A 63,646-nucleotide genomic window follows, 5' to 3' on the forward strand; every position below is an offset into this window, starting at 1 on the left:
CTCTTCTCCCGCCCGTATCCAAGACTTCTCCCGTGCTGCCCCCCTCCATTGGAACAAGCTCCCTTGCTCTATCAGAACATCCCCTACTCTGTCCAGTTTCAAATGTACATTAAAAACCCACCTTTCTTAAAACCCTTCAGTCATCCGCTTAACTACCCACCTTGTCGGCTACCTCTCCCTCTCATCCCTTCTTTCCCCCCTCCGTCTCACCCTCGTGTCTCTCAGTCTGTCTACCCCTCCCTTTAGATTGTACGCTCCTTTCAGCAAGGCTTTCTCTCCTCCTGTTTCCACCACTTGTAACTTTGCTCTCCAGCTACTCAGCCCACCTCCTCTTGGACATTCTGCCCTCTGACTCCTCTCGCTTTTCAATGCACCTCTCAGGGGCTCTTAACCTGTCATCCGCACCCACCCTTTTGGGCTCAAGTTAACAGCTGGTGCAATTTTTCCCTCATCCTTTCTCTCTAGCTGTACTTTGAGCTTCCGGAGTTATAGTGCTTACTGTTAAATGTTATGTGTTGTTTCACCTTGTACTGTGCCATTGTCCTTGTACGGCGCTACAGACAATTTGTGGTGCCCTATAAATAAAAATTAATAATAATAATAATAATAATATGGCCCTGATAAGAATGACCCCAGCGCAGTGAGTCAGCAATACTAACCACTGTGTTGCCAACTGCCTTTCAATAGCTTTGATTAGGAAATTGACTGATAAATAAATTTGTGTGTGTGTTAATGTTAATGCAACAGTCATTCTTTATAGTTCAATCAGTAAGTGTGGATCTGGGGATCCTTTAATGCCCATGTCTTTGCCCATGGCTGCGGTGCTGGAGAGTGACTAATCAGCGAGTCCTCCCTCTCTCTCCCTCTCCGTCTAGGTGATATAAGTGGCTCAGACACAGGCAGCAGACCTTCTTCTCCACAGCATTGCCATCTCCTACCAGCCCATTAACAGACCAGGTAGGGTGGTATAGGTAACAGGTGCGGCCTAGCCTAGGCCTCAATCCACGGGCTACCGTTCTGCGCCTTCCCTCACATCACGCAGGTGGTCCGGGCTGACTATCAGGACACACCGTGGATGGTAGCGAACGCTTGGACGGTGTACCGTCTGGCAGCTGAGCGGTGGGCAGAGGGCTGGCAGCGTCCTCCTGCGGTGGCCGGAGGCGGGTATCTCGGCGAACCTGCCGGCTCCATAGGTCAGGGTCGGGTGTCGGTAGGAGGGCTTTGCTCTCACTAGGCGGCCATCATGGGCCGCCCCCTTCTCTCCATCTTGCGGTGCCGGGCCGTGTTGCAGGGTTCCTACCGCCTCGCCAGCTGTCCCGGGGGGCACCGATCAGTCATTGCAGGGTAAGAGGGTGGGACACAGCGGCCTCCAGCACCCCCTCCGCCTGCCCCGGTATGTTAGTACATATCGCCATGTACCGCCATGAGTCAGCACTGTCTAATGCACCCTCATTATACAGGAGCCCTCCCTGGTCTTGTCACACAGTACAGACCTGACCATTATATCACACTGCCAGGATCTACACAGATATATCCCCCATAGCCAGCAACAGAAAGGTGGTCAAGTTTCATTCTTTTCTATGTGCAGTTACTATTAATAAGTAACAGGAAACAGCCATGTGTGTGTCAATAGTGTGCACCAACTTATAGCAACATGTATCAGAGTTCAACAGCGGACATTGCAGAGATCAGCTCCAGCTGTATTTATGGCTTTATTTACACTACACAATGTTTATTCCTTGCTTATGTTGCAATATAATATTTTATTCAGTTACAGCTTTAGATCGTACCATACGAACAGGTATGTGAGCTAGTTATGTCACATAACTTATGTGTCTCTTATAGCTACAGCGTTACACTCAAACAATTCACTTAATCATCTATAGCAATTTCCTTTTTTTTTTTTTTTTAAAGCACCAACACATTTTACATGGTGCTAAACAATTGCTGTAAGCGTTTTACCAGGATCACTTGCTAAATAATAGATGTTTACATCTGAAGATCTACAGTTCCAACCTCTAGTATCTGTCTAGTAACCTTGTTTTGTTTCTGCTACTTAAATATTCCTATAGAGTATATATTTGCTTTGGACATTATGGTACATATTTGACATACATATATGTTTAAATGGCATTATACACATGTAAGGTTAGCTTACATTTTGTTGTAAAAGCATTTATAATCATAAGTTTGTGTAAAGAGTGAGATCCTACACATAATTTTCCCTCTAGTAAGCACAATTTAGAATATTTAAAAACATGATTAAAAACACAGGTTTGCTTTCCTGTGTAATTATTTTGAAATAATAGTTTTGCATACCTAATATTTGTTCTGTTCTTGTTGTTTATCTCAAATGTTATGATTTTTGTATCTTTTGTAGTCCTGTAGTTTCATGTGATTGGGTTAGAAACATTTTCTTAACTATTAGTTATAACTTTCTTTGGCTGTATTACTCACCAGATTTTACATTAAATATCACAGGGTTTGCTTGATTAGAATGTCTTTGCTTCCATCATTAGGTAATGCAATTAATCATGTAATTGTATTTATATTAGTAGTTCTAGTAGTTCTGTTTATCCAAGTATTGTATGGCAGGATTATTGTTATTCTAATAAACTAAATGCATGAGTTCAATTAAATAAGTTTCATGCACCGTTATCCAACCCTCCTTTATGGGCTATGCCAGTGGTTCCCAAACTGTGCGCTGCGGCTCCCTGTGGTGCTGCAACGATCTCACAGGGGGTGCCAAGCCAGTGGTAAGCAAGGTGGGGGACTACTTGGTCATTATTTTGGCTTAGGGTTGCCTTGAAAAAATTATGGAGACCCTAAGTGTGCCTCGAACTGAGAAAGTTTGGAATCCACTGGCCTATGCATTAAAATTTACCATACTGTCCTTTTCATATGTTATAGATTGACACTGAATGACAGCTGAAAATTGTTGTTTGTGAGCTCAAGTGGAGATAGACCCACTCTCTTTCTATGTATTGTAGAGTAGGGGGATCTGTGTTGTCTAGGTTTTCATTCTGTGCTCACAGTCTACCTGTAAATATAGTTCTAATGACCCCACTATAAAGTCAAAGATGATATTTTCTGAAGCTCATCATCCTCATTTATTTATATAGCGCCACTAATTCCTCAGCGCTGTACAGAGAGCTCATTCACATCAGTCCCTGCCCCATTGGAGCTTACAGTCTAAATTCCTTAACGCACACAGAGAGAGACAGACAGACTAGGGTCAATTTGATAGCAGCCAATTAACCTACTAGTAAGTTTTTGGAGTGTGGGAGGAAACCGGAGCACCCGGAGGAAACCCACGCAAACACGAGGGGAACATACAAATTCACAGATAAGGCCATGGTCGGGAATTGAACTCATGACCCCAGCACTGTGAGGCAGAAGTGCTAACCACTTAGCCACCATGCTGCCCACTTTATTTACTGAGTGGTCAATAATCGACAGTATGGAGTCAAGGTCCTTTACACCATAATGTCTGAAAGAAATGTGCAGGTTTTTTTGGGCAAATAAATGAATGGACAAGTTATTTGTATGCAATTACAAAACAGCAGAGAAGTACCACAAAATCATATTGCCTATTCTGAGTATAGGGAGGAAGGTTTTGAGGTACCAATGGTATGATTTTATTTTTCATTTTTACTATGCCATTTTGTTTTAACAAAGGGCCTGGCAACGTTGGCTAATGCAAATTGGTTACCCATATTGGTAATTCTAATAGATTCAATAAAAAAATTAATATACTATATTCATTTTCAACATCATATGTAATGATTTTGGGGTAAGGGACCACTCTGAATGATTCCTAGTTCCATCAGCTGTCCCTTTGTTGATATCTGGGAATCGGGCTTACAGCACGGACCACTATTTTCATATGCGTCCTATGCGTGGCACCTGGTAAAAAGTTATAATTAAGATCATTCTTTCTGTAATGTCCTACATAAGTTTGTTATTAAAATTTGTATTATTTATGTGTTTCTTAACAGATTTCAGCCTAAGACTTGCAGCAAGATGAACTCCCTCGTGATTAAACGAGTTGTAAATGACATTGTCAAGTCTCCTGAGGACAAGAGAGAATATCGTGGTGTTGAGTTTGTAAACGGGATAAAGGCCGTACTTATAAGTGACCCCACAACTGACAAATCTTCATCTGCTCTCGATGTGTACATTGGTATGATGCTTTTCTGCTAATCCTCTGGCATTGCAAACGATCTGTGAGCTAGTGCGGTCTGCTTATTTCCCTATAGTGGTTAGGAATGCTATACGCACAGAGTGGGCTTGGTGGGCTGCAGTTTGCTTCCCTTTGAGTGTTTTTAGAATTGGGCAAAGTTTCAATCTGTTGGTTATCAAATGGGTCGTTTAAGTGCAAAACAGCCCGATCGGTCCAGTTTGACAGCACTGATGTGTCGAGAAATTAGACATAGATCTTGTTCCTTTGCTGATCAGCTGGATGTTCCTATGAGCAGCTGAAGGGATCTTATTGGCTATGCAAATCTGCTATTATTACATGCCCTCCATGCAAAGCACGATAACATGTTCTCCATGCAAAGCACTTTGTGGTTCTCATGTTATGTCTGACTGCAGCCGAGCTCGACAAATGCATCTTTTCAGTCCGTGCCTTAAAACCATAGTTGTTCATATCTGCAAATATGATAGCATAGATAGACGTGTAAGCTTGTGTAGTTTGACATAACATTTGACATTGTATGGGGTGTCCCACAGCCGCTGTGTTAGTGTCAGGTGCAGTTCTAAAGCATATTACAGTACAACACCAAACCTCATATATCTTAATCCAACCTGTATCAAATGTTGGTTACTGGAACCTTTACATGCATTATTTAATTTGCCATCAATTTGTGTTTTATCTGTTTTCCGTCTTATGCATTGTATTTATCTGTTGAATACACATACAATGGTGAGCATCACAAGAGTAACAAGTAAACCATAAGTCCTAAAACAAGCAGAAATCACATAATACCTACTATCTAGCTTAAAGTTGTTGCCATTTGTGGGCTGAATAAAATTTTTCTAGGACATTGCTGAGGCACAAAGTGTCTGTCATGTGATTTCCTATATACTGTTGATTAGCTTCATTCTCTCTAATGTGTGCACACGAAAGACATAACCCCCTATTACCACCATCTTAACCTCACTACCTTTAGCCTGTTACACAATTTCACACAAGACAACTACCCCCGGACCAACATTGTTGTGTGACAGGATCATTTAGCTTATGAGTCACCCTACCTTTGCAGTCTGGCTGGGCCAAGATGCAAAATGTATACTTAACCTCATGTGTCAATCTCCCATTGTCCCATAGATTGTAAGCTTGCGAGCAGGGCCTTCTCACCTCTTTGTCTGTTTTACCCAGTTTGTTTATTAGTTTATTACGTTTGTCCCCAATTGTAAAGCGATACGGAATATGTTGGCGCTATATAAATAAATGATGATGATGATGATTATCTGACCTTTCCTCAACTGTGCTCCCTGCCAATCACTGTGTAATTGGGTCTTCTCTATAACATGCGTAATGTTCTCTTTCCTTACAGGATCGCTTTCCGATCCAGACAACCTTCCTGGCCTTGCTCACTTCTGTGAGCACATGTTGTTCCTGGGCACAAAGAAATACCCCCATGAGAACGAATACAGACAGTTTCTAAGCGAGCATGCTGGGAGCTCCAATGCCTTCACTAGCGGAGAACATACCAACTACTACTTTGATGTGTCTCATGAACACCTTGAGGGAGCACTGGACAGGTAAAGCATGTGAAGGGACTCTCATTGCAATTCCTTTTTGTAATAGAGGTAGAGATAACATTACATACATGTCCAATGGGTTCAGTAACTGCGTGCCGTATATAATGGCATATAGATCTCTTTTCTACATCTTTCCTGTGGGCTCCACCTACATTATGGCTGTCCACGTGGGTAGCACTACAGATATTAATACATCTTTTGCGGCATTATTTCCCCAGTGATTTTCTTGATTTTCATTCTTCTCTAACATGACAAGAAACAACTCTTGTGGGTTAGCTTTTAAAGGGGGTATCCTGTACCCTCAGTGTAGCGAATGAGGGGGGTCCCTCTCATGTTTGCTCTAGCTGGCAGGGGGTGTCAGATTGCGGTACACTAGCTTATTTTCACTGCAGCTTAAAGCTATATATTCTAATCCGTTCAATCTCTAATATAGTTATATTGATGAGGAAGTAACAGATTGGGGTCACCGGGTATGTGAGCTGTGGTGCGATTCCCGTGTCCTGGCTTTATGTGATGGGGCAAATTATAGTAAAGGTGGTGAAAACCTTTAGAGTGATGATGCGACTCTATTTCTTATTGGCTGTCCTCTGTTTATTATATTGTATTCATTACGAAGTATTTTATTATTTCTTATGTTTCAGGTTTGCCCAGTTTTTCCTGGCACCTCTGTTTGATGAGAGCTGTAAGGACAGGGAGGTAAATGCAGTGGATTCTGAGCATGAGAAGAATTTGATGAACGACGCCTGGAGACTCTTCCAGCTGGAGAAAGCAACCGGAAACCCCAAGCACCCGTTCCACAAATTTGGAACAGGTGAGTAATATCTCCTCCTTAGGAGCAGTGCTGCGTATACTGAACCTCGTCCGATTCTCTTCCCATTCATTTATTTCTGCATAATGTGTACGTGTCAACACAATACTGGTCAGCAAAAAAAAAAAGAATATATCTGACTTCTTGAAAGCAGGTTTTATTAATGGATAGAAAAAGGTCTTATGGAATTTTTGAGTTAAGGCATCGTTAAATTCAAATTTGGTTTCTGGATCTCATCTTTGTCCGTATTGAAGTGTAACTGGTGGAATGTCATTGCTACCTTCCTACAGCTACAATCAAACACTAAGTGGGTAGATTAATCAAACCTTCTAAAATGGAAAAGTGGAGGTGTTGTCCATAGCAACCAATCAGATTCTAGCTATACAGTGCGTTCTAGAAACTGATGGCTAGAATCTGACTGGTTGCCATGAGCAACAACTTCCGTTTCCTTTTTAGGGGTAGATCTAGCCAACCTTCTCAGTGTGTAACTGATGTCAATGGACAGAGCCTCTGCAATGTTCATTTAGCACCTGTGTGGGACACTGACACAGCACATTTTGAATTTCGGTTGTTATGCATTGCTTATGCCAGCATGAGAAACTGTTCTTGTGATGGTGGTATTGAGTTGTCCTGAACTGTAGTGGCCCGTGCATGAAAACACCACAGTTCTGCTATTTGAGAGAGAGGGAAGGGGGATGTTTGTTTGAAACTTACATCTTAGTGGCCTTTTAAAAGCTAACTCGCCCATCTCTAAAAGTACAATTTAACTTGTGTAAAATAAAACCTAATAACATTCACAAATCTATAGTACAAGTTAACCCGTGCATGATACTCATGCATTCTAGTCAAATCAAGCTACTTAAGGTGTTAAAAAGGTTCTTGTCATGCATTTGGGCCTAGCCCAGGCCTCCTCAGGGGAAGAGTTACTTCCCGACGCAAGCGCCCTTTTTTAACGTGGTTTTGTCCACATGTCACCACCTCATCATTTTTCTCCATCACCTCATCCTTCATCTTCATCGCCACATCCCTTATCAAGCTACTTAAGGTGTTAAAAACTCCCCACTGTCACCCCCGGCAACCACCAACCACTTCCAACTTTATGAATAGATTCCTCTTGCCTGGTTTTGTCGTGGTCTTGTGGCTGCAGTAGACAAAATACTGGAACTAGATTTTTGCCCTTTTTTACTTGTCGGCCTTTGCAAATAATTCAGGTCTTTCAATGTTTATATACTTGGTTACTTATGGTTTTAAGCCATGATCATTTCGGAAATACAGTTGTAGAGTTTGTTTTAAATGATGCACCATAGATGAGGATTACATGGAAAATCATCTGTTATATTGTTACTGATCTCTGGTGTGGATGTGATTAGCGAGGGATGTTTGACTTTAATTGCAGAGAAAAAACAATTCTGTCATTCCTGGCTATAAACACCTTTTATACTGTTTAGAGTTCCATTATCAGTCTGAGCTACACCAGCTGTAAGTTTCCTTCTCAATGTCCAGCATCTAAGAACAAGGCTGCTGTTCTCTCAGACCAAGCTCACATAATAGCGTGGCGGATTGCTGTTCTATTTTTAGTGCTTTGTCTATACAAGTTAGGCAGGCGACTGTGTGGTAGTGCCGTGGATATAACGTTTTTTTAGTGATGGTATTTATGGAAGTATTCTTGTATGTTGGCCCACATGTGGACACGATAAATAGAATGCTTCTACAGGTAATTAACACAAGTGTAGCCATTGTGTCTGTGAATTTGTATAGGAAATAGATGGAAGTCTTTTTTATTACCTCCTGTCTCATGTGTTGACAGTCATTTTATAATGAGATCTGAGCTTTGTATTTACTAATCTAATATTTTGTTATCCAATAGTGAAATTTTGTGTTCAGCCTCTTTTTTATTTATTTTTTTGTTTGTTTTCATTGATCTAGAATGTAGCAACAAATAGAACTTGCTATTAGTATAGTTTCCTTAGGCCAGGCCAAGAGGTGACGTTTTACAATAGTGGAGTGTCTGGTACTAGCAGGTTGATTGGCTGCTGACTTAATGGACCCTAATGTGTTTGTGTGGCAGGGAATGTAGACTGCACCATAGAGCTGCCATGAATGATTCAGTATTTCTCTGTAAAGCTCCACGTCATATGGTGCATTATACATATAAATAGCACAGCAGAAATAGAATAAATATAATGCATGTCTGTAATCACGCTAATATCACACATGACCCCTTCTGCTATCCTTGATTGGACGGCTGAAACAGTTTTCATAGTAGGAAATGAATTGTTTCTTTTGTATTTGTTTTCAGGCAATAGGCTCACACTTGAGACAAGGCCTACACAGGAAGGAATAGATGTTCGTGAAGAGTTGCTCAAATTCCACTCCACAAACTATTCATCTAACCTCATGTGTATTTGTGTACTTGGAAGAGGTAAACTTTTATCCTGACTACTATAATGTAAAATGTGTGTCTGATAGTAATGGTTTGTATAAATCCAAGGCTAACCTTCAGTGTAATAACTGGTATACCTCATCTGAGGGAATGTATTCCTTTTTGTAGCAGGGCGATGTGTCCACAACACTATTTTTAAATGGGTTGATATATACTCAAAGTTCTAAATATCAAACCACATGTTGTAACCCTTTTCTCAGCGAGCTGATTCATTTTTAATTCCAGTATATCTTCAGAAGTCCGTATTCTGATAGTAACTGACGCAAACTTAATTCAGATGTTGGTTAAGCGGATATTATCTGTTTAGCAGTGTTGGCAACATACCACGAAAAGTTTGAATAGCGCAAAAAAGTATAAATGTTTCATGATATGTTGCACTTGCAGGCTTCTGCAATAGGTCTCTACCATCACATCTGAAAGCTAAAAGTTATAGAAGCCTAAAATGACTGACAATAAAGAACCAAAACTTCAAGAATAACTCGACTTAAAAATAAAATTTTTGGTGACATTCATTATATGCAACTACAATACGCTATCATGTGTTACTTACCAACGCAGAAAGGTTAGGAGATTCAGATGGTGAGGAGAATGCAGCAAGTGGCCCTCTGTATTATGCAACCACTAGACAGATGTTGTCAATGCCCCTCCCCGGGGAAATTCCCATTCATACATGTAGGAAGCTTACAGGGGAGGGGCATTGACAACACAACTGCCCGCTCAAGTTGGGCAAGACCTTAGCTATGGTCAAGCAGGGGAAGAGCGTCCCCCCTTCACTTCAACCTGTTATCACAGGAGTGGTTGATTGCTAAGAACGGTAGCACTTTTCTAGTTGCAAAAGCACTAATATTATACATGCCCATATGACACTACCCTAACAATATAGAGGTGAGCAGCACTGGATCACTAAATATCAGGGGACCCACCAGATGGTACGAATGCTATAGTGTTGGGAAGTAATATATTTTAGCTGTATATACTTAAAACATATTTTGTTCTTGGTGGCATTGAGTACTGATGTTTCATAATCTATGTGAACCTTTGTTCTCCATCTTGAATTTTAAGCTGTTTGATCATAAGCCTTGAAAGACAGTGACCGTTTTTCTCTTATACATTACACAGAAACCCTTGATGAGCTGACAGAGATACTTGTGAAGCTGTTTGCAGAAGTTGAGCATAAAAATGTCACCCTGCCAGAATTTCCTGACAATCCTTTTCAGAAGGAATATCTCCAGGTGAGAGATCGCTGTACTGATGACATCTGAAAGGGCAGAAGAGGATGCGTTGCTCATCGCTGATAATTGCAACTGACCTGATATGACTTAGCTAGGTTAATGTTAAATGCTAGAGCTCATGAAATGACCACATAAACTTGGCCACACACTTAGTGGGGCACATGAATCATGTCTGATCGTATTCTAATTACCTCACACGCGTCTCAAGTCATTGGAATGACTGAAAAACCCAATTAACCAATCAAAATCTGACTGATAAAATACATGTCTGCAACTCTCTTCATTGGAGGAAAAACCCCTAGAAGGATAGACTAAGTACAGTCTGTGTCCCCTGCAGTCTGTACTTAGCTGTTGCTCTTACACACAGGGCCAAAAAAGGGTGTGGCATGTGAGGGTGTGAGCAGGGAGCCCAATCACAAACCCTAATCAACAGATTTATGTAGGTGGTAGTTTAGCCTTAAGATCTGCTGGAGTGCCAAAAAGCATTATGGGAAAGATGCACCAAAGAACGGCAACTGTACTGGATGATGAGCTCTGTAAGTAGACTTACCTGCACCATCGCAGAAATTAGGTAAAGTCCTATAAGAATATTTTTGTACATTCACCTTAATTCATACGTTGGACAAGTGGAGAGCAACATTTTAAGTAAGTGAACCCATATTTTTTAAGGACTATCCACCTCCCAATGCAGGTCAATCCTTTTCTAAGTAACCTATAGACAAGTACATCCATTGTCTGTCACTTGGAAGAACTAAGTTAGCTTATGATTAGGTCTTATAAGTGGCCATCACTAATGTTCTTGACCGATGAGAGTTTATTAAGAATAACATAGAAAATGACTATTTGGTGTTTTTTTTTCTTTTTTCTTTTATAGAAAATGTACAAGATCGTGCCTATTAAGGACATCCGAAATCTGTATGTCACATTCCCAATCCCTGACCTCCAGAAGTATTACAAATCTAACCCAGGTCATTACCTTGGACATCTCATTGGTCACGAAGGCCCCGGAAGTCTTCTCTCTGAGCTTAAGGCTAAAGGTACCACTGCCTAATGTCTTATATGTCCACTTCTACTTTGTATCAGGTTTTCACATGTTGTACTTGAACATTTCCATAGAGTGCTCCTTAAAGTGAACTGGTCACTAGGGTGATTCCCAAAAATCTTTGTTTGAAAATGACAACCACCAACCCACCAAAATGTGCCATTATGTGAAAAAAACATGACGGTAATTTTTATTTTGAAATCATATTATATTTAGAACTTGCACAACTCAACCAAAGTTTATAATATGACGATTACATTGCGACAATGCAGAACGGTAATTTGTTTCATAACATATTAAATATTAATGTATTTTTCATCAAATATTTTAAACAATCACCAAGTTTACATTCGTCACTTTCATAATGGTCTCTTGATGGCAACAGTTTTTGTTGGCGTGTAGAACTTACTGCGATGCTCCTCCACAACCTGCAAAAGGAACTGCTTCTGTTCCTCGTTTCGTGTTATTGAAGCATTGAATTCTTGCATTAGCGTCACACCTCTCAGCAAGATCATTTACTACGTTCACGGTGTCTGCAATCTTCTGACCGTTTTGGTATGATTCAAGGTTTTGCCATTCTGCCGGGTCATACTCCAAAAATTCCTCAAGACAGACCAAGAATTTTGAACAAACTCAGCGTTGATCTTGTGACGAAGTTATGTAAACCCTTTAATGCTGGCTGAAGACCTGGTGGAATATGTTTCAGAGGATTGTCAGATCCATCTGAGTGATAGCAGCAGCCATAAGTTTTTTGTTTTTTTTCTCTGACACTTAATCAAAGAAACTGAAACCAACCAATATTTCTGGAAGATACCATTGATGGTTGTTAAATGCCTTTTTGGCTGCCATTGCAACTTCTTTGGATACACAGACAGTGCATGTAACAAGGCAAGGTCACTCCTTGGAGCTGCAGTAGGTGATGAGCTCTGGAACCAGTATCTCACATAAATGTCAGTAATGAACAGACAAACTTCCTGCAGATGATGCCAAACTTTGTCACAGTACAATATCCTACGAGTCTTCCGTGACCCCTCCACCCCCCCCCCCTCCCCTTCTGTGCAAGCTTGGCCATGCCCCGAAGCTGACGAACTTCGGCTTATTTTTAGGGTAGGGCTTATATTACTAGCTCTATGAAAAATCATGCTAGGGCTCCTTTTCAGGGTAGGTCTGGTTTTTGGAGATATACAGAAATGACAATGAATATCTCCCATATTATCATCAACATCATCATCATCAACATTTATTTATATATCACTTATTGACATGACTACAATGCATTAGGTTATTAATGTTCATTTCTATTTGTTCCTGCAATTATACAGCATTAATAGCAATATTTGTAATGCATATTCTTAACATAAATTGTGTATTGGCAAAGTCACTATGTCTGATATTGTGGAGAATCATATAACATCAAACTTTGATCATCTTGTGCAAGTTGAAATTATGCACTGAATAAAAAAACTTTATGATTCATTGTCTGCATACCAAGTGGAACCGAATGATGAAATTGTCCGTTGGAGATGGGATCACCCTAACACTGTAGGAGAAATCACCATATCTCTGAAGTAGCTTCAGACGGTCTACTAAATCTAAAAACTAAATGAGGGGACGACGACTTGGGGCCCCTTTCTGAAGAGGACGTGAAAGTGTAAAGGATGTACTTCATGTCTCTGGTATCTGCAGAAACAACTTGGATTGGCCGAAATGTAGGTCTCTTGGCACGTGCTTTGGGGGTGTCGGGTGATGCCGGGATTCTGGGTTAAGCTGTTGGGAGTGTGTACATGATACAGTAACTCCAGCCCCTCCCTTTGACCCCCAATGGGGGGGGGGGGGGGGGTTGGTGTTTCTTTTTTTTTCTTCTCTCGGTTTTTTTTTTTGTTTTTTTTTATTAAATATTTTCTTGGAAGAAAATATGAATGAAAACATTTATAAATATATTATTTAACTGGGTGACATTGGCACAGGTCTTCATAGCGAGAACTTGTCTTGCCAGAGAACCCCCTGAGTTGCAGAAGTGGAAAGCTCTTGATGATGCAATGAACCATGAACAGTATTTGTACACTGGTAGGAAGGCAGTACATAAGTATCACACACTTTGGTACACGTCAAGGCACACATAGAGTGTTCTAGGGATTTGAAAATCAATAGATGGAATAAGATTCCTCTTGGTATTAATAATAATACCAAGGTTTATTTATAGGGCGCCACATGAGGTCCACAGTGCGGTACATGGTATAACAGTACAGTAAACAAATAACACTACAACTCTCAATACAGCTACTGGGATGCAAGGGGAATATTTACCGCAGGCTAGACCCTGTGCCCATTAGTGTGGGAGCATCTAACGGGTTTAGGATGCCTATCCCTGTGTACAGTCTGTAAAGTTCCCAATGTATAAATAAACCTATAAATTGCCTGTGTTTTACCTTCACTGCAGTTTTGTTTGTGATCTTCATGTAATCTCTGTAGTCTAAAGCAAAGTGATGTAAATGTTGAGAAGTGCTCATTTAGTGACTAAATATAATGTAGGTATAAGTGCGTCAATTTTTAAGCTTTTCTTGAGTTTTTGTTTTGATGTAAAAGACACTTGAAAATGCAATAAAAATGGAAACACTGGAAGCATCACCGTTTCAGTGACTGAGGCAATGCCTGGGTAATATTGGTTCATAGTGATTTGATTATGAAGCTACATTCTCAATGAAAGAAAATAGCTGCCTCCACTGTGTGTATCCGACAGATCAACATAAAAAGGGAATTCCACCAATTTTTTCTTTCCTTTTCTCAGTTGGTTATTTAACAAATCAATGTTTTTTTTCATGCTGACTTATGGTGGAAATCGTGTACATACTACAGCTGTTATAAGGTGTTTGTTTGCATTGTAATCCAGCCATCAAACTTAAGTACAGATTTCTGTTTCACAGGACCCTTTTTGCTTTCTGTGATTTATTCACTACAGTATAAAACCACACAGAACTCTCTCTGATTAGATACTTGTGGTGTTGTCATTCTTACAATTCTGTTTATTCATAGGCTGGGTAAATACTCTGGTTGGAGGCCAGAAGGAAGGAGCAAAAGGATTCATGTTCTTCATTATTAATGTGGATCTGACTGAAGAAGGCCTGTGTAAGTAGTGCATTACATTGTTATAATACTGTGATCTGACGCTGTAGTGGTGGAGCTGGGTGATAGGAGGATCTCTGCCAAGATTCTAGAATGTTGTATTAGTCTGCCCATCGCCTACCCGCAGTGTAGGCTGGTTATCATCGGTGCAGCTTATCAATGCACGAAGAGCTAGTCACGTCACTGAGGCAGGAATTACTGCAGCGCTTTAATCTGATACAACTCTGTTCTGTAATTTAATATAATAAAAACAAAACCTGAAGCTAATTTGTATACACACAATGTTACATAAGTCCTAGTTAAATATACCAGTAAAACTAGATGTGTGCAGTGACTCTATCAGGGTGTGTGTGTGTGTGTGTGTGTGTGTGTGTGTGTACAGATCAAAGATATATCCGGGTTAATATCTAGTAATTTACAGGACGGTCCATTATTCCTTATAATACCCATGTCTTCCTATTCATTGAAAATCATTCTTTTTATATGTGATGTATAAATATTTCTGCCCTATATGAGAATATTCCGCATAACCTCTGACGTCCGTGCCCTGTGTTACAGCCTATGATCTCCTTATTTGATGTCCGGACTCCTTAGTGAAATATGACTTTCTATAGAGTATACTAAATATTTCACGGCTGCATGGCTGTGTTTATTTCATTAATTACTCTGTGCGCCTCTTGTTTTCTAGTGCACGTGGATGACATCATTTTCCACATGTTTCAGTACATCCAAAAACTGCGGACAGAGGGACCCCGGGAATGGGTGTTCCAGGAGTGCAAGGTGAGCCCCCGTCTCCCAATATCATCTCTGAGCTCTCATAGCCCTGCTCCAAAACATTCTGTGATTGTTATCGCATGGCTTTACTGCGCTTGTGCCAAGTTTGTTAAAATTGACATGTATGTTTTACCCTTTTACTTTTTTTTTTTTTCTGCTTTTGCATTGTTGAAATGTAAAAATAAAACCATTTAAAGGTACAGCGCTGTGTAATTAGTGGCAGCATATAAAAAGCTGATGATGATCAAGATAGGAAAAGAAAATGAGACAAGTACAGTATGCTACTGAGAAAACACAAGGCAAATAAAAATGTAACATGTTCTGCACCATAGGCCAACAGACAGCTGCATTATCTGTGTTTGTTCTGTGCTTTACAACGGCATAAAAGCAGAAACTGTGCTTGGGTGCTGGAGACCTGGACTCCCATTCATTGCCTTACTTTACAGCAGACAGACATTGTCCTTAATCCTATGCGGTGTGTCATGCGGGCCGCTCACCCGCCATCAGTGACAGCCCCGAGACAGTCGATAATCATTGTGAATGATCATTTCTATGGAACGTTGTACAGCTCAACCAGGATACGGTGCTTCTGTATTATATTATCCACTGATCACGTTATCACCAGGGAGAATGTTTTATTTATTTTTTTCATCAAAAACCCCCAAAATGCCCTACTTGTCACCATTTAAAAACGTAAGACAGTTGGGTGTTTGGAGAGCTGTGAATGAGTGGCACTATGATAACCATGTTTGTTTGACGAAGGATGTGAATTCACCTGACCCTTTGTGCTATCTGAATATATATATATAGGCATTTAATCCTGTGATTTACTCCCAGTGGATTTCTGGGTTGTTGTATTAGGGCTTTGCGGTGCTCAGTCTGCTCCTGTTTATAGTTTGAAATGGTATCTGCCTATTTTACTTTTCCTGTTTCTGCACTGCACCATCATGGCTGATCAGTCGTTCAGGTCCACAGACAGAACCCCGGTGTCTGCAAAGCCCATTATTGTCTATCCGTATGATACCTTTCCAGGAGGCTCCGACGCATCTTCTGATGAACAAAAGCCGGTGTTTGTGGCTGAATCCGGTGCACTTTACAGGCTCCTGAGTTACTTGGCCCAACATAAGTAGTACAAGAAAAATATTAATTAATATGTAATGTATTTGGGGCCATGCATGACAAAGGGCAACCGACTAGAAACATAACATTTAACTCTTCTAATAAGTTGTAAACTCTGGCAAACAAGCAGTTTTATATTCCTTCCCTTTTATCTTTGTTACCATTGTTTTGGCTTCCTACTCTAGGTTGATGGGAAAACTGTTTCTGCTTTCTAAGTAAAAGTAATAAGCGTTAATATTTTGGTGCTGCATTAGGCTGACTATAGGCGGGTATTTGGAAAACTCCTGCATGTAACTACCGCTTGCAGTCAATGGGAGGCAAGGGGTTCAATTGAGGACATGCCATCGCCCCCAGTACGTTCTCTTGCCGTCAGCACAAGTATATATGGCAAGCAGCCTCCACAAATTGCTGCCATACTCCCACCCGTGTGTGTGTGTGTGTATAGGGTCATTGAAACTAATAGATTCCATTCCTACATCCTTTTACCAGCTTCTAGTAAAAGCAGGATTTGATGTCAGTGTGGACGGGACCTTACTTTATTCTCCATTCATTATTGCATGGAGACAACTCCACCCAAAAGAAAGTTTTTAGTTTTTGGTGGAGATCACATTACGATAAGGTAAAATACCCAATTCTTACTTGCCTTCAGCAGCGCTGTCCCTGTGGATTACCCTGTAAGCTCCAAGGGTCCAGAGCTGTAGTCCGATCTAGTAAGTCAGGCCTCCTTCAAACACACAGCAGTATTTGTTGATGTCCCTCCATCAGTTTGTATAAATGGGAAGTTCATGGCAAGTGTAGAGGGATGAAACTGCCTTGAAGCCGTCTGCTAGATCCGGGCAACACCTTACAAACGATAAATAGAACTTATTTTAAAATTCTTATTATTTTGAGTAGAGTTCTATAATTCTAGCTGTATTCTGCATGTGGAAAATGAGGACGGCGGCTGAAGGTCTCCCTGGTTTTTATCTGTAAAAGGATTCCAGCATTTTGCTCTAATGCTTCCCTGTTCTCATTCTAGGACTTGAATGCAGTTGCCTTTCGATTTAAAGACAAAGAGCATCCACGCGGGTACACCTCAAAAGTTGCTGGATTGTTGCATGTAAGTGTCCAAACATGTTCAGTTTAACTTTTTTGTTGGCTATAATCCATGATGCTAAAATAAATTAGACATTATCTGTGACCCAGGGGGTTTATCCTAAACCACAGCTTCCAGTAATCTCGGTCAGCCGACAAGTGACCAGATATGTTGTAGGGTCATCTGAGCCACAGGTTGATAAAACTTCCTATATACAAATGTATGTTTATGTGCAGACATCAAGGCTTTGTATAAATTATACATTACAATGTAAACTAATATTACAGCATATACAATTCAAGTGTAATTGTCCTAAGAGGTAATTAATGAAACACTACCACCCCCCAGTGTCTTATATAGGAACTACAAGTAAGCAAACAAAATGTACATATCTGGGGGTAAATGTATGAGAGTCCGATTTCTGCAAGTCGCCGGAAATCGTCGACTTTGCAGTGAAAATTTAAGGCAGCGATGGCTTGTAAAGGCAAACTTGCCTTTACAAGCCATCGCTGCCTTAAATTTTACCTGCAAAGCCACCGATTTCCGGCGACTTGCAGAAATCGGACTCTCATACATTTACCCTCTGTTCTCATTGGCATCAGTATAGTTTCAGACAACTTGATTGATGTAAAAGTCTTCTCTGCTGCCCAGAACATCCCATTTGGGGAATCTGTGATTTCAGATATGTGTTTGTCAGGGTCGCAAAACCATCAATTCTGTGATGGTCTTGCCTTAGGCTCGCCTAACCAAAAGCTGGAAAATACAACAAAACATTACCTTCTGAAACACAGATCCTTAGATCATGTGATGCGCATCAGGAGCAAAACCTGATTATACAGTAAAGCTGTTTAAAGGTGTAACCGTCAGCTTTGCACATTGCATGCAGGCAGCCATTTTATGACATGGCAATAGTCTCTGTTACTAGTTCCTAGTGAATGGGTTGCCTGAATTCTCTTGAATATTCCTTTAGCTAACAAAATGGCTGCCTCCATTGTGTGTTTTTCACCATGCTCTTTAGTGTCATTTATAATGTGCCAAAAAATTGTATTTTTATTAGTGTTTGTTACTAAAGAAAACCAGAAACCTACTTCTGAAAGTAGTAAATGAGGCTCACAACCTTCCAGAAATGGTTGTTACTCAGTATTAGAATTTGAGCGATGCACTGTGTGATGTATGATTAACACTGTTTTAGGGTTCTCTATGGGTTTGTGACTATGAAAGCTCATTTCACTAAAAGCCGCACATCTTTCTCTTGTAATGAATACGTTCTTGGGTCATGAGACACAAATTCTCTGTTTTTCAGTATTACCCACTGGAAGAAGTCCTGGCAGCCGAGTACTTACTAGAAGAATTTAGGCCGGACTTAATAGAGATGGTGCTGGATAAACTCAGGCCAGAGAATGTCAGGTAAATGTGGTATCTGCTCTTCTCATCAATTGTTTGCAGCTGGTACATAAGATCTGTGGAGCGGAGATGTATGAATTGCTGTGTGTCACGCCTTTGTCTTTAGTATAAACAAGAACTGCCTTCCAGCGGTGTCTGTGTGTTTCTCTACAGGTCTGTGCAATCCAAAATTTGAGAAGCTTGTTCCTCTATTGTTTAATAAGCACTAAAACTTAACCCTATGGAGTATGATAATAACATTCACAAGTGTCTGTGTAAACATTCTTATGCCACAGCCAGTACTTGGACAACAAGCACATGTCCACCTTAAAATATCCTAACTGAATGAAAGAAAGGATTAGAGCTAGAATGGTCTGATGCTGTTTCCTTCTATGGAACTACAGGCAGGAAGTGTGGTGTCCATGTAAAAAAATCACCTTCCCCCAATTCTATTTTTCCCTAATTCAATTCCGTGGTGTTCTAAAGAACAATGCGTGGTGCGCACATTTACTGTTGGTACAGTAATTGCTGCGCACAATTAACGTTACTACGGTAACGTCAACACTGATTTTTGCTCGCGGCTCCCTGAGCCGCGAGTAGTAATCCGCATTGAAATTATTGTACTAACGGTAATTGTGCGCACCCAGCATTGTTCTTTTGAACAACACTGAATTAAATTCTCCCCTATGGCTTTATCTGTTCTAATCCATGAATTCCACCAAACAGTCTCTTCTCCGTCCAGCTTGTCGCAATACTCCATCCAGCTATAATAAATTACATTTTTGCACTTGTGTGCCTAATTTGATGTTCCACATTCCCTATGGAATGCCACACTGTTTATCCCACATTCAGCAAGGCAAAGATGCTTCTTCACCAGCTCTTGGCATTTTGTTGTGCCAATCAGTGAGTGACTGCTCAAAACAGACGTTATCATGGTAAAACTAGGTATATGCAGGACGATGCGGCTTTGGCACAGCACACTGAAAAATACTTCAATTTAGCAGTTTTCAAGTTTGTTTAGATTTTTTTTTTTTATTTTTTTTTTCAGTCTGGTGGGATTGTTTCCATCCAACAGAAGGCTGGCGTGGAGATTAAATGTGAATGTTGTCCTCTCCCAGCCTTGTACTACTCTTTCTGCTGATTTGTGTTTAGTAAGCAGTGAACACCATCTGAAAAGACAGTACAAAGTGCCCATATGCTGTGTTATTTCCATCCTGCACCATAAAACTGAGTTTTATGTGCTCTCCCCTGTTTCGTGTGGGCAGAAGCTTGTTTACCACTGCAGAAAAGCAGCCCCAGAGACAGAAGGAGCGCTATTATCTGTAAAGTCATTGTGGATCGGGCTCTCCCTGCCATCTGTAGCGGTGCAGTCTGCATGATGATGAGACACTGCAGACTGTGCTGTCTGCAAGCTTCTGTTTACCATCTTCTCTGACAGCCTTAACCTTGTTGCTCTATGCGGTTTGATGAAGGGACTTGTAGTGTCTGAGACTTGTCCTGTAAGTGGTTGCAGTGTATTCCTGATCGCACACATTGTAGGCTGTGGCAGATTCATGGAAGATAAATATGCTTGGTGTAAACAGTCGTTCTGTTGTGTTAAAGATGAGAAATGAACGTGATTGCCAGTTGGAGATGCCAGTTTTTGTGACCTACTACAGTCCTGTACACCTGCTACTACCAGTATGCTGGCTTACGTATTTGGAAAACTGGCCAAATGATTGTGCACAGTGTAGCATGCAGGTTGGTATGTGAATATAAATACTCTCATGCATGGCTCAGTGTTTGTCTACCTGTACATGACTTGTGATGCGGTCACCCTGCCCAGTAGACAGAATGCAAACTGATGCTCTCAGGCTTCTTATGTGACCTGCAGCTTGAAGGACCACTGACCCACAAGTACCAACTTTCTGGAGCCGAATAATAAATCCCCATAAAGGGTAAATCCAGTTTTGTGGAATATTTTTTTAACCTTACATCATGTTTTTATAGCATATATGCAGTTCTATTGTATAGCTTGTACAGGACTAATGAAGGGAAGGTTGAAGTATTAATCTCCTACCATTGCTTTTGTTGGTCTAGTTAAGAGGATTGAGGCTGCCGTGCACCTGTCCTGGTAACTCCCCACTGTTATTACAACATCATAAAGGGCTAGGTAACAACGTACTGTAATAAAGACTACATACTGGAGGGTTTCATCAAGAATAGGTCCTCACTGAGCTCACCTCAGTTATCCCAAGTAGACTACCTGTCTGAAGACTGAGGGTGTGGGGCAGTCTGAAGACATCATAGAATAAATGTTTATCCATAAACTTCATGCCTGTATGATCTGTTTCCTCACTTGGCTGTTGTGTGTGCAAAGTTGGAATAGGGCGCCCCCTACCTGAGTGGCAGCAATACCTGGGAACATGTTGGTCCTCTGGTACCCAGCCCTCATACCAGGCATTTTGATTGTATCACTGTAGTTACAGCCATGTATTTAGCCAATGGTTTTCAGCTACCTGCTAAATATATGACAAATCTAAGCTAGGATCTTCACACTGCAATGGTTTCTGCAGAAATGTGACAGTTTCTGTGGTTTTTTTTTTTGTTTTTTTTTATGGCTGGCGCCTGGCGGGGGACAGCGGGGCAGAGGATGGGGGACAGCGGGGCAGAGGATGGGGGACAGCGGGGCAGAGGATGGGGGACAGCGGGGCAGAGGATGGGGGACAGCGGGGCAGAGGATGGGGGACAGCGGGGCAGAGGATGGGGGACAGCGGGGCAGAGGAGGGGGACACAGCGTGAGAGAGGGCAGTGGAGGGGGACACAGCGTGAGAGAGGGCAGTGGAGGGGGGACAGCGTGAGAGAGGGCAGTGTGTCTGGATGCAGAGGGGGCAGAGTGCCTGAGGGCAGAGTGTCTGGATGCAGAGGGGGCATTTTTGCATACAACTAAATAAGTATTTCTGTCCTGACCTAAATACTTATTACAATTTTTTGACCCAGCTACTTCTAAAACAGGACTGCTCAATAATTATTTTGGAGGGGTGCCTTGGAAAAATTTGGAGACTCTAAGGGTGCCGCGAACTGCAAAAGTTTGGGAACCACTGGCCTAGACTTCGTCAGGATGACACCAGGAAACCTAACACTGACTAGACGTACTTTTCCTGTCTGGTCACCAGCCACTTGTTAGCATTGGTCGCCATGCATAGTTGCACAAAACAGGATACATGAGGCTCCTCCCACAGCCTTGGCTTAATGGAGGCGACACTCCCACCTTGCCTTTAGAAAGAAGTCTGCTCAGGTGCTTTGTAATTCCTCTTCATTGCAGCCAAACTTACTCAGCTGCGCTATTGACTGTGGACGACACATTTTCAACGCATGTAAGTTAAATCACATTTCATACTTTTATTTTGTCACACATGTCTTACACCTGTATATCTATGAACCTAGGTGCACTACTATACAGGTGTGTAACAAGGTCTGCAGACTATCAGCTGAATAGCTGGTTCTTCTCTTAGATGCATGTGACAGACCATTCCCATTGTTGGTGTGTGTGCATATATAATTTATTGTATACACACATGTCTGTTTTAATTTTTTCTATCAGATAGTTGCACAAACGCCTATGTACATGAATGTTAGCGTACAGACTCTTACATATTTTAACTGCCTATGTTCCCCTCCAGGCGCTGAAGATGCGAGCATTGTGCTTTGGGTGAAAAATGAAGTGGCGGCTAGCAATCTTGATTGTATTTTTAGTTTTTATTACTTTCTGCGAGTTCTGACATTTTACGTTAATGGCTATTTTGCCATAAAAATGCCTGTGTGAATTGTGAAGTTTGTTAAAATTAATGACATGACCTTTCTAGATGGTAATCCTGCGTTAGGAGTCTCATTAGCAGCAGCCGGCTTTATGGCTCGCTCATATTCCATTTTTACTGTGGAACGGTTTTAAGGGGAAAAACAGCCGGGAGGGGAGTGAATGAGCAATAAAGCAGATTATGCTTAATTGTGTTTTTCAGATTTTTTATTTTTTTTTCCTTTCCAGTGTAAATATAGTTGAACATCAACATTAGACAATATAATTTTGTTTTATATTCGTGTTCTGGTCTGGTACTGGGTTTAGTTAGCTTAGTTTACTGTTGTTTTTGGGTTGCGCTTACCATTGGTAACTTGATGTTACTGAGCTCTATTACTGGTGCTCGGCCAAACCAGTCACTGCCCCCAGTTGTAGGACAGTAGTAGATGCCAGTACCTGGTTGTTGCTTCTGTGTGGTCTCCATGGCTGCTGCAGCAGCTCTTTGCTAAGATGTCTTGACTGGATCCTCTTGACCGCCTAATTTGGATTGGGACCATTGGGTAGCGGGCAGCATGACTCTGCTCAACACAGGACAGCCGAAGGATGGTTTAGAGTGCACTGGTATAGACCTCTCACAGGAGCAATGTAGTTTTTTAGTAATGGCCTTGTTTGATTGCTCAGTAATGGCTCTTGAAAGAGCTGATACACACACAGTACCCACTTGTAGGTCCTAGCCTGGGGCTAGCTGACAAAATCTTGCCCAGGGGCAAGATTCTGCTCAGCAGTCTATTAGGAAGATTTTAAAGGAGAAAAAAATACAGGTGACCCAGCCCAAGGTGGCCCACTATAGAACCAATCTGGGGGGCAGGTGCTGCCCAGCCCATGAGTGGGGTATTTTTTATTTTTATATACGGTCTTCCATGCACAACCAAGTGTAATACAGTCGCTCTGTCCCTTTAACCAGTGCCTATTGTTTCTATAATGAATCCTAAGTATCAGTTGGGCTTATGTTTATAATTTGCACTCTGGCCTCCCACTACACAGGCCTCGGAGCTTTGATCAAACTCCCATCCCTGCCCCAGGGTGCAGCATCACCTTGAAGCTAAAGGGAATCTCCACAAAGCTGATAGCCAGATCAGGAACAGTGGTGCTCTAACAAAGCTGTGCTCTGCTTCCTGTTAATGTGATCCAGAGTGGCGGCATTACTACGCTGTTTTCCTGCGTCCTCTCTAGACCCCAGCATAAGTGCCATGTATTATTTTTTTTTTTTTTTTTTTAAATTGTGTAACCTTGAACCTTTTTTAAATACTGTTTTGCTTGTTAATGCACCAATGCACTGCTCTCATAATACAGCGGGCATGCTACTTGCTGGTTATTAATACAGCACATATAGTTCTTACCCCTCTCTATACATGATATTTTTAGGCAGTTTCCCTGCCAGTGAAGCTTACAGTCTGTATTTGGTGCATAACATGCTGGGAGACAAAGGAGAGGATGCTGGGATTGGAATAGGGTCTGCCCAATCAATGTTCTTGTTCTTCAGTATATTTAACCACTGCACTACTACTTGTATTTTTATTTCTAGTATTATAAACTTAAAAATATAACTTTCTATAATTATACACTGTATATTCAGTGTGTACTTGCAGTTTTGATCTGCAAAGCTGTTTGATTTGGTTTCTCTAAAACAAAACTCTTTGAACCTAGAAGAAACATAAATTGTACGTGGCTTGTAGCTAGAGACTTGATGGCCTGTATCTGACTATTTGTTTAGTCCTCAAAATGTCTGTACTCATTGTGTCACACAAAGTGCCCCTGTGAGGAGATTAGTTCCTTAGTCTGCATTCTCTAAAATCTATTTTGCGTGAAAAGTACAATGGCTAATAGTCTGTTTTTACCTTAATCAATAGTGTAACATAAACACAATCTAATGTATAACCTTTGTGTCCTGCAGGGTAGCCATAGTTTCCAAGTCCTTTGAGGGAAAAACTGACCAGAAAGAAGAGTGGTACGGAACACAGTACAAGGAAGAGGCCATCCCAGCCGATATTATTATGGTGAGTACATCACAGTAGAATCCGGTCTGATGCTGGAAGACTTTAAACTGCTCAATAGTAAATCTAACAATAAGGGCCAACTGTTGGTTCAAAATAAAGCGTGTAGCATCAATACTTTATACTAGAAATTATTAATCCTATAAGTTATGTAGTGGAGCGTGGTATTGTTTTTGTGTCTCTTGTGCAATGTACATGTGACAGCCATCTCATGACTTTGGTCCACCAATAGTTTTAGGGTGTATTTCCTTATTTTTCTTACTCCATAATGTGTGTGATCCTGGCTGACAGCTAGGCTGTAGGCCACACTAGTCTATTACAATCGCACTTTTCAGTTGGCCAGTAAAGGGTAATGCATTTTTGTTTGAATATGACTGTAAACACGTTCTAAGAATGTAAAAGCAAGTTATAAACAATGTCTTACACTTTGCTGTTAGGCTTTTTTCAGCTGCCTTTATCTTTTTCTCTATTTTAGAAATGGCAAAACGCAGATTTAAATGGAAAATTCCGTCTCCCAATGAAGAATGAATTTATTCCCACAAATTTTGAGATTGTTCCTTTGGAAAAGGATGCAACACCCTATCCTGCTCTGATTAAGGTACAAAAATACTATTTTTTTATATTTTTAACTATTTTTGTAAGAAACTCAATAAACCATATGGAACAAATAACAGTTTTGTTTATAAAGAGGAATAATATTCATAACCTTGTCAACCAATCTCTCCCTGTAACTGTGAGTTTGATTTGTACTATGGCGGCTATTTTCACACCAACCATAGCCTGTCCATATTTCTGAATGATATACCTTTAAAGGCTGTGTGCTCAATTTCCTTTTAAACCATTTTTTTTCTATGCTCAAGAAACCACACATTCAATGTCCCGGTCGAGCGGCCCATATATTGGGGGGAATTCAATTAGCCGCAATGTTCCTCAGAACATCGTGGCTGCGGGATTTTTTAACAGAAATCTCTGCTGATTTTTCCCTGTGCCGCATAGAGGTGCAAGCAAAAATTATCAGAGAATCTATTGTACTAACGGTAAAAATGAGCAGCTGTGATGTTCTGAGGGACATCACAGCTAATAGAGTTCCTCGCATTGGATGCCACATATACAATCTATTACATAAAAGAAGATTTTTTACTCACTGTAAAATCGATTTCTCTTACTCCATTGGCTGACACTCTGAGACATTGGGGTATAGTAGGTGGGACTAGGGAGTTTAAGCACTTAGACTTGTTTGATCCACACACTACTCCCCTACTATGCCCCTCCTCTCCTGTGGATACCTCAGTTTTGTCTAACCAAGCGTATGGGGAAGGGGAGCCCTACAGGGCAAAAACAATATAACTATAAAATTCACACCACAGAACTATTTACAGAGCAAGGGAGGGTGCACAGTGTCCCCCAATGGAGTAAGAGAAATCTATTTTACGGTGCGTAAAAATCATCTTTTCTCTTTTCTACCATTGGGGGACACTGCGAGACATTGGGGACATACCAAAGCTGCCTCTAAGGGAGGGAATACTCTGGAACGGCTGCACGCAACGCTCTGCACCCAGAGCTCGCATCAGAGGATGCAAAGCCCTGCAACCTGTAGAATGCTGTAAATGTGTGGACAGATGACCATGTTCTGCTCTGCATAGCTGCTCCGCTGAATCCCCATGACGTGCTACCCAAGAAGCGCCAAAAGCTCTGGTAGAGTGAGCTTTTATCGATACCAGGACATGTGGTGACGCCGGAACATAAGCCAGTCTAATAGTGGAAGTGATCCAGCGGTCAAGAGCCTGCTTGGAAGCTGGACAACCTTGCTTTTGAGCATCATAAAGATCAAAAAGGTCCTTAGTCGTACAGACAGAGGCCGTGCGGTCAACATAACATCGAAGAGCACGAACCACATCCAGCAACAGTAACTTGTCACTTGAAGAAGGACGGAAAGCCGGGACCACAATCTCTTGATTTAAGTGGAACCTAGACACTACCTTTGGAACAAAGGAGGGTTTGGTGCAAAGTACAAGAAATCAAGAAAGGAGAGGCGCAGTAGAGCGCTGCCAATTCTGAAACTCTGCGAGCTGACAAGATGGCCAAATAGAACACCGTCTTCCAAGTAAGATGGTGTAAATCAACCGAATCAAGAGGTATAAATTGAGTCTGGGTAAGTGCATTGAGCACCAAATTGATCATCCAGTAGAGCATTGGGACCTCAGAGGGGGGCTGCACATGAAGAAACCCCCTGTAAGAAGGTCTGAACAACCCTGAAGGTCGCTAGCTTGCGCTGAAAATTAATGGAGAGCGCCGAGACCTGAACCTTAAGGGACACCAGGCAGATCCCATTATCGAGGCCGTCTTGCAGGAAGGCCAGCAGTCGAGGAAGGCTAAACTTGGATGTTTGGAGAACCTGGGACTCACTCCAAAGAATGTATGCCTTCCAGACCCAATGATATATGGCTGAGAGGACATCTTCCTTTCCTTGATCAGGGTACCAATAACCTCCCCATGAAAAACCCCTGGCCCTGAGAATTAGGGTTTCAACAGTCACCCCATCAAAGCTAGATGATCTAAAGAGTGGCAGAGAATAGGACCTTGAACAAGAAGATCTGGTGGCAGATGGAAGGGAGGTGCTGCTGCTAGTTCCAGAATGTCTGAAAACTATGCCCTGCGTGGCCAATGAGGGGTTACCAAGATTACGGGAACACTCTATCTTTTTAACTTTTTTAGCACCCGCGAGAGCATGGGTATTGGCGGGAACAGGTACACTAGGCGGAAGTGCCATGGAACTGTCATGGCATCTGTGAATTGTGCTTGAGGGTCTTGATGCCATGAGATCGATTTCCGGCATGCCTCAGCGTACCACTAGTAGAGCAAAGACTTGCCTGTTGAGGGACCATTCGCCTGGGTGAACCCTCTGCCTGCTGAGGAAGTCAGCCTCCCAATTTTCCATGCCAGGAATGTAAATGGTTTTGATATTTTGGGAACGTGACGTTCCGCCCATACCATGATCCTGACCATCTCCTGCATGGCCCCTACACTGCGAGTTCCCCCTTGGTGATTTAGATACGCCACGGCCGTGGCATTGTCTGACTGCATCTGAAGAGGCTTTCCAGAGAAATAAAAATCTGTGCTTGCGTCAACGTCCTGTACACCGCTCTGAGTACCAGGGCGTTTATTGGGAGTGTGGCCTCCTGGGGGGGGACCAGAGACCCTGGACTATCGGGGAACCTGTTACCCCTCCCCAACCTAACAGACTTCTGTCTGTCGTAACGAAGGTCCACGGCCAGGCCCCTAGAGACTGACCCTTGTCCAGATTTTGTTTGTTTAACCACCACGTCAGGGAAAGGCAAGTGGGTTTCGATGATCTGCCTGTCCAAATGCATCTGGGAACCTTACCATTTCTGAAGAATCTCCTGTTGAAGAGGGCGGGAGTGGAATTGTGCAAAAGGCACTGCCTCGAACACTGATCGTTCCCAGGAGTTTCATGCGACTGAGAAGAGAAACCTCTGTCCGCACTAGGAGGGCCCTGATTTTGCGCAAGAGTGTGAGGACCTTGTTTTCCGGTAAACATGCCCTCTGGGTCACTGTATCAAACACGAGTCCCAGGAAGCGCATTCGCTGTGCTGGAATGAGTGATGACTTGGGTAAATTCAGAACTCGCCTGTGTGCTTCCAGAAACTGCATTGTGATCTGGATGTGATGTGTTAAGAATGATGCCGATGCCGCCTTCAGAAGGAGATCGTCCAGATAGGGGACTATCTGAACTCCCTTCTGGCGCAGGAGCCCCACCATGATTGCCATGATCTTTGTGAACTCTCAGGGAACTGTCACTAGCCCGAAAGGTAGGGCCTTGAACTGAAAGTGGGAGTTTCCTACCGCAAAGCGGAGAAGACAATGGTGTCCCCTCCATATAGGAACATGCAGGTAGGTATCTTTGATTTCTATGGAGCCCAGGAACTTTCCCTGCTCCATCTCGGCGATGACGGTTCGAAGGGACTCCTTTCAGAACTTTTGAGGTTTTACCTGCTTGTTCAGAGACTGCAGATTTAAAATTGGACGTAATAATCCATCTGGTTTTGGCACCAGGAAGAGGCTGGAGTAAAACCCCTGGCCTCTTTCCTGCATTGTAACAGGAACAATAACCTCAGCTGCCAGCAAATTCTGGATTGCCTCCTGAAGTGCCCTGCGCCTGAGGAGACAAAGGGGGGATTGCTGTGGTGAAGAACCTCCGTAGTGGAAACTGGCCTAGGTCTATGACATAGCCCTGGGACACAATTCCTTGTGTCCAAACGTCCGTGGTGGATGCCCACAACTGGCCTTATAAGCGAAGAAGAGATGCTCCTACCACAGATTCCCCTGGGGAAAGACTGTCGTGCTGCAAGCTTTTCACCCGGTCTTTCTCGCCTAGCAGCGCCCCTACCTCTGCTACATGCTCCCCTGGGGGCAGAGGATTGGCCTCTAGACGGGGTGCCTCAGGCAAAGGAGCAAAAGGACCAAAAGCGTCCTTGTCGTCTATCGGAGCCCATGGGAACGAGCGTTGCTCATTCATTCTGTGGCCATCTGAATGACCTTTTTTAACTCTGACCAAAACAGAGTAACCCCATCAAAAGGCAAGCCCTCTAAAGCTCTCTTTGAGTCTGCATCCGCTATCCAAGAGCGTAACAATAAGGTACGACGAGCTGCTATACTGAGGGTCTAGAATCTGAAATTTACGGACACCGCATCCATGGCTGCCTGGTCCACATACTCAGAAGTCTCCTGGATATACTCGGCCAAGAAGAGAAGTTCCGCATGTTGGACGTTAACCTGAATACCTTTTAACTAACTGTTCAGCCCATTGCTGTATAGCCTTGTTAGCCCAGGCAACCGCCATAGTGGGTCTAAACATACTGCCTGCCACAATATAAGCTGAGCGGAGGGCCTGATCGCACTTCTTATCAGTGGGGTCCCTTAGTGAAACCTGCTTCTGAGTGGGAATCGCTGAAGAGGACAAACGCACTACAGGGATGGTCCACTCTAGGGGAGGCCTCCCATTTAACAGAGTCCTCTGCCGGGAGAGGGTAAAGCTACTTAAATTTACCAAACATCATAAACTGCTTATTTGGCCTCTGCCAGGCATCGGATATCATCTCCATCATCTGAGGGGATGGTGGAAAAGCAGCCACCTGCGCCTTGGTCTTTTTAAACAAGGATAACCCCGATCGGGCAGTGGGTTCCGGTTCTGCAAAGCCTAAAGTATGTCAGATACCCAAAATGAGGTTATCAACATTATGGGCAGGGGCAGAATCTACAGAACGAAGTGTGTCATCCTCCTGCAGATCAATGTCTAATTCGCCTTCCTCTTCTTTGGAATGCTCTGAGTCCGCCTCTACAGAAATAATCCTTTTGGCCCTGTGTAATACTGTAAGCAGGCGTTCCTCTCCCTGAACTGAGTCGGACTGCGAGGATGTGCCTGCGACAGCTAAAGAGTGTGTAGAAGTGTGATAAATTGGAACCTCGCGTTCCTCTGTGGGCCGTAACATTACCCTGGTGAGTTCCGCCATGACTCTCGTTAGTGACTTGGCCCAGAGCAATTCCGATTCTTCCATAGCTGCTAGACCGCGTTGCTCTCGGATTTCGGCTTTGCAAGTCGTGCAGAGAGCTTCCTCGTTAGGCTGTCCAAGAGATCATTTGGCTGTGTGTGTGTGTTATGTATCTCTGAGAACTAGTCTGTCTATAGTACAAAAGGATCTTACCAAGTCTCTATACTAGGTAAATCTTTGAATATACACCAATCCCAAGACACTGAAACAATAGTCCTGATTGTGTAAACAGCCTTAAACGTATGACATTCATTTCTATAGATTACAATTATGGAACAAAAAGGTACAACAATACCAGTTGAGGAGAGGCAGAGCAGACGACCAGCGTGCAGCAAGATCTCCGTGTCCCAGAGTCAAAAGATGACCGCTTCCGCTCTAGGAAGTCGATAGGAAGTAGAGGGCGATCTTTACTACAGAACCTCCCTAAAGATGGCTACCTCCGTAAACCGCCGATGCCTTAGTATGGCAGTCGGCGTGTATTGCAAGCACGCTCTGAATGACTGCCCATGTAGTGTGCAGTAGTGAAGTAAACAAATTGCCTCCAGAGGAGTGTGACCGTTACTCTGTCCACCCGTTGCTTGTAGTCTACGGGAGGGGTGACTTGCTGGCTGGTCGGTAGTGCGGTTCCTCCCGCGCGGCTGTGTAGCTGTGGCCGAATAAGCTGGCCATTTTCCTATATGGGGCACCTAAAGCCCTAATGGCACACCAACAAAATATGATCCAATCTGCTTGTTTCTATGGGAGGACTGCCGGCAAAGAGGTGCAAGGTAAGTGAGCCAGGCTGCTGCTTACCTTCGCAGGAACCCAGAGTGAATAGAGCCAACAGGCTGTTCACCCCTCTGGGTCTTAGGATCGATCCTCACACTGCACCTAAAGGAGAAAATAAAAATGAAAAACGTGTAAACCTAAAACTGACAAGTATAGGCAGGAGCCTATACCTAGGTCACCTATCTCCTAGGCACTTAAAAGAAACTGAGGTATCCTCAGGAGAGGAAGTGCATAGTAGGGGAGGAGTGTGGGTCAAACAAATCTAAGTGCCTATACTCCTAGTCCCACCTAATATACCCCAAAGTCTTGCAGTGTTCTCCAATGGTAGGAAAGGGAGATAAATGTGGATTGACGATATTAAAAATCTTTTATCTCGTATTTCTTCTTTGAGATAAAAGAACAAAAATTTATTATTTTATGTTGTGCAAATGGGCAAGTGATACAACAGCTTTTATTACATTGAAAAAAAAAACCTTTTGGTTTCTCTGGAAGCCAATTTAATTGTTCTCCATTTAACTGGGTATTCATAGCTAATTGGTTCTCTTCTAAATAAACAAGGCACCAGCTTATTTTTCAAAGTTGCACCTCTTCTAAACACCACCTTCAAACTTTTATGGATAGAGGCCTTCAAGGTGTGCCAAGAGAGCAAAGTTTTTATTTTTTTATAAGTGTCTTCTTAATCTTTCCCGACTAGGAATTATATTGACTTGCAAAAACAAGATTCTCTTTTTTTAGCTACATCATCCTCTTTTTCTGCCAAACACCTTCATCCTCAGTCTCTTATCTAGAAGTAAATTCCCATCCACCTCAACTTCTGCCAATACTTCTCTTAACAGATATTTGGGGGTAGTCTTGATTGATCCTTAAATGATCCCAGTAGGTCAGTGTTGGCTAACGTGTGACACTCCAGGTGTTGTGAAACTATAAGTCCCAGCATGCTTTGCCAATATATATATCAGGTTATTGCTGGAAGCGTATGCTGGGACTTGTAGTTTCACAACACCTGGAGTATTACAGGTTAGCCAACAGTACAGTAAGCATTCTGCCTGCTTTTGAAAGGTTTCATCCGATGTACAATTTCTCTGTAACCTTAAAAGCTGTTCCTTTTGGATTGTTGTTTTACCAAGTTTTTAGGTGACTACTTTTTTAGAATTCAAAAGCTTATTACTATCTCTCTATATGGTATGTTTCTGTAACAATTCGGCTCTCTTCAATAGACAGGGCAATATCCAGAAAGTTGATGTGACTATAACGCGATAGACTTGTGAATTTCAAACCAAATACATTATTATTAAGGTGTTCTAAAAAATGATTAGATGTTTAAGAAAGTTCCCTTTACAAACAAAAACAAATGATCAATATATCTGCCATAGAGCACTAGATTCATCCAAAAAGGCCGTTCCAGATATATATCGAACAGGCCCATATACAGAGTGGCAAAACTTAGGGCGCACCAAGTGCCCATGGCTGTCCCTTGCACTTGAAAAAAAATTGAGTGTCAAATATAAAATAATTGTGTGCCAAAATAAATAATATAGATTCCAAGATAAACCCATGACGCGTCCCACCTAGGTCATCATTTTTCAGAAATTGCTCAACTGCTCATACATCACCCTCATACGGTATGTTCGTGTACAATGACTCAGCATCACATGTCAAAAATTATCATTCTCTTCCCATTGAATCGGGGATATTAAATTTAAAAATTCTGCGGTATCGTTTGTGTGACCATAAGAACACGGCGTGGGCCTGCAACAAAGAATCTACAAAAAGTGAAAGATTTTAAGTGAGGGACCCTACACCAGAAATAAGGCCTACACTGGGTGATTCTAGTAACTTGGGAATCTCTGGTACATAATAAAACGTGGGTATATTCGAGCGAGTAATAAAAAAAAAATTCTTCTCTTCTCTGGATTTTGCTCCATTTCTTACACCTTTTTTGCAAAAGGATTTATTTTTTACCAGAACTTGATTAGTTGGACCAGAACTCAACCTTGAATAAAATTATTGATTATTCAACTATCTCATTGTCTCATTAAGATGATCTTCACTATGCAAAACTACAACCCCTCCCCCCTTATCGGTTGGCTAATTATAATTGTTGAATCTTTCATCAACTTTTTCAATGCCTTCCTTTCTTGAAAGTCAAGATTATCATTCAATCGTTCCTTCTCAGCCTTAATGCAGATCTTCCAGCCAATATCAACACTAGTTGTATTTCTGACCATAATCACAATGTACTGTAGAGTGCATAATATATATATTCTAGAGTGACTGACTTGCACTCAATGGAAAATATATTTTACATTTTTCTGCCAACAGATACCTTTTTTGAGGTGTACAATATTTGTACAACCAGCAGGTATCACTGTTTTATGGTTTGTGAAGCTTTGTCACCTACAATTTTACAGTCTAACAAGTGACCTCTAGAGGCTTAAAATAGACACTTATTGCTCAAAGAATTTGTAAGCTATATATTTCTAGAGTACTGTATTTAAATTTTGTAATTATGTGTTTTAAATGGAGCTCTATATTTTTAATGAGGAGCTGAGCTGACAGAAATATTTTTATAATGAACTCCCATAGAGATGCAAGGAAAAATGAGCGGAGATTTCTGTACCATTTTAGCCGGTAAGGTACGAAGCCAGACATCGAGGTGGTGTCCGGTGGCACCTTGTGGCTAATTGAATAGACTACAGTCTATTGGTATGAGTATCACAATTGCTGATTAAATGTGCTGAGGGGGGTGTACTCTGAAGATATTTCTGTATTTTGGATGAGCATTAATGTAATCAATTTTGTTACTGACTTTTCTAAACTCAGTGTTTCTTTTATTGTTTCATAGGACACTGCAATGAGCAAATTATGGTTCAAACAAGATGATAAATTCTTCCTTCCCAAAGCTTGCCTTAACTTTGAGTTTTTCAGGTAAGTACACAGCCATTGTGAGCTTTTACTTTATATGCAGACATTATTTTGAGCTATTTTCCAAGCTCGCATTATAATCTCTCCCTAATATTTATGTGGCAAGCTTTAAACCATAAACTTGTCCAGTGTGCTGAGACTGAACACTTTATCCTCATTATTTTTTGTTGCTTCTATTTTATTGCTTGTACTGCAAGAATGCTGTCATAATTGTTTGACTATAACTGTAAATCATTTTGTCTTTTATTTATGGCTAAATGGTAAAAATTCTCCAGTGCTTGTCGTTGGGCAGTTATTGTTGTAATTGCTCAGTTTGTGTTTTCTTGCATGATAGAATGTGGTGTGAACTGGTAGTGAGGGAAAAGAGTAACTCGGAATGTCAGACATAATTCTTTTATATATTTAGCAAGGCATTATCATTATTTCTCTTTCCAACCATTGGGGGACATTGTGTGTTGATCATTTTTATGGTTTGGTTTTTACCTCCCACTTCTTGAATTGGCGGTGGTGATCAGCAGCCCAAGTCTTTATATACTCCAGGCATTGCTGCCTGGAGAAGTGGGTGGGGTCAGTGGATTGGAGTTCAGCTTGTTAGATGGCTGCAGCTATCAGGACAGAGGACGTTGGGTGAAGTGGTCTTGCGTAGACCACATTCAGCCACACATATGTTTTTGGGCAGCGTGGTGTAGAGTATTCATCATTTGGAACTCTGGCACATTGGTACTTGCAGCCATGTTTCCAGCGGCTCTTCCTGTTCTGCAACGCAGAATCGGCAAATAAAGTAGGATAATCATATTTTAATGGTGGAGCGGGTGCGTGAGTGAGAGGACCAAGCTCAAGCCACAGCTTATGGCGGCATTCGAGGGTTAAAGTCTTTTTGGTCATGCTAACTGGTTACCATCTGCTACTTGCATAGTTCTTCGGATAGCTGTGGTTAGAGAATTCCAAGTACGGACCACTGGATATGACACCACGGAACAGTTCAGAATTTGGTTCGATCACCAACATTCAAGCTGTGAAAATGTCGCTGTTTAAACGCTAAATATAGCGCATATACAGTTTGCCGCACAGCGTCAATTATTTTTAAAACGATCTGAAGAAATTGAAATTAAATTTACCATCCTAAAATAAACAGTGTAAAATAAATTGCTACTTAGAATCCGATTAGCTTTGCCCAACGCTGACATCATGGGGTTACTTTGCCACCCTATCGGGGGGAGGAGTTTCACAGCTTGTCTTGGGGTTACCATCAATAACCAGCTGTTACCGGGCACTCGGCCAAGCCAAACACTGCCCCCAGTTGTAGGAATATAGTCTATGCCACCACCAGTCTCCTACACTGACGCCTGGATGGTATCTAGCTGCTGCAGCACCTCTTTGCTGGGGAGTGTGGCTCTTTCCTCCTGACCACTTACTTTGCATCAGGACTGCTGGATAGTAGGAGAAGGGTCATAGGACATTGCCTGTTGTGTATAAAGGGACAAAGCTAGAATGAGAAGAGAACCTCCTTTCACATTACCTCTCCTGCACAATGAATACAGACAACACAAGGTCTGTGTTAGAGTACCTGTGACATGTAGAAATAGATCACTTTCTTGTATCCAGATCTTTTTTTTTTTTTTTTTACACAAATGTTGAATTCAGTCTTTTGTATTAATTTTTAAACATGTTATATGATGTTGTTCTTGGTGTTTATAGCACCCCCATCTCTGCTGGAGGATTCCTTGTATAGTGCATGTTCAGGCACGCAGTCAGTGTAATAAATCCGTGTCCTGACCGGGGTCCTAGAGACCACGGCAGTGGTAACGCTCATGTCTTATGCAGCAGTGGCTGTTTGTAATTGTTAAGTACAATGTGTATATAATCCAGGGATAAGTATAACATTCTTACTTATCTTTCTAAATTACACTCCCCTATTGCAGTAGAATGTCTGTAAACTGTCCGTACTGGCATATTGTCTCGTATTGAGGTTCAGCAAGGGAGATGATGAAACGATGCTGTATATTATACATGGGTAGGATTTGAAGGTAGTGCATAGTTAAACCTCTTCCAGATTACGTGGCTATAAAATAGATAGATCATTTTATTTATTAAAGGGAAGCATTTAAAATGCTTCACAAACGCCAAACATAAAACTAGATAGATGTAAATATACAGAATAAGAGAAGTTTAATGGCAGTAAGTCCGCATTGGAAAATAGAGATGTTCCCAGGGACAAATGTTTAAATCCTGGGACTATCCCTGGAAATTGGGGACTGTTGGCAACTATGGTATGATACACAATGTATTGCACGTTATCATTGTAGCAGGAGTTTATCTGATGTGTATATCTGAGATGATTCACATCCGCTAATCACCATACGTTACTGTGATCTATCATAGTTTCCCTGTGTTGGAGTAGTACAGGAAGTCTTCATAGAACCCTGGGCTTTGTATACAGTGACCGGAGCCAGTAGATCAGTCCTAGGAACAGACACTTGCACACTTGGTAAATGTATCCTTGGATAGAATTCCTCCTATATGGAATAAACAGATGTTTGTCCTTGTCGGGCTTTACGCCGTTCAGTACCCTTTTATCTCTCCCCCATGTGTTTGTCTTTCTCTGCTTCAAACCCGTACATCGTGTCAGGTACCAAATAAAGTAGTATTGTTATTGGAGCTCATTTCAGTGTATTTGGTTACATCAAGAATCTGAATTATGGGAAAACAAGCATTGTGAAATAGCGCTTTGTTTTCACAGGACAATTCCTTTTTCTTCAGACACATGTAAGCCCTACAAATTAAACGTAGGGGAGGGGGGATTCAATTGCTGACAATGTGGAGTGCACCAGTGCCGGCAATTACGGTAGCAGTCTCTCCCCTCCTTCTCCCTCGCACCTTTATATGGAGTAAATATGAGCAGACATTTCTGGCAAATCTCCTCTGAAGTGGCTCGCAGATTTTCCGTGCGTCTATTTGAATTCCTTCCATGGAACGGGAAGTAGTTGACAGCCGTTGAGGTTTTGTCCTTGGGACTGAGTCTGGGTGGAGATAGGTGTAGTAGAGAGAGTGTAAGAGAAGAGCAGGACTACCGACTGTCAGCTTTGCATGGACAATCTCTGTTTTCAGATGGTCACAGCTTTGTGTGTATTACAGGAGAATAATGCATTCTACATTAAGCCAGGCAACCAGTGTGCTGTTTCCTGTTTGTGAGAAGATTTATATTTTTCTTTACAGGTTCAGTACTAAGTTGTATACTATTCTGTTTCGTTAAACTTCCCTATCTGTATATATAAACATATAAACATATGATAATAAAATGTAATAATTCTAGTGAAGTCAACCATTTTTCGTGTGTGTGAAGAATCTTCTGATGCTCTAAGTGTATTAATGCTCTGATTTGTCTACTGGTTCGTCTAACTCTGAACCTTCTAATGCTCAGACCGGATGCCGTTTGGTGCAGCGCCGTCAATGTTTGACCACTCCGATTGGCTACTAGCTGATTTAGCCCTGTGAACTGTCTCCTACAGATTGGCTAGAGTGCTGGGCTTTGCATAACACCTAGAAAGCTTAACTTTGTGCTGTGTCAGCCAGCTTGTCCTAGGACTCCTGGTGGAATTGAGTTGTATGTGTATATGTGGAACCGTCTGGATATCAGTATTAAGAGAAAATTACTCTAATATGTTCTTATTGCATAATACAAATACTTCTCAATATATTCTGCTTGTAAAGCCGGTCAAGTATTCTTCACAATAATTTGTCTACTGAGGGCAAGGTTTTACTTGGCCAAGCAAATTACTGCGCTCTATGTTGCTCCCTACACATTGTTCTCATGTCTGCATTTCTTTGTCTACCATGTGTTACGTATGCTCTGTTTTCCCCACTATGTGGCACAAACCGATAACCATAATAATTGTTCCATAACATCCGAAGAGCCAGAGGTCATCGCCTTCTGGTTTAGATGCAGAAAAACCATTGGAACCAAAAAGTAATTCTGCTAGACTTTAATTTGAATATTCTCTTTCAGCCCATTTGCTTATGTGGATCCTTTGCATTGTAACATGGCCTATTTGTACCTTGAACTGCTTAAAGATTCTCTCAACGAGTATGCATATGCAGCAGAACTAGCCGACCTGAACTATGACCTCCAAAATACCATCTATGGGATGTATGTAAGTACTACACACCAAGGCAGATACAAGGCAATGTCATACTTCCTCCCTGATCCTTTTTCTGGGGTTGGAGAACCTTTTATTTTCTCCCATCTCTAGACTTGTTCATCATGCTAGTATCAGTCCTCCGTTGAATCTGGATTACATTGAAATTTAGACTATGGGGAAATCAAATTTCCGGTAATCTTCGTTCTGCAGTTCAGACGCTATCCCATCCCAAGACAATGTGATTGTGACGCTGCATATTCATACTCTTTTTGTCAAGGTCCTCCCTCCACATTCATGTCACCGCTTGTGCTCTCCAGTGTAGTTTTATCTTTCTTTTTATTTTATTTTTTGTCCTCGTTAGTCGCTACCTTTACGCTGACCCCCTCCATTGCAACATGACTTACCTATTGCTAAGGTTACTGAAGGATGATTTAAAAGAGTATACATATGCAGCACGCCTCGCAGGTGTCAACTATGGCATTGCATCAGCAATGAATGCAATTCTTGTAAGTAAATCTTTAAAGGAAGCAATGACTTCCCATCATGGCATGAAAGGGCATATATAACCGAGTGGGGTGCTTTGTGGCTTTTTTCCTATGTTTATATATACCAATCTGGGCAAAAGTATTTATTTGTTTGTGTGTTTTTTGTTTTTTTTTATACACAATCTGGGACTTATGGCGCAATCTGAACAAATGTATTGTAACCAAAGGCAACCACTAAGATTCTATTGTTCATTTCACTAGTGCAATTGTGTGGTTGCTATGGATACAGCACATTTGTGCCCATAGCACCAGTGTATTAACCAAAGCCTTCTGTATTTTGCTGTTCTACCCATACTAACTAGATTCTGCGCTGTCTGTGTACTAATTCACTTAGTTATCACACATGCACATTGATGGTTGCGCAGTATTCCGCCCCTTTGCTGCTGACTTACCATGCCACCAAGTCCACGCTTGATTGGAACATTTAGGATCTCAATTATGAGCAGTTCTCTGCACCCTCATATGTCAGAATGTAGAATTGTTTCCCGTTTAAAATGGGTTTATTTGCACGTTTAATGTGACATTTGATAAGGCGAGGTATAATATATTCTGCCTCTGTTAGGTTTTTAAATACCCCCCTTTTCTTTCTCATAAAAAGTGGCGTTAATAGAAACACACTGTAAAAAGGATAGTTTGAAATAGATTTATTTGTAAATTTGATGGTTTATCACACTGCGTTACAGAAAATGAGACGGCTGTATCCCTTTTATTGCAATCCACATAGTTCAGCATTTCGGATATAGTAAATGTCAGTATCTTTTGTCAAGTGTAGTAAACAAGAAGGAATTTAAACCTTTACATTGAGTCCCTTGCCGCTTGTTCAGGGATTTAAGTGGTGTGCATTGAAGTAATACATTAAGAAATAACGGGCGTTGCAAGTTTTGGATGCAAAGTAGAATTTGCAACTTCACAAAAGAACACCCAAATATGTTATAGTAGATTTACATTGTATTTTCTGCTTTCACTGTAGCAGCATTTGATTGTTTATACTATTTACAGCTGTTTGTTTCATCAGTTTGTATTCCCTTCTAAATCGCTCCTGTCATGGATCCACTTCTTTTATTATGATTATGTGCACGTAACCTTAACACTAGCTAATAGACTAATGTGGTTTATCTGTTGCATGTGTGGTCTTCACAATGTGAGGATGCTCGAGGTGTGAGCTTTATTAGAGGTGTACCAGTTACCTATATGGAACAAACCATTTCATTGCAGCCTTTCACATCACTAGGAACAAGAAACATCCCTGAGCACATGATAAACACGCGTGGCTTATGGCTCCACGATGTCACTTGTTCCCCGTGGTTGGGTAGGCTGAATATTGGTTCAGTCCACAAAGTGGCTGCCTCCAACAGTGGTAGTCATTAATTCAGCTGTAAGAATGCCAACAAAGCTTAAAGCGACTTAAGAATAGTGATTAGTATACGGCTGACCAGCAGTAAACACAGACTTGCCATATAACCGACATCCAATATTTCCCCTACGCTTAATTGCTGTCACATGTGCGACAAAATGCGACTTCGAGAAGTCTTCAGCAAGAAATGATGTCCGTTCATTGCCACTTTAAAACCTGCAATCTCGCTATGGTCATTGGATCTGATGTCATTTCTTGCTGGAAACATTTTTCAAAGTCGCATTTTGTCGCACACGTGACTGCAATTAAGATTAGGAGAAATACTAATCGCTATTTTTACATCGCTGTAGGCTCTGCCGGCATTCTTACAGCCGCAGAAACCTACTCCACCCGCATCCAGTGTGCAGAGGACAGTTATACAGTTCCTCACCTGTACACTAACAGAATGGCTTTGGTTCAGTGCAGCTCTGGCAGGTGAAGAGCATGTCTGTTAGTGATACAGCGTCCTCTGTGGGTGACTGACACAAGCGGGTTGTTTTCCAGCTCTCCGTCAAAGGCTACAACGACAAGCAGCATATCCTGCTGAAGAAGATCATTGAGAAAATGGCCACATTTGAAATAGATGAAAAGCGATTTGAGATAAACAAGGAAGCGGTAAGATTTTTCCCACTAGGTCTCCTATGGAAACATAGAATTTGACTGTAGAAAAGTACCTACAGGTTCAGACGTGGCACCAAGAGATAGATACAACCTTGAGCCTCCCAGGGATTATGGAAGTCTTTTGTGACATTAGGCTCGGAAAGTGTTATTTATTTTTGTTTTGTTTCAGTACAATCCAATCCTGGCTAATACACTATGGGGTTGGGATTCTAGTGGATTGAAAATTTGAGGCTAGATTTACTAAACTGTGAGTTTGAAAAAGTGGAGATGTTGCCTATAGCAACCAACCAGATTCTAGTTATCATTTATTTAGTACATTCTACAAAATGACAGCTGGAATCTGGTTACTATAGGCAACATCTCCACTGTTTCAAACCCGCAGTTTAGTAAATATACCCCTTGTTGTTTTTGTAAATAATTTTTTACACAGACATAATTTTTTATCACTGGAATGTCCGAAAACTTTAAATTCAAAATAAATATCACTTAATAGGTCATTATGAAAATCTACTTTCTGCAAACTATTAACATTTTCTTTGTTTCACGTGGTTCTCTTTTGTAGTTATCATAGATATATTTATTTACTACAAAAAGTGTAGTTATAATTCCTTCCCCCTCACGATCATTCTACAAACTAGTAATGCAAATGATGGCCTGAGTTGTACTACACACATAAGCCAGGTGATCTGATATGAAAACTAGATCACAGATTTATAGTTTGTAGAAGTCACAAAGATCAGGTAAGCGTAAAGCTGCCATGTGACCTTGTTGTGCCTCAGTGGTATCGCTGTATTCTGAATGCGTCGTTGTGGACATTGTTTCAGCAGGTAGTCGGCCTCCATTGTGTAGCAGATGTGAGAGAGCAGTATAACTAGTTACTGTACATGTAGCAATAGCATCAGAACTATGCGATTATTCAGGTTTTATGCAGTGTATTAAAGTGTTAATGTCGTTATGTGGTTGTATTTTTATTTTAGTACATGCGGTCTCTAAACAACTTCCGCGCAGAACAGCCTCACAAGCACGCAATGTATTACCTGAGACTGCTGATGACTGAGGTGGCCTGGACAAAGGATGAGCTCCGAGATGCTCTAGACGGTATGTTAGAGGACATCTTCTACCGTACACCTTTCTATGATCCTCTGAACATGGCTAGTTACTAGACCACCATAGGCAGCATATCAGACTAACTGAAAGTTTTAATAAAATTCCTCTGGTTAAAATAAGTCACTCTGTCAGTGTCTGTACTCCTGGTGACCGTACCATCTTCACAAGCTAGACAATGCTTCTGACATTCCCATGGTGTAAAATGAAGAACTTTGAAGAAATGGGGGAGGAGCTTCTACTGGGTAACACTGAAGCTTTGATCTTCTGCTTTGGGCTTTAAGATACTCCAATGAAGGGCACATCCTCAGTAGATGTGAGGACCTAGTGTTCCTTACCTAGAGGTCATCTGACTCTAACCTCTTCATACATGTAATATACAAATTAGTAGATGAGGCTGGACTTCGCATGATACATGCTCCTCTCGTGCCCACAACCTAGAAACAGTGCCGTATCTTAGATAGTAGGAATATTTTGCTGAACAGTCAGTTGAGATGCTCAAGTCACATCCAGTTATTGTTGTACAGAGTCCAGATAAGGCTGCATTCATGTTATGTGCTGGTTAGTCTGAACCCTGGCGCTTCTATTTGTGGATTTGTATAGGATTTTCTCTTGTTTGCAGACAGCAGCACGTTCATAACATCACATTACTATCTTCCTGTATTTTCTCTGCTTGGAAACCTTTATCTATGCCGGGGGTGATATTTGCCCCTGCTCTAAAAGACCGTTTTCCAGTCCTATAATACTTCATTTGCCTTCCCCGCTCCCCTATAAATCATGTTCTTTGCTCTGCAGCAGGCACAGCTTTATCTCCTAATACCAGCTGAACAAGCACAGCTATTCGCTCTGGAGCGTGAACACATGGGCTGGAAGATTGCAAAGCACAAATGTAGAAACTGGGTCAGGCAGCAAGTGGATTATACGCAGACTGTGCTCCTGTCATCTAATACACAATGGAAACATCACATTTCTATTTTCTCTTGGTCTACTCTTCCCATACTTTACAGCACTGGTCGGGTTAAGGAAAACTTTTGTCATAGAATCCGTGTCCCTACAGAACCGCTGACTCCCTTTTATATTGGGAGGGTCCATGCATTGAGTAAATAAAAGTAAAGTCTGCATTGTATGATATACTCTGCTTGAGAATAGATATTATATAACATGTTCACCTATTTTATTGTCAGATTTGTATGTTTTAGTTTGTAATATGTGCTTAAATGCCTGCTGATATGTTGTTGCAGATAGGTATAGCCTTCTTCTATTAAATGTATTGTTTAACTGATATTAAGGGTAACGTTCAGCCCTTTTGAAGGGCAGAGGCTGCCCGTTTGCCCTTGAAGTGTTTCAGGTGTTCTATCACTGATATATTTTATTAAAGAAACCTGTCTCTTGCAAAACGTGCTTTAATTTGAAAGTCTATCTGCATTCAGAGTGGGAATTATTACTGTTTGCATATAAATAATGTGACATATATTCACTTCATAACAGAGGAGCAATACCAAAAATTCAGTATAATTACCAAGATCTTAATCCTGTCTTTTCCAGATGTTACTCTTCCCCGTCTAAAGGCCTTCATTCCTCAGCTGCTGTCCCGGTTACATGTAGAAGCCCTTCTCCATGGCAATATAACAAAACAGGTATGTCATTTATACAATGTACATACAGAGTGGGTAGGGAGATCTTCTGGTCAATCCTTATTATACGTCTTCACTGCATGAGCTGTGCTGTACTTGGTGCTCCAGGGTATAATCATTGTTACTGCCTTCTAGCACATTAATACGTACGCTATGGTTATTAACCACATATTATTGCTGGTCTGTGTTTTCATCACTTAGATTTTAAGGGATGGCAGCTTTTCGGTTTTAAAGTAGAACCTGTCTCCAACAGTGGAGTATAACTACTTTTGATGTTTTATCATGACTAATAATTGCACTTTGCAGCCCATTGGATGCATATTATGGTGACTGAATAGCACATGCTTCTAAATAACCAACTATTGCCGCCTTTGTGTTTTTGCAGACGGCACTGGGCATCATGCAGATGGTGGAGGATACACTCATTGAGCATGCTCACACCAAACCTCTTCTTCCAAGTCAGCTGGTTCGATACAGAGAGGTCCAACTGCCTGATAGTAAGATACGCTTCTCCGCCACTCCACCACACGTTAGAGCCCGCTATTTGTTCTGTATGTGACCTCTTGGTTCTCTTGTCCTTACAGAGGGCTGGTTTGTGTATCAGCAACGGAATGAAGTGCACAATAACTGTGGCATTGAGATCTATTATCAGACAGACATGCAGAGCACCTCGGAGAACATGCTTCTGGAGCTGTTCTGTCAGATCATCGCGGAGCCCTGCTTCAACACGCTGCGCACCAAGGAACAGCTAGGTGAGCATAACCACATACCCAGAAGACCGCATTTACAGTACAGCGTAGTCGTGTAATACATGGACTGTTGTGGCAGCATTGGTACTATAGTGCTGGTTTCATTATAAACCAGAATAGGAGCACATCCATCTTCCTCCTTCTCAGCTCTGCCTCTCTGTAGATGGCATTGTGATTGTCCGTGTCCTTTATTCTGTCCAAAGTAACTGTTGTATTACTACGCTCTATATATAGTGTATAATCTATATAAATATATGAGCAATATGTGTAAGAGAACATGTATGGTGGTAGATTATAAGGGGTGCTCTACTCTGAGTTTGTTATAAGGATATTTACACAGGAGGTTTTGGGTGACATGTTCCAGCCAAGTCATTTTATACAGGTCAAGGACCTCCGAAATTATTTATAATCTCTACAATTGGTGACCTGTTCTTTAAAATGTGCAAGGGTTCTAATGATGTCGCTAATATGATTGTAATATTATGTAAAACAACATATAACCGTATTTAAGCTCTGCGTTGTTATAATTGGTAAATATTCCCATGGTAACGGCACAACTCAGAGTACAAGATTCTGACTTGGCATTTAGAATTTGGAAGACTGGTAACCGCATATGTTTCATGATAAATTGCGTCTACCATAGATTATAAGGATTTTGTGAGCAGTAGAACAGCGTTTTTACTTTATACCTCTTGATATGCTCATGTGTGTTTTTTTGTTACACTCCATGATTGTATAAGATATTGTTTATCTATAGCAAACCCTAGATCAGGCTTAGGCAACCTATGGAACTACAAGTCCTTTCATGCCCTGCCAACCTATGGCTTCACTAGAGACAGCTAGAAAGTGGAAGGACTTTGGAACTTGTAGTCTCAGCTGGTGAGACATAGATTGTTGTCTTCACTACTGTCTGGTATTTCATCAGAGATAGTCACAGTAAACTCACATATCGCATGGTGCGAGTATCCTATGAATGTATATACTTAATACTTCGTACCCTGTAGATCATTGTGTGCTGTGATAAGAGGACAGATTATTGTGCTACTGTCCTCTCCGTGTAATAACCAAGGTGAGGCGGGCTGTAGCTCTGAGAAGTTTTCCAAGTTGAACTTGGCTCTGTATCTTTTGCAGGTTATATTGTGTTCAGCGGCCCCCGCCGGGCGAACGGTATCCAGGGCCTGCGATTTATCATTCAGTCCGAGAAGCCTCCTCATTATTTAGAGAGCCGCGTGGAGGCTTTCTTGAAGACCACAGAGAAGTCGCTAGAAGAAATGTCAGACGAGGCCTTCCAGAAACACATTCAGGCGCTGGCCCTAAGGCGCTTGGACAAGCCGAAGAAGCTGTCTGCTGAGTGTGCTAAATACTGGGGGGAAATTATCTCTCAGCAATATCACTTTGACAGAGGTAGGACACGAGTGCTAGGGATGCAACGCCTCATGTGCAAAATACATTTATTGTTGATTTAGAATCACTGTGTCTTGGGGCTCATCCACGTGGATGGAATACTCATTATAAGATGCCTGCTTGGTATCTATTGACCCCTGTGCCAAGCCTTGTATGCTGTCCACACTGACAACGATAACATATGTGGGACAGATGTGTCTGTGAGAAAATTACATAGATGCCATTTACCCACTGTCACTTCTGTGCCACTTATATTATGGCTGTCTATGTTGACAGTATATGGCACACCATGGGGATCAGTCATTTCCTTGCTGGCAGCATTTGCCCAGTGATATACTTGCATTCCATTTGGAACATGAGGTGACTGTTCTGCTCATGTGGATGAGACCTAAAAGGAAAAGTTAGGGTCTATATCTATAAACTCTCCATCCATTCACTTATGGAGCTCAGGCCAAAACTACCTAGACTATAGACTGAATTATTAATAAATCTCTGATGGTACTGAGCAGAGCTGGGTTAAAGCTCTGGGAGACCCGGGGCACTTAGTGATACGGTTATAATTTTCGACAAATACACAGGCAATACTGTGTGCACTACTGTTAGGTGCACACAGTTCTGCCTTCATGAGCAGTACAGTGTGAAGCAGGACATACCTCCCAACTGTCCTTGTAGTCGCACCAAATCCTGACTAAGCGGGACAGTCACCCATATTTGGGACTGCCCCAACAGATTCAGGACAGTTGACAGACTGCCTGCTCTCTGCTACCTGTTACCAGATGTGGCTGCTGGTTTCTTTAGATCAGTTACTGCTTGTCTGGATCCTGAAATGTTGGGGCCCTATTTGGAAAAAAAAAAAGGGTCCATGAAATTTAGAAAACTCTAACCAGACTCTTCTGACTACCTCTTGCAGCTCTTCACACATGGAATGGAACCTGTCATATGGTGCGTGTCCCATGAAAGGGGGGATAGGCGGAGTCCACACATAGAGAGGGAGAGAGGGATAAATCATAAGATCCTGGGCCAAATAAAGGAAAGTGGTTCCGGAGAGGGGCCAGCCACAAACTACCACACTGTCCCTCACTAGCACTCCTTTAAAGTACCTGGTCCAGGTGCCCCCTGACACAGGGAGCCCTGGGTTTGTGCCCTTAGTACCAGAGCTGGATTAATGGGGGGCACCAAGTGTCTATTGTGTGCAGCATAGTGAAGATACCTGCCTTTCAGACCAAGACAGCACCGATACAAAAGAAAATTGCACCACCAATAAAATAGTAAAAATTGTTTTAGTGCAAAATGTTATCAATTGTTTGCTTTCTAAAGGTGTTATAACTCAAATTTTAAATGATTTAATTATAATGTCCCTTTAATCCTCATAGTATAGGTTTGAAGCATTATTTTCATTTTGAAAAAGAAACCCAACCATTCTAAATTTGTTTGTTTCCTTGCAGACAACGTTGAGGTGGCATTTCTGAAAACCCTGGTCAAGGACGATATTATGAAGTTTTACAAGGTAGTCTGAGCTTGCGGCCACCATATTAAGAAAAATATCTCTCCTGTCTCACTATTTACCATTACAGTCTAAACTTTAAGGCAACGTTAAGTTGATGTGTCCTGTGTAGATATGTTCCTGTGCATACTGACTACACACATAGTATGTTTATTTCTCTGTGCCAATAATTGAGAATCCAGCCCATCGATTCACAGTGCAGCAGGGCTGATACTTGGTTTTGTGAATACGAAGCTCCGTGCCTGATGCTACAGCTTTGTCACTAGTTGTCATTGATCTGATTACATTGTCTTTATAATACATTTAACATTTAGCTTTCACTGCACCAACTACTCTGTTCATGTGCTCATGTTATGTGCTCATAACAGCCATTAGCATATTGGGCCAAAATAAACTTACTGACTCCACAAACTACTTGGTAAACAATCGCCTGAAATCTATTTTATGATCAAAAAAACAAACAAACGGAATGCATGCCAGCTAGACTAATGGGATGGCTAATTAATGCTGTGGTTTTTTTTACGTTTAGACAGTTGAAAATAAATTACTAGACATGTCTGTAAAGATGTGTTATAGTGTGAGAAATAATTAAATATAGTAAAGGATGTTGTATATTTACACACCATTCTTTCCCCCAGTTAGTGTGCAGATGATGCAGCCAGACTTGTTTCCTGGCAACCTGATTTGCATTGGACTCCTGTCAGAGAATTAATTTTGTGACTAATCATTGCTACCAGCAAACTGTGTTCTTGTCTTACAAAAAGAAAGTTCAGTGTCACAGAAGTAACAGCATTAAAAAAGGTTACTTGGGGCCTCCCACACTGCTCCTAGGATATATAGTTTGAGGTTTGGATAAAGATTCAGTTGAACACATTGGTGATGTGACGATACTAAATAACTCATTGTTATGTTTCAGGATCTTCTGGCCGTAGAAGCTCCCAGAAGACACAAAGTGTCTGTGCATGTGCTCTCTAGAGAGATGGAGTTATGTGAGTACATTGTATTGTGTCCTGCTTGAGATTCTCCCTGCAATAGAATATTATATCTATGGTCTGCCTTACAGTTTAATCCAGTACTCGGTATGGCTGCGACGATCAGCCACTCGCCAGTATGCAAATGCATTAGCTTGATCAACTTTTCAGAGGATATAGATTTTTTTTATTATACATAAGCCTTTCTCTGCTTTCATAAGTATTTGCACATGGCCAAAAAAAAAGCCAAAAAACCTCAACAAACCTATAAGTCACTATGTGGCTGCATGTACATAAAGGAGAATTTTGTGCACAATAAAGCTATATTTGGATAAACTCACCTGTCTGCGTCAAGGTATCGCCTGTAGGTGAGTCCCTAGGCAGTGATACAAATATTTATTCAGAGTGTCTCATATTTGGACCTGTGGTGGAAGTCGGGGTGTATACAGTGATATACCATACCGCCACTTCTCCTACTGCCTTCATTGTAAAACTATCAAATTCCATTCACTTACATTTCCCATACCGTCACTTCTAAACTTCCAGTTCAACCACTGATCTGGACAGTAAATGCTGATTAGGAACTTGCATGTTCTACAAAAAGTTATTCTGGAAACTAACCCATTCTCTAACATCCAAAACAGAAAGCGCTTCCTGCTTTAAGATTTTGCAATTTAAAAAAACCCACAAATTTACTCGTGGACTCTAAGGCAGTACTTGGACCCTGCTGCCGTTCACAGCGGTCTGTTGTAGAAAGTAGAGTTTCTGGAGTTTTATCCCATTTCTCTCTGTGCTGACCTGCAGTTCTTCGTAGTAAATGATCATACTCCTGACTTTGAGCTGGGGATACAGAAGAAATATAAGATGCTAAGATTATTCTCTTTAATAAAGTCAGAACAAATGACGAAAAACGTCAGGTGTCATTGTATTTACTACATCACGATCGGGTCTACTAAACAGGATGTGATTTATATGCTTTCTGCTTCATGATATCATTGGTGTATAATCAAAGTGACTCCTCCATGATCATTTGGGAACTGTGTTTAACAGACTGTGGATTTTTCATGGAGAAACCCTGATTAGGAACTCACTCCCTGAGCTTGTGGGTATATCCGTAGGGGAACAATTCTCCTAAACCGCTACCTTCACCAGGATCCACACCTTTTGTTCCCTAATTGTGAAGAGTTCACATTTAACTGTTGCTGACTGAGCTTTGCATTAACAGCATTTAAGAACATTGGAATTGTAATCTGAAGCATAATTAATTCATCTCCACGAAGTGAACCGGCTGCTCACGTTGGGAAACAAATGTCATTTATCTACATGAACAGCATGATTTGGATATAAGCACTTTTTTTTAGTTTTTTTTTATGTGGTAGATTTGATATTGCAGGAAGCACCTCTTCCCATGGTTCATTTATTATAATATTAAGCTCTATATGTATAAGTTTATTGTGGCTTATAACGTATTTGTCATTTGATTCTATTTAACCTATTTGCTAAAAAAATAAAAAAAATTAGGTTTATATACAATTTTACATACTCAGCGTTTCCTTTGCTGGGTTTAATATATTAGTAAATTTTATATTTGGTGCCCCTTTCTTAAGGGGCACCAAAGGGCTAAATAAAAAAAAATGTTTTTTTCCTTATGGTGTTGTATTTTGAGGGTGTGGCGCCCCTCAGGCAGCGATATTGGTTTTGTTTTATACTGTAATATTATATAGTATATTTTATAAAAAAAAAATATCTTTTTGGAGTAAGAGCGCTTTAGAGCTGTTTTTTGCTAAGGTTATATTTAGCTGACCCCTGGCAGTGCCTAAAAGGACACAAACCTTTGTCTCTGCATCAGAGTAGTTTTTATTTTTAGAAATGTTGCCTGTACTGTTCCTATTTATATTCAGGAAGGAGGTATGTGTGTATGGTGTCATTGAGAGTGGAGGGGTAGTCCTTGGCTGTCTTGTCCATTCCTGCAACATTACCCAACTAGTTTTCTAACAGGAACAAACTGATTTCTATTTTACTCTTTTTTGAAAGATAAATTGCTGTTGTCTAACTTTTTGTTTGTGTTCCTTCCCATGTTATACCCAGCCCCTGCAGTAGGAGAGTTTCCTAGTCAGAATGATGTTAATCTTGCTCCAGCACCAGTCCTTCCTCAGGTATGATTTACTATAGAAAAGCTGCTAATGACCATTTATTTATTTTTGTGCTTACGGAGACCTTACACGTTTTTGTAGATGCTCCTGTTTTTGTTATGTCGCTACTTCAGCTGGGTTTACTAAATGCATGTTCTGTGGGATCTCTCCTAAGAATAATACAAGGGCAAATGGCGTAGACTGGTCATCTCAGGCCACCATACTTCAACGGGATGGTTGGCGTAAGAAATACAAAGTAGTAACATTTAAAATGTGAAATGCTTATGCAAAAGTATTCTTAGGGGGGGAATTCACTGCTGCGCAAAGTTCTTCTGGAATATAATGTGAGGAAGTTCTGGGATTCTGTGGCGATGTCCGCTGACATCTCTGCTAATTTAAGTGGAAAATTCCTGGACCGTAATAATCAGTAGTGTGCGGAGCCGCACTTTGCGTTGATGTTTAGCGCCACTTTGCGCAGGTTTTAAATCCCCCCCCGTACAGCAAGACAGTTACACTTTTCCTCCAGATTTTCATGTGGCCAAATTTACTTTTTGTTTAAACATACACGAAGATGACAGGTGATCGTGTATACATTACTGTGTGTCTATGTACATAAGAATCACATGTTCACATGAATCCTTCTTCACACAGCCTGATGTCATCACGGATATGACGGAGTTTAAGAGACGTCTACCTCTCTTCCCTCTTCCCAAGCCACATGTTAACCTCATGGCAGCAAAACTATGATCCGAGCAACAGCAGGAAGACGCAGAGACCCGTCGAACGAAATTAAGTTCTCCTTTGGGCTTGAGAATGAGTTTATAATAGTAGGGTTTTGCTAATTGACCTTCAGTAGAAAAAATAATAATTATTATAGCTAAAAGGTGATTTGATATGTTCGTTTTTTCATTGTGGCGTGTCAGAAACAAACAGTGCATTGCAGCAATGTGTTCTGTGAGAACAGAGACATGTAAAGATTATTTTGTATTAACGTGTATGTGCAAACCATTGGTTTGCGGTGGATAAATAAAAGTGAAATCTCCACATGAAAGAGTCCCAGCATTGAAACGCTTATAACTAGAGGAATATCTAGATGGAACAGCAAGAGTTGGGGAAGTAACCCTTTGTTATCATTTGAAGCTGGGTTATAGTGACTTGTCAACATTTGTACTACCAGGCAGCCCCTATTTTGTATTTTACCTTAGCATGATTACAACACAGCAGGTTTATTTTTTTATTTTTTTTTATTTTGTAGATTTTAAATCAAAAAGGACATTTATGCTGTTTGTAAAGGTCATGTGGACAAAAGGTGGCGGCGAATCAGCCAATCACACATCAATTGGAAAAATGCACATATCACAGCTGGGAAGATAACATTGCCACAGCTCAATCATCTAATCGATATTTATTGTAATACACTATGGCATGGTTTCCCAAACCCAGTCCTCAGGGCTCCCTAACAGTGCAGGTTTTCCATATCTCCTTGCTGGAGCACAGGTGTATTCATTACTGACTGACACATTGTAACAGATCCACAGGTGGTCCTAATTATGTCACATGTGATCCAGAAAACCTGCACTGTTCGGGAGCCCTGAGGACTGGGTTTGGGAAACCCTACACTATGGTGAACATTTATTCAGACTGGTGCCTAGGTAACTGCAAAAAAAAGTCTAATTTATAGCAACCAATCAGAGGTTTGCTTTCACTTTCTAAACCATTAGAAAAATGAAGTTTTGGCTCTGGTTGCTATGGGTTACAGCGCAGCTACCTGTGCACTATTTTTCATAAATGTAAATAGAAGTTTAAAAAAAAAAACAACGCAAATTTTACAAGAATTTAATATACCAAATAAATTCTTCCATGTAAAATAACTATCAATATTTATATTGTGAAGGCAATAGCTTAATTTATGTTTTATTGGGGGGGGGGGGAACTGTTCTCTAGCATATAAAGGACTGCCCAGAATTACCCAAGTGAGATGTTATAATCCAACCAATGCTGGAAGTATGTACTAAGCAGACTTTGTATTTATTATTTTTTCCTTCTTTTTAATCTCTCATCCTTTGCATCTGTTGTCTCAGGGTTCCTCTGGTTTGTTGCCCATTTAGACTTTATAAATAAAACTGTTTTATCTTAAAAAAAAAAAAAAAAAAAAAAAAAAGTTTGTTTATTCTTTGCCCAGATTTCTTTCCTGTGGGACGCCCACAGTCCTCATGCAGCGCGTTGATATAAGTAAGGGATACCCTTCCCTCTCTGTTCCAGCAATGCCTCCTTACAAGGGATGCCTCAGCCTGGAGGCAGCCATTTTGTGGGTTGAACCAATATGAATGAAGTGCCTCATGCCTCAAGTGAGGTGAATTGATAGGCTGCGTACTTATTCAGATTGGTCTAGCCCACAACATGGCTGTGTAAATGAGAGGTCAACTTTAATGGTATTCACTAGGACATGTTCAATATATTTTGTTTTTTATTATTCTTATTTAAAATATGTTTTTTAAATTGGCCTATCATCTGTACACAATGGAGGCAGCCATCTTGTGGGCTGAAACAATATTCAGGTAGTGACATCACTAAGGCATGTTGCCTTATCCCTAGTGACTTATTAGGGTGCAGATTGGTTGATCCCACAAAATGGCTGCCTCCACTTTGTGTATGTGACAGAATTTATCTCTAGTCATCAGCATCTCTGTGTTAATGGCTTCCTCTCATCCCACTTACCTATACCACGACTTCCTTATGTTTCCATAGAGACCAACATCCCATCGGTCACATCTTAGTTAGTGCTTCACATAGAAACATTATTATAAAGACGTATGTACCTCAGACCATTCTCCGGTATGTCTGTGACCTCAGGTACCTCAATATTGTAGTATTATAAGAGTATAAATCACGGTAATATTTGTGCTGCTGCCTCAGTCTATACACCTACCAAAATTCTAGGTTCTTGCGCACAGTTCTCCTCCACGGAGATTAGTCTGGTGTTACGCATGGGGTATGCGGAGATTAGTACTTTGACATAAAAGGAACTTTATTGGATTTTGGTGCTGCCTTAGTACTTGTATTAAACAAATTCTAGACAGATATATATTTTGAAAGTTCATAATGCTCCAATTATTCCAGCTGGTTAGTAAATGAGAACGGTAATGCTCTATCCAAATGTAACATCACAAACTAGTCGCTGACTATTCTTTTTGATGGTCTGTAAGAATACCTGTGTGGGGGAACCAATGTCTAAAACAAGTAACAAAAATATTTTGATGTTATGTCCCATAATGGTAGCCGCTGCATCCCATAGATAGTTGGGATCTTGCTATCTAATCATAGTTTTTATATAGTTGGCAAAATGATCTGTAAATTATGTGCAGTAATCTCATTTTAGTATGAAGAAGTTCCTACCTCCAATGCTTGGTACATTTATGCAATTTGCATTGTTTTCCCCTAAATACATACACGTAGCTATGATGTTATCAAACTCTATTCCTTACAAATATTTATTTAAAGGTTGGTGTCTTCAGTTTTAAGAGCATTTCAGGCGTTTTGGGGGAAAAATAGCAGATACTTTAAAATCTGTCTGCGAGCAGATGACCATGATTACAATTCTCTATCCGTACGGTACATGACCTGCGGCCTTTCTATAAGATGCACCTCCTCTGCTGGCCTCAAGCTGTCAGGGCATGCTGGGATTTGTAGTTTCTAGAAGAGCTGAAGATGTTTTCTACCTTTGCTGACTCTCCTCCTTTTGCTGCTGTACAGCTGCTATGATTCTGGGACCTCACTAGCAATGATGAGACAACATCTGGAATGGTGACGGTTGTGTAACACAAGTTATCATTTGTTTACATAAAGACATAGAATTAGAAATCAGTTTATACTGAATGCAATTATATGGCCTTATGCTGAAAATTTACTTTTTCATATAGTTTTAGAGGTGTCAAAGTCAAATAATGTGACTGTAGTTCTTTTTTCTTTTTTCTTTTTTTTCTTTTGTTTTAATTATTTACCTTTTTCAAAACTGAGATATCTCAGGCATATTAATGGGTTTTGTGGACAAAATCCATAGCTGCAGTGTTCTAATAGCAATACCAGACTACCTACTGCACATAGCGTACGGCTAAAGGTTCTACCGTCTTCTAAATGTTCTATGCGTTTTATCTTCTGGTTTTTTTTTTTTTTTGCATTGATGTGTGGAACTGTTGGTGATGATTTGTAAGTCAGCTGTTTACAATAAATGAAATGGAACTAAACACCAGTACTCACTTTGTGATTTCTGTGTGGGGAGAGGAATTCGTTTTATTTTGTTTTGGGTTTTTCTTGTTTGTTTGTTTTTTGTTCTTGTTTAGAAAACATTAGATCTGCCTTTTAGCGGGAAAAAATACATCTGGAGATAACCAAACAATTGATAGACAGAAAGATACAATACAAATTATAAACTGTTCTGCTCGACACTGGTGGATAAACCCTATATTCAGGCAGTTTCTAATCTATATGTGGGCAGGTGATTTCAGCAGACATGTATCACTTCAGTTTGAGAACATAGTAGTCTGTGCTCTTATATTATCTCACTAGTCACTACAAAAGAACTTGGCAGAAGTTACTCTAATGGAAGTATTTAATTAGGAGTGAGGTCATGGTCCTAAGGGTGCGAAAAAAAAAATTGTGAATATTTCTGTACCGGGATCTCGCCTCGAATTGAATCTGCCCTGTTTTTTGCTACAAAGAAGCTGATGGTTTTCAACCGCAAACCAGCAAAAGAATCCATAATGCAATGTACTGTATTAGGAAGGGATATGAATTAATACTAGTGGGTATCGCCTTAAATTTTGGTATCTTAAAACAGTCTAAAACGTACTGTTATTAAACCGTTAATAAAAGTAATTGCAGTATGTTCTATTCTGCAGGTGGAACTTTTGCTGTCTACTGGTACTGACTAGTCAATATTTAAAAGCTCACCATGCATTGTAATCTATCTAGTCGCTGACATCTGCAGGCTATGAAAGGATACCAGAGCCTTTTTATGCAAATATCTAAAATAACCCATTCAATTATCGTCTCCCAGCAATTGGAGTAACCTTATTTTAATCAGCAGTAAGAGTCTTGCAACATTATGTATTACAAAGTTACAATGGTAATTACAACAAAGATCTGGTCGTCATATGCACGGTGAAAGCTTAATTTTTTTACTGCCAGAATACGACGTACTGGATTTGAGACTATTCAGTTTTTCTACAACCATCTTATTATTCAGCATATTTCACCAGATGTAAGAACTGGTTACACTTCATGTAAGACATTTTATATATAAAATGTGTGGCATTAAAACGATAAATGACATTACACCAGTAGTTTGTAAAAGTACAAAGGTAATTGGGTTTTTTAAGGTGACTGAAAATGTCTAGACTATAGATCCAGTAAATCATAATTGTATTCGATTTTAGCAACATATCAGGAATATAGTAAATAATTTATTTTATATTAATCACAAATTATAAATGACAAATTTTTTTGTGGATAAGACGGGAGAATAACAGGTCCTTGGTGGTGCAGTTTCGCTTGGTGTTGAAAGACAGATTCTCCTTTTATGTAGGAGAGTTTGTGTGTTTTTTTCAAAACATCCTAGTGTCTTGCAGGTTGATGTGACTTCTGTTATAAAACCAAAATTACAGACGCTCTCTCCAGCTGTGACATGGGAGGTAGTAATGAGGGCTGGGATTACTGGCCGTACACCCCCCTTGTGCTATAACCATCAGCTGAAGACCTAGATAACAGGGAATCCATATTCATGTGTTTTCCTGGACAGATTGCCGCTCATTCCTTTAGCTGCGCTGTTCTGCAGTTGTTGATGAGAACATATCATCGGACTACAGACCGGAATGCCTGGAAACACATCTGATACGCCTTGATATCCCCCAGGCAATTTATATTTGGGTTTTGCAGCTCACACATTGTATGACTATTGGTATTAACATAAGGGAACATCCATTGGGCACAGTCATCCTCAGCTCTATGACTCAAGCTGACTTCTACTCTTGTAGAACTATTGTATTGTTAGTTCCTCTGTTCATCTGTGATCAGCTGACCTGATGTCACAGTGCTATGAAACTAGAAGTCATTTTTGGAAAAGGTGTTAAAATTAGGTGTACGGTTGGGTACATGTGTAGAATACTCCAGTGTTTGGAAATAATGTGATCAATTATTCTATGCACTGTATTGTACTGTGGTGATAAAACTCACACACACACACATACACACACACATACACATACACACACATACACATACACACACACACACACACACACACACACACACACACACACAGAGACTAGGGTCAATTTTGATAGCAGCCAATTAACCTATTAGGATGTTTTTGGAGTGTGGAAGGAAACTGGAGCACCCGGAAGAAACCCACGCAAACACGGGGAGAACATACAAACTCCACACAGATATGGCCAGGGGCGGGAATTGAATTCATGACCCCAGTGCTGTGAGGCAGAAGTGCTAACCACTGAGCCACCGTGCTGCCCATCAATTTGTTTCCTTATTGTATTCATGTCTTCAATGTCATATATTTGCTTTATTGTTAGTCAGTATAAAAAGCTAAACCGTTAGTTGACCAGTTGATTTCCAATTGAATACATTGCTCGAAGGGGGAAAATTCAATTGGCTGTGTTACTGGTAAAAGTAACGCGGCCTGCGCATTATTACAGTAATAATGCGCTTAAGTACCGTTGTTACGGTAGTTTCAATGCTGGCTTTCGGCTGCGAGCAGAAAGCCGGGTAAAATGACAGTAATAACGGTAACAGCTTTAACGCTGCGCTAATTAGGGGGGAATTGAATTCCCCTCCAAGCATGTAAAAACGTGTTCGTTTTAAAACGTGGTAGTATTCACTTTATTAAGAGCAGGATCCACTGTAATGTTCAAATCTACAAAAGAGATAGATGAAGATCTATCAGTATGAGAAAACACTAGGGTCTACTGTAACCTCCTCTCTGCCCTACTCAACTCCCAACTTGCTCCTCTTAAGTCAATTTTCAATGCTGCTGCCCACCTTATATTTCTTTCTCGAGGCTCTATTGCTGTATCTCTGCCAGTCGCTACATTGGCTTTCCGTTGCCCACAGAATTAACTCTAAACTGCTCATCCTCATCATCAAAGCTCTAAATCAACCCCCCCCCCTTTTCCCCAAACATATCCAACCACCTTCTCTACCTACACTAGTAAATGGAACTGGTTTATGTCACAACTGAATTATCCAAATTGGCAACGCTCTGTTTTTCTAGAGAGTTAGCATATTACAAAATATGCACCTGTGTTAAGTCTATTTCTTGTGTATGATATGTGTATATACAAACTGATCATTATAAAAAGAAGCATCTACACCTGACTGACCTGTATCACTGATTAGAGATCTTCCAATCGCACCCTGTTTACAATGGCCACGTCACCTGTGCATCCACCAATCGGAGCTGTTCTAGACCAACATCAAGTTTAAAAGACTGTGGGAGATAACTTCCAATTATTACGTTCCTTTTTTCCCTGAGGAAGCCCGGTTACACACCAGGCGAAATGCTTTGGGTTTCATTACTTTCATATATGCATTCCGGGTGTGAATGCTAAGAGATTACCAACGCCGACCCTGCTTTCTTCATATACATCTACCCGACGTAAGTTGAGCGATACACCCAGCTGCCTAGACCAGCTCACATGCGCATGTGCTACTCTACTGGACCATCACTGAACACTGCCATAATAGATCACACCACTGGCTGCACTTTTGTCAAGAATACCCTAAGATCAGGGACAGAACTTCCCCCCCGAGCAGATTGACTTCATTGGGGAGAGTATTCGTTTTATATTGCAGCATAATTTCTTTTGTTTTAACAATAGGTACCACAAACAGGTTCGCGGGACTGCCATGGGCACGAAGTTTGCGCCAAGTTACGCGAACCTTCTTCAAATCTCTAATATCAATCCAGTCTTCTAACCCATTTTGCCTCTTTTTTGCATTCAACTCGCTTCTTTGCCCTCCAGCTCCTCGTCCCTTACAGCCCATGATTTTGCCACCTATTTCAAAGACAAAATTGACACCCTACACTGGCTCCCTGTGTCCTCCAAATTCATATAACTCACCCTTACCTACAAAGCCCACAACAACACTACTTCTGCATACATTTCAAATCTCATATCAAAATACTCTCTCCCGCCCTCCTAGATCTACCACTGACATGCGCCTTGTCTCATCTCTGGTAACCATCTCTCACTCCCGCCTACAAGACTTCTCCCGTGCTGCTCCCCACTTATGGAATTCCCTACCACGCTCAATCAGGCTTTCCCACAGGCTTCAAATCTTTATACGCTCTTTCAAAAACCAATCTCTTATTTAGAAGTAACCTTATCCCCGATTAACACTATTCACACTAATGCACCCTCCCAACTGTCCCAATCTCCACTCTGTACCACATTTGCTCCTCTTGTTTAAGCTGTGCCCTCTTCCACTTAGAATGTAAGCCCTCTAATGAGCAGGGTCCTTCATACCCTTTGTTTTCATGTCTGCGTTTATTTTACCTACCTTGTATGTCCCTGTTTTATGTATGTCCTGTTTTCCATACTGTGCGGAGCACTGAGGCGCCTTACAAATCTACAATCATAAATGATTGATTACGATGTTAGCAATGAAAAGTTTTAGATCAGTGCTAGACAGTCTGATACACTTCGGGGCAGCATGGGTGGCCCTCTAACCTTCAGAAGGGCAGCACCTTACTCTTAATTTATGCAATAAATTAAAACAATACATTTAATCAGATAAAGAGAAACCTACCTGGATAACATATCAGCACGGATTTTAAACAAGTGTTAGGCTGGGTACACACTACAGTGGTTTCAGCCAATAATCGACCAATCACACGGCCCCATATTGCATTAGTGTGTACGCTGGAATGATGAACGATTAATATTGAAAAGCTCATTGTATCGCTTCATTTGATTTTTAAACCAGACAAAAAACTTGTTCAACGATGGAACAATGTTGTTCCAATCCTGCAGTGTGTATGCACCCACACCAGCAGTGTCCATAGGTCTCCATAGGTCTCTATGGAGTGTGCAGAGTCATTATGTTTTCAGCCGATGGTTATGACAGATGAAGAGCACAGATCTAAAGGTAAATCTTGTAAAATGTGTTTAGTGTGTACACATGAGGGCATGCTGAACGGGACAAGAGCTAACACTCTAAATTCACTTTGGTTAATCCTGACTCTTACAGAAGATGCATTACTTTTTTTAATTCTTCATTCTTCCATCTTGTATGATATTTTGTTACGTTTAACATTCAATCTATATTTATGTCTCTAATGCTCTTTTATGGAGACTCACAGACTCCATTAACCTCTCTTGTCCCTATGGAGTTTATGAGAAATGCAAATATGGCTGGCAGTGTCCATCTAGCTACTTTACTATAGTTAAGCTAATACTTTGGGTCTATCATCAGGCAGAGCATTATGCAGTCTACGTCATAGAAAAATGTATAAACATTTATTGTTGTCCCGAGTGGCCTTCCGCAGTGTGTCTCAGCTAATCGGCTCTATATGAATATAGAAATCAACACAAAAACTGTCACAGAGATAGGCCATGGAGTTTTTAAATAGATGAGAAATGTGCATTTGCGATACCGTTTATTTACCACAGACAAATGAACGTCTTTTATGATTCTCATTGTTGTCATGACAACCATGCTTTAGAGCAATACCAGAACGCTCCATCCTGAGACAGGGTTACGGGTCACAAACAGCATGGGATTCAGACCAAACAAAAAGCGCATATTATCATTCTGCCGACAAACCTTACTAGCTGAACAAAATATCACTTATTTCCACTTCTAAATTGTCCATCTAAAATCCCATTTGAAAGACAGGTGCTATTAAATAAAGTGAAGGTTATTTTAGGTATTTGGATGGATTGTAGATCTGTCCACTAAACTGTTATTTGATGCGCTAAAAGCTGACAATTTTGCCTCTAGTGCAATCAGAAATATAGGGTCCAGTGGTAGTATAGCACCATGTCACGTTTATCATAGCAATAATGACAGCATAATCCGGCTATAGCTTATTTCATTATTGATTTGTATAGTCATGTACCAGTGTACTTATGGGAAAATAGCTGGTACACAGTGACCCTTCCCTTCTTCCTGCAGTAATCCCAGCACTGAAGAAAACCTCACTTATCTCTGTACACCTTAGCTGTAGAAACTAAAGTGGCCCCAAGGGTCACTCAGTCCATATCCCGTATTGGTGGACAATTTTACACACACATTATATATATATATATATATATATATATATATATATATATATATATATATATATATATATAGTGTGTGTATAAGCATGGCCTCCTTTTAAATAGAAGTTACTCAGTGGTATTTAAATACTTAATGAATTGTTAAGTGCTTAAAGACATATCAAGCATGTCCTAGCCCACATTTCTGCATTTTCCCCTGTATCTTTTGCATTTCTGTAGCAGCCACCAGGGCGGCGGTATGGTGATGCTTCATTGCCTCATGCAACTGTGGCTTTGTGTTAAATCTCATCAAGGGGTCTAGGTTTGTGGAATTTGCACTGCTGGCCAGTTATGTAGCGACATCTGCAGTTCGAGACTCCCCACCATAACTTATCATAATCTATAGATTATTATCAGACTTGTTGGTAATAGCACATGCAGATGGTCACTCCAGTTATGCCAGTAAATGCCCAGTTGCTAGTGTTCACCTGATTTAGATATTTATGAATGGATTCTAATCCTGATGCTCAGTGGGCAGGACATGGGGAGTTTAATTGGCATACCCCTAAAATTTATCCAAGGCAAAAATTTGGACAAACCACACCCCCAATACATCAGTGTTGTATGTAATGTGTTTGTCTAGCGTACCCAACTGTATATAATATATGATTGTTTTTCACATGACAATCATCTAGTCCTCAGATTTGAAAAATTAAATTTTATGCGACAGACAACAGATTATCATTTGTTATTATTTATGCAACAAAAAACATGAAGCCATGTACAGAATATAAGTACACAATTACTGCTTCCATATCAGTAAAGAAGGTGATTTGAACTAGGTGCTACTGATCATCAGGATGTGCTACAACCTCTATGTAAGAGCCTTTGGCAGCTTAGGCTGGGTACACACTCGTTGACAGAGATTTTTTAGACCTTTTATAAAAGAAAATCAAACGATACAATGTGCTTTAGAGCGATAAAACATGATGATTGGAGAGTACGCACTAATGCAATATCAGACGACCGGTCATTTATCGTGTAAGTGACACGATAATCGGGTGAAAAACCTGTAGTATGTACCCAGAGTTAGTCTTCCAATATTCAAGTTTGTATTAGGACCATGCCAAAGGGAAAAGACATCTGTAACGATCTCAGAGGAACGATTGTCTCTGCTCATCAGCCTGGAAAGGGTTGTAAAGTCTTTACAATTTGAAGTAAAGATCATTCTATATTTACAGAGATCAGAACTTTGCCAACTCCTCCATGGAAATTGCTCAGGTCAGGTTATTGGACAACAGTAATGGAAATAAAGTTTGAGGTCTGGTTACAGAGTTTGACTTACACTATATATACACACCTATCTGAGGGCAAGGATATGTGGGGGAAGGGTCACCAGGTAGGACTTCATATCTGAGAACGTCACATAAAGGTTTGTGGAATGCCTTAGAGATTGTTGACCAATCACCAACATTGATTTCTGTAGCTTATTTAATGTCACAGTTGACCTTACAGTAGTTTTTCATATAAGTGTTCTCCTTGTCTGGTAAGTTGAGGGTGAGGAGGACGTACAATGGACTATGCTGAGCTCCAAGAAATGTCCAATTTTACATATATACAATAAATATATATATATTATTATTATTATCATTTATATGTTAGGCGCAACAAGGTATCCGCAGCGCTGCACACAGTACTAACAGTAGACTATACAGGGTGAAACCATACAGAACAATGAACAAAAAGTAACAATACTTCAGAAGCTCCGGCTAGTCATATGCAGTAAAGACGGAGCGGAAGAACAGGTATGGAGACAGGAGGGGAGGGGGCCCTGCTCATACGAGCTTACATCCTAAGGAAGGGTAAACAGACCAGGCACAGGAGGTGCCAGTTGAGGCAAGGAGAGAAGGGATGACGAGCAAAGGGAGGAGATGGGGGTTAAGTAGATGGTTGGTAGGCTTTGAGGAAGAGGTGAGTTTTGAGTGCACATTTGAAGGAGCACAGAGTAGGAGAGAGACGGATGGAACGAGGGAGGTCGTTCCAGAGAAGGGGGGCTGCACGGGAAAAGTCTTGGATTCTGGAGTGGGAAGAGGTGATAGGAGTGGAGGAGAGGCGGCGGTCGTTGGCCGAGCGCAGGGAGCAGGCAGGAGTGTGAATGGAGAGGAATAAATAAATATATATATATATATATATATATATATATATATATATATATATATATATATATCTATATATATACATATACATATATATACATATACACACACACGCCAACGTATAATACAGAGCTGCACATTGAGAGGTTATAATACAAATCATGTACAATGGCAGAAAACAGCCGGTAAAGATGTCCGTGGTTTTGTACCCTACCTCAGACGGGTGCCTCCATAATCATAGAATGCTGTTTTATATTAATTTTAATTTATTTTTTATTTTGTTAATTGTTGACCATGCTGTGGGATCTCACAGAAAGCGTGATTAATATTTACAAAAATAATTGACAACAGGTGGCTGGAGTCAGTGTACACGTTGTGTGACAGAGGTAATATATTGCACCTGTGCCAACTTGAGCTTGCAAATTTATTTATTTTTAATTGAATAATTTCTGTTTTTTATTTTTTGCAAACAAAAAACTATATGGATCAGTGCCAATAACTCCTACTTCAATCTATTTAAATGTCAGAATATGTGCCAACAAAGTATGGAAAATGTGTTGTCAGTGACCTAATGGAGGGCCACACTCACATTTACATCCATCAGTGCTGTAGAACAAGGTAACCCATGTTTACTGGTCATAGCGATCTGCTGAAGGGTTAAGCAGTTCAACTGCAAAAATTATTAGTAATGGTTTGAGGGACATGACAGAATTCAAGGTGTTAACTTGGGGGTAAATGTATCAAGCTGAGAGTTTTCCTGCGGGTTTGAAAATCCAATCAGATTCTAGCTATCATTCATTTAGTACATTCTACAAAATGATAGCTAGAATCTTATTGGTTGCTATAGGCAACATCTCCACTTTTCAAACCCGCCGGAAAACGCTCAGCTTGATACATTTACCCCCTGGCCTCCAAATTCCCCAGATCTCAATCTGAACCATCATCTAAAGGATCTGCTACGAAAGTCTCTGTGCCAGATATAAAAGGACACCTTCAGAGGTCTTGTGGAAATACTACTAACACAGTGGCGGATCCAGGGGGGGGGGCGATCGGGGCGACACTTGCTGCCGACGGCTGTACAGTATGTGCAGGTCCGTCCAGCCGTGACAGGCAGGGACAGTGTTCTGCCCGGCTGCTCTGATTACACAATCAGAGCAGCC

General features: G+C 40.9%; 1 protein-coding gene across 5 annotated transcripts; it reads left to right on the plus strand.

Moving 5' to 3' along the window:
* Window positions 1–839: 839 nt before the first annotated feature.
* Window positions 840–54,300, plus strand: IDE (insulin degrading enzyme). Of its 5 annotated transcripts, none has more exons than XM_075216156.1 (25): window positions 840–957; window positions 3,999–4,183; window positions 5,562–5,769; window positions 6,411–6,580; window positions 8,877–8,999; window positions 10,140–10,252; window positions 11,127–11,289; window positions 14,328–14,420; window positions 15,106–15,197; window positions 17,329–17,409; window positions 18,689–18,792; window positions 24,498–24,600; window positions 25,073–25,195; window positions 33,781–33,863; window positions 37,867–38,011; window positions 40,442–40,552; window positions 41,536–41,656; window positions 43,208–43,299; window positions 43,682–43,793; window positions 43,881–44,048; window positions 45,177–45,449; window positions 46,895–46,956; window positions 47,870–47,942; window positions 50,013–50,080; window positions 50,708–54,300. In XM_075216156.1, the coding sequence occupies exons 2-25, from the start codon at window positions 4,024–4,026 to the stop codon at window positions 50,801–50,803; spliced, it is 2,937 nt and encodes a 978-aa protein (XP_075072257.1). In that variant the 5' UTR covers window positions 840–957; window positions 3,999–4,023; the 3' UTR covers window positions 50,804–54,300. The 5 variants fall into 5 exon arrangements, with proteins under 5 accessions (XP_075072257.1, XP_075072254.1, XP_075072253.1 ...); XM_075216153.1 differs by lacking the exons at window positions 840–957; window positions 37,867–38,011 and adding exons at window positions 1,224–1,344; window positions 38,361–38,505; XM_075216152.1 differs by lacking the exon at window positions 840–957 and adding an exon at window positions 1,226–1,344.
* Window positions 54,301–63,646: the final 9,346 nt, after the last annotated feature.

This window comes from Mixophyes fleayi, chromosome 6 (genome assembly GCF_038048845.1).
Source record: "Mixophyes fleayi isolate aMixFle1 chromosome 6, aMixFle1.hap1, whole genome shotgun sequence".
NCBI lineage: Eukaryota > Metazoa > Chordata > Amphibia > Anura > Limnodynastidae > Mixophyes > Mixophyes fleayi.

Bases quoted from the DNA above. Each gene is read 5' to 3' on its own strand.
- IDE (XM_075216153.1), top strand. From the start codon at position 1,244: ATGGGCCGCCCCCTTCTCTCCATCTTGCGGTGCCGGGCCGTGTTGCAG. The intron at 5,770-6,410 runs GTAAAGCATGTG...CTTATGTTTCAG, and splicing joins CTTGAGGGAGCACTGGACAG to GTTTGCCCAGTTTTTCCTGG. The intron at 18,793-24,497 runs GTAAATGTGGTA...TGTGTCCTGCAG, and splicing joins CTCAGGCCAGAGAATGTCAG to GGTAGCCATAGTTTCCAAGT.